Consider the following 72,089-nt stretch of genomic DNA (forward strand, 5'->3'; position numbering starts at 1 on the left):
AATGATCTGCTCCATTCAAAGTCTACTGATTTAAACAATAATCTTTTTTAAATAATAACTTTACAGCAACATCTAGACTGGTGTTTGCCCAAACATCTGGGTACTGTTGTGTAGCCAAGTTGACACATAAAATTATCTATCACACTACCCATCTTGTTTTATGATCCAAACACAGACACATAATACCAAACCTGAAAAGAATATTAAAAAATTAAATTACAGGCTAATCCCTCTTCTGAACATAGATGCAAAAAATGCAAACCAAATTGAGTGATATACAAAACAGATAATACATAATAATCAAGTTGAGTGTCTTCTAAAAATGTGAACTTAAATTAACATTTAAGAATCAATCAATATAAGAATGCCTGGGTGGCTCAGTCAGTTAAGCATCCTAATCTTGATTTTAGCTCAGGTCATGATCTTAGGGTTGTGAGATGGAGCCCTGCATTGGGCTTTGCACTGGGCATGAGCCTGCTTAAGATTCTCTCTCTCTACCCCTCACGTCCCCCTGCTCTCACAATCTCTCTCTCTCTATAAAAAAGTAAAATAAAAATCCATTAAAAGATCAATCAATATTTTGCTATGCTATTGTAATTAGAAAAACTTACATAAACATCTTAATGGATACAGAAGAGGCATTTGATAAAATTCAACCCTCATTCATGATTTAAAACTCTTAGGAAATCAGGAATAAAAGAGAACTTCTATAATTTGATAAACGTTATCTACAAAAAAAACATCTTAGTTAATATTGAAATATTGAGAGCTTTCCACCTGAGATCAGTTAACAAGGAAAAGGTGGCCACTATTATTGTTTTTATTCATCACCATACTGGGGATGCTAGACAGTACAATAAGGGAAGAAAGCAATAAATAAAAGGAATAATAATTAAAAAGGAAGAAAAAATAATCATAATTCACATACAAAATGATTGCATATGTAGAAAATCCAAAAGAATATATAAATAAGCTATGTAAATTAACAAATGATTTCAACAAGTCCACCATGCAATGTCAATATATTTTTTAAATCAGCTCTCTATATATACTGTATACAATATATACAAGTATATAAAACATACTTTTTAAAATCATTTCTAATTGGAAATGATAAATGAATTAGAAAATTAAAATTTCAAAATGAAGCCATATAAAATAGCATTTAAAGATCATCATATCCTAAGAGTCATTCTAACAAATTGTGAATTATCTGAACTGCTGGGAGTGTAAATTGGCAAGCTCATTTTAAAAATCAATAGAGAAATGTAATTCATCAAGAATAACCAAGACAATTCTGAAAAAAAAACAATAAAGATAATTCATACTACCAAATATTAAGATGTATTATAAAGCTATAGTAATTATGACAGGATTCAAGGAAATTGGTGCACGGATAAACAAATAGACCAATGGACAGAATAGCAAATACAGAGACAGACCCATATATATGACAACAATTTATCACAAATGCAACACTGTAGTGTAGTGGGGAAAGAAGAGTCATCTCAAGAAATGGTGCTGGGTCAATTGGATTTCCTTATGGGGAAAAAAATGGAACCTTGACTCTTAACTTCACATCACATACAAAAATAAAGTCCAGGTGAATTGTTACTCTAAATGAGGCAAGGCAAAGCAGTAAAGCTTAAGGCTTCTGGAAGATAATCTTCATGACCTTTACAGTATGGGAGAATTTCTTTAAAAAGAATAAAATAAAGTGAAGGAAAATACTGATAATTTTTTCTTTACAAAGGCACTATTTTGTAAGTGAAAAGCCACAGTCTTTTTTTTAAAAAAGAATTTATTTACTTACTTACTTACTTGTTTATTTATTTATTTATTTATTTATTTATTTATTTATTTATTTATGAGAGACACAGAGAGAGAGGCAGAGAGATAGACAGAGGGAGAAGCAAGCTCCTCGCAAGGAGCCTGATGCGGGTCTTGAGCCCAGACCAGGATCACGCCCTTAGCCAAAGGCAGATGCTCAACCTCTGAGCCACCCAGGCATCAGGCCACTCAATCTTAATATCAAAATTTGATGATATATGAATGAATGGACCTAGAGGGTATTATGCTAAGTGAAATAAGTCAGATAGAAAAAGACAAATACATATGATTTCACTTGTACTTGGAACCTAAACAAACAAACAAATGAACAAACAAAAAAAGTAGAAATCATAAATACAGAGAATAAACTGGTGGTTGCCAGAAAAGAGAGGTGGGGGATAGACAAAATTGGTGAAGAGGAGTGGGAGGTACAAGCTTCCAGTTATGGAATGAACAAATCATGGAAATGAAAGGGAGAGCACTGGGAATATGGTCAATAGTATTGCAATAGCATTGTATGGTGACAAATGGTAGCTAAACGTGTGGTAAGCATAGCATATTATATAGACTCATCGAATCACTATGTTGTACACCTGAAACTAATGTGTGTGTCAATCATACTTCCACTTAAAAACACTTGGCGAGGGGATCCCTGGGTGGCGCAGCAGTTTGGCGCTTGCCTTTGGCCCAGGGCATGATCCTGAAGACCCGGGATCGAATCCCACATCAGGCTCTCGGTGCATGGAGCCTGCTTCTCCCTCTGCCTGTGTCTCTGCCCCTCCCTCTCTCTCTCTCTCTCTCTCTGTGACTATCATAAATAAATAAAAATTTAAAAAAAAACACTCGGTGATATAAAAATAAAAACTATGGATTTATCCCACCAACGATGGGATATGCAAAAATTTTAAATATAAAAATAAAAAATACAGTCCAGAAGTATGGCAAAGTACACCACGACACATCAATCAATTGCTATGGTAAGAACTCAAATAATTGTCTTAGTCCCAATGTCCCTCTTACACTTATTTCATTTTATCCTTATATTATTTTCTCGTTCTAAAAACTTTAAGTTATATCTGCATTTTACCCACTTTGACAAACAAGATGTCACCCTCCATTGCAGGTGCTGGCAAAGATATCTTGATTAGTACTGCTCATTTCTTCAAGACCTAATAGTGTGCTTTGTCCTTGGTTGCAAGGCAAGATAAACATGTATAATAACTTGGACAACAGAATAAGGCAGCAAATTTGAAAGTGTAAATGCATTGATTAACTCATTCATTGTCATATATCCTGAGACAAAAGACATTATGAGTACTTCACCTGCTGATTCAGAATTTTTAGTCCAGATCACCTTTTGAAATTGTAGAATTTTCATAGCCCAAAGTATATTGTAGCCTATCCCCATGGTGCTTTAGCATCCTTCATAATGGACTCATGACACAATTATTAGTATCACATTTCCTGATTCAATGTATACACTGTCAAAGTTCCACTTAGCCCAACCACCTCCCCTTGCCATTCCTGGGCTCTGCCAATTGCCTTACTTGAAATCCAGAGGAAAGACAGCAATGATCCATTCTATTTTTGCCACTGCCATTGCCACTGTTCTTCAAGCCACAGCTTGAGGCATGACCTAATATAGTGTCACCTAACAAGAAGAGACTATTGCTACTGCAAACTACCCAAACTACACGCATGGAAACACAGTGGAGTTAATGTTTGAAAGGGGTGATGTTGACAAATGGAGACTAGCTAAGTTCCTTTGACAATGGCCTTTCTAAGAATGATTATGACTATTTTCAATGCTACCTTTTTATACTCGTTTTACATCACATCCCAAGCTAAAGGTTTTTTCTAGTTTCTACATTTGAACTATGGCTCTTCCCTTGCCTTTAAAACAGAACTACCTTGCTACCATCATGGGGTATAGAAAACTAGGATAATGGCCCCCCGGTCTGCCCTGACCTGACCTGTGGTATTAGGCAGGAGAGCAGATATTTGTTTTTCAGAATGGTGTACTTCCACACTTGATCCTGTCCATTAGGTCTCCCTCAGGCCTTGTGGTTAAGGTGTGGACAACCTGCGGGTTTGGAGATAGGCCTGGGGGGAGGGAGAAGAGAGATGGGGAGAGCAGGAAGTGCTATTGGAGGGGTAACATTATCCTTACAGGTTCATGTACACATAATTCACTCCACAATTGAGATTGGACTTAGTGTAACTCTCTGGCCCTGTTGATCATTTATATTTCAAAAAGTGAAAAAGTAAGCATAATAATACAAGGTCTTTGTTTGGGCACAGAGTCCCCTGTTTATCGAACATTCTTAAGTTTGCAGAGAAAAGAATGTATCATCAAGTAGGGTAGAGTTTCTTCTTGAAAATAAAAAAGAGTGATAATGTATGTTACTATTAGAAAGATAATTACCAAAAAAAAAAGAAAGATAATTACCAAGTAGACCAGATTCTCATTGTTTTATGCTCAGTATGTTCTCTCCCTAACACCAATCTATATCATAAATAAAATTATCATCAGATGATTATTTAGTACTCAGGGAGTCAGGGCAAGCTGATTCAGCTAGATGTTGGTGCTGTCAAAGAAGGTGGACATCTAATTCATTTAGTGTTGCTCATGTTTTTTCCCCCTATGTAGGTGATCAACTATAGGTAAATCATTCATACTTTCCCTTTATGGCTTCTAGGTATTTGATCATGCTGAGAAAGGTCCTTCCTCTCTCTATGTTACAAAAACAGACTCTTTGTTCCCTTCAAACTTTTTATAAACACATTTCAATGTTTTCCTTTTTTAAATTTTTCTGTTATGTACAGTTGTGTGTATTGTAAAGCAGGTGTCCATTTTCAAAGCTTACCTTTTCCTGACAGCATACCTTGTGGAAGGACTTTTTATATCACTAGTTTGGAGTTATCTCCAAATATTAATTTTATCCATAAGTAGAAACATTATTTTTATGTTTGCTGCTCTTGAGGCAGGGTACACTGAGCTACTGTTGGTAATGTCTCATATTACAGAGCTCATTTCCTTAAAAATATAGAATAGTTTGGGTCGTTTCTTAGCTCAAGACTAGGAAACAGGGTCTGGGGCACCAGTTTACCTTGAAATGTATAATACAAGGAAACAAGTGCAAGGGGGAAAGGAAAGTGAGGCCAGGAAAGAGGGAAAGCAAATACACAGGGCTACGTTAGCCATCTGGACAGAACTTTTCAAAAAAACACGCTGATTATATCGTATGATGTCTTCAATAAGGATACATAAAATCACCATTTCTAAGAGCAGTCTATGTAAGTGGAAAAGATGGAAAAGAACTTATTTGTCAGCTCTCTTGAGTAGTCTCCACTGCTCAAAGTCCACCCCACAGGGTGAACTTGGCAGAAAAATTAACCAAAAAAGAAGTATAAACACAAAATTTGCCTGAACTGCATCCATTTGCTAAACCTACACTTGGGGTGTTTATTGAGACAAGGAAAGTAAAATACGAATTTTTAAAAAAGAAAGCCAGTTTTCCAAACCTTGAAATATTACACTTTGGGTGCCAATTTAAAAGAGAACTATACTCCATTTTTGTAAAATTACCTCTGAGCACATTTGACTGGGATAGACTCACTTAAATCCCTAAAACCTTTAGATGAGAACAAAACCAAAATATCTGGAGTGCCTGGGTGGTTCAGTCAGTTAAGTGGCTGCTTTCACCTTGGGGTCATCATCCCAAGGTTCTGGGATTGAGTCCCACATAGGACTCCCTGCTCAATGGGAAGGTTGGTTTTCCCTCTGCCTGTTGCTCCCCATGCTTGTGCTCTTGCTCTCTCTCAAATAAATAAATAAATAAATAAATAAATAAACAAACAAACAAATAAATAAATCCTAAAAAAAAAAAAATCAGAATATCTTCTGAGTTTCTAATTTCCCTGGTTTCCCAGGAGCTGCCATTATCTCTAAACAAAACACTGCCTCTTCTCTGTCCCCATGATCTGCCACAATCCTGGCCACAATCCTAGAGCTGTACCCTTCCCAAAATGCTGGAGAGTGGCAGGCTCCAATGTGGAAACATCAGGTCATCAGTGTGTGGCTTGGCCAGCCATGTAGCCTGCCTAAACCAGGCACACATGAGACACATCTGTCTCACGCAGCACTTCCCAAAGTCCAGGTGATTAGGTTCCAAATACTACCAGGTGTGGGACATCAGAAGTACACACAGGGCACATAGAGCTGTGCCACGCTAAGACTAGTTCCTTCCCAGTCTCTGTTCAACAAGACTTCCAGAAAATTTTTGGCATCCAGTCACACCTTGGGCCGCCACATTACCACAACAATGAGAATTATTATTCTGTATTAAATGCCCACTGGTGCTTGACCTGGTGTCATGGGAATTAAATGGTCACAGAGGCACAGAGAGCCTGCAGCCAGTCATCTCCCAGAAGGAGGAAATAAAGATAGAAGTGGGAGGGAGGGAGAGGGGGAAAGAATGGGAGGGAAGGAGAGGAGGAGAAATCTGCCAAGAGCAGATGGATGCTAGTCAGGCCTATGCCCCTGCCATATGGTGGCTTTTTATTACTTAACCTCATTTTTACCCACCTTTAGAATGAGGTTAAGAACAAACAAAGGGTTGTGGAAGGGGAGTGGGTAATGGGGTGACTGGGTGTTGGGCACTAAGGAGGGCACTTGATGGAATGAGCACTGGGTGCTATACTGTATTTTGGCAAATTGAATTTAAATTAAAAAATAAAATAAAATGAGGTTAAGTAATAATAGTCATTCAGCACCCCAAATTCAACATGGCTTGATGTGAATATTTTCAATTAGCAATAATCGCACCTCGGATAAACCTCGTTGGCTACGATACTGCCACTGCGCAAAGCTAATGATGTGAATATTTTTAAGGTTTTTTTATGCATTTGAGAGAAAGTATGAGCAGGAGAGTGGGGCAGAGGGAGAAGTAGACTCCTCGCTAAGCAGGGAGCCCTACATGGGGCTCAGTCCCAGGACCCCAAGATTACAACCTGAGTCAAGGCAGAGGTTTAACTGACTGAGCCACCCAGGTGCCCCGTGAATATTTTTTTAGATGTTCAAGCTACACATCTGGTCAGAAAATAAGTCTCATTGTCTCTACTTTCTCAAGCATCTCCAATAAATACTTTTTAAGGGGAAAGTTAGAAAATGTTTAAATCAGGCTCTGAAAATGTATTTACAGTATCATCTAATTTTATAAAAGTCCCTCAGTACCCCAACTTGAACATATCAATACGAAGGTGATTATTTGCTCAATACCCAAAATGCTCATCCTACCTGACATATAGGAGCACCATGATAATAAATATTCTTTTCTCTGTTTCTCATCTAAACCTCACCTATTGGCAACTCCCAACACTTTACTCTTTCTTCTATACCTTGCTATGTGGGTATCTATATAAAGTTACGGACTCGACATAAAGAATATCATCTCCATCTGTGTCTTCTATCAAGGAGAGTTTTGTGTCAAATATCTAATAGAGGCATTATACAGACATTTGGTTCCATACAAAGTGATTTTAAAGCAACCAATTGTTCGTGTTTGGAAGGCTAGTGGTTCTACCTCTTACTAATGGAGTGGTCTTGGGAAACTTACCTAACTTCTCCAAGTCTCATTTCTTCTGTAATAAAAATATAGTATTTACTTGACAGGATTATTGAGGAGATCAAGTGGAGAGGGTAGAAAGTATATAAAATGCCAATCAGTGCTGACAAACAGTAGATACCACCCACTTTTTCTTCATTAATATACATATCTGGTACATAAATGCGTTGCTTATCAAATTGGAGTAATATTATTCTTTAAAAAAGAGAAAATTCAAGGGCTTCTAGTTTTGTCTGAAGTTATCACTATAACCAAGAGAAAAGCATATGAATTTATTTAACATAAGTTTTGTATAACATGAGCCCTCATAAGGTAATGAAGATTCAAACAAGTGGCAAAATCTAAGCGCTTATATAGCAGGTTGAAGGAAGACAGGCAATTGTGTAAAAGTAAAATACGAGGATACTAAAGGAAGATAAAATTTAGCAAGATCTGTTCGTACAGAGTTCTTTCAGCCTCAGCTCCTTATCTCTGGTGATAGAAATATATCTTTCCTCCGGGTATAGGGAAGATAATTTTCATATGGGATTTTTTTCTCCTGCCTTCAGGAAGAAAAGGGTAGGTCAGAGCGCCTTTCTTATACCTATTTTCCAAATGCTTTTAATTCAAAACAATCTTTATGCCAAAGGAGCATATTTGGGGGCATCATGTTCTACCAACTTTCACTCTCATATAAAGTTTAAAACAAAAAAACTCATAAATTAAAAATCAATCAAACCATAAAACTAAAAAAAATTTAATTAACATGAATTTAATGAGATTGATTAAATGTTGCTTTGTTGTCTCTAAATCACAAGCTGAAATATGATTATGACAGTGACACAACAGCATAGATTACCTTGATTTAAACATTCCTTCAGTAGAGGGAGCTTGATTGACTCCTCCTCAACCTTTGGCCAGCTCCCTTAACTCAAACTACTGCAAAACCTCTATCAGTACAAAATAATGTACTCGCTATGGAGCAAACGCACCCTTTAAGTATTAAATATCCTTTTACATTTTTCTCACTGACTAGAAGCATAATTTCCCTGATCTAAGATGTCTTTGATTTTTAGATACATCATTATTTTACGTGCCACTACAAAAGGAAAACAATATTTCTAATTAAAGTATGGCACAATGCTAAGATGCCATCAACTGTCAGATGCATACTAACTTCAGCAATACCAAACTATGGGGGAAAGAAGTCTATGTTATGATCTGTGAATACAGTGATGCTATTTTGTGCCATAACAATTTAACTTAGCACAAAATTTGTCTCCCAAGTCACCAGATGTTTTCCAAACATCTCCATTTTTATCCTTTCAAGCCCAACTTACTTAACTGTCCCCCTTCGTAAAACTTCACCTGAGCACTGTTGCCTATAGAAGTTTCCGCATTTGCCGGGAAGGGTTTGGCCATGATTAGAGGCTCGTGGTTTTGTTAGTGTGCCTTTGTTTCCATACATCTTAACTCTCAAAATAGATCATAAACTCAAGGATGTGATACATTTTTTTTTTTTGCTGGTTAAAACACACTTTATTGATGAAACACAAGTTGAAGATTAACAAATGTAAACCAATACAAAAGTATAGTTTGTTTATGATTAATCTGCTGTCAGTTTAGGAAGAGAGTAAAAAATATCTCAATCTAGGTAGCAAGATGAAATCAGTAAATGCTTTCTTTATACAAGCTCTGGTATTCATTAATTCGTTAAAATGGTCCAGCCTAAAACCAGCCACCCCAAGTAACATCACTGTTGATGACCCTTGATAGTCATTATCCCAAAATAAGAGCTGAAAGGATCTCTTTGCCACGTAAGCACAGTGGAAAACAAAGAATTTACAAAATGCATTGTTCCCAGTGCACACTAAAAAATGCTTTCGATATTGTTTGGGACATACCCCTAATTAGAGTTTGGTCAATACTTTTAGGACTTTAACTTTCACCACCAGATCATTGTGATTTGCTAATGCCTTGATTTTCTTAACACACACTCCAGATTCTTTGAATAAGAAAAAAAGTGAACTTCTGCTGAATTCTTTCTTAGATGATGCGAGCCCTTCGTTTTTTATGTTGTCATTTATATTCTCAAATAGTGTAAGGATGTTAAGAAGAATCTCTCTGTCCCATTCTTTATTAAAGAGGGAAATCAATTCTGATGGGACTTTACAACTGACCAGCTCCCTGGTCATGGCTGGATTTTCAGTAAAGTTTATAATTAGTTTCATAATCTGAATCTTGGTGAAGTAATTTCCCAGAAATAACAAAGCGAAAAAGTCTGGAAAAGAATAGGAAAGCAAATGTTGGTAATGATTAGTCACAGTCATATTGGTCAACAGTCGTAGTCCAGCCATCTGCACAGCTGAGTCCAAGCGACAGATCATGGTATCATCACATACTTGACTGATGTAGGTCTTAATCTTTCCCTGATTTTCAGCATTCACACTCAAGTTATTAAGGGCATTGTAAGCTTTTTCCCTGATAATAGGATCTTTCGTTTTTATCAGTTTTGCAATAATTGGAAGACCACCCAATTCACGAATAGCATTTTGGTTAAAAGAATATGCGGCATTGTTACCCAGAGTGACCAAGGCTATTTCTTGAATAAAAGGATCATTTGATCTTTCCAGGATGTTAAGAACCTTTTGAAGGTCAGGAGCACCCAGAATATCGTCAATCTTATAGGGAAAGTTGAACTTGCCCCTGCGAACAGGCCATGCCGTGGCTGGAGTCCTGGTGCTCTTACCTCGAGTTCTTCCCTTGGTTTTTCCACTTGCCCTACTTCCAACCCTCGAACTCCTGGTGGGGTGGCAGCCTCCACCTCTGCCTCCTGGGCAGGGTAAACTGGGTGCAAGTGTCCTGTTCCCAGAGATAGTGCTCAACCTGGCACCTCTCCCAGCTTTTGCACTTGCCTGTTCCTTCAGAGTGTTGAAAAGGGCTTTAGCCTTGGCCTCTAGACCACCTCCACTCTGGGCCCCCACCTGGGCTGCTGCCTTTATATCTGAACCACTCTGGAGTTCCATGCCCACCTCAGCCTTGACCTTTGCTTCACCCTGAAGTCTAGCTCCAGTTCCCATCCCAGCATTAGCCTTAGCTCCTTTCCCAGTCTTGACCCCAGACTCTACAATATCAATAGATTCCTCCTCCTCCTCGTCTTCTTCATCATCGCCATCCCAGATTTTCTCACTCTCGTCTCTTCCCCAGGTCAGTCTGTACACGCAGTAGCAGGCTCCAGCCCCAATCACCACACCAGCGGCCACGCAGCCAGCTTCCCGAGTACGGCCCATGCCGGGGTGAATGTCTGAGCCAAATTCTTAACAGGGTGGAGCAGGATTGCTCTGGCCCAGAGGACTGCTCCTATGTTGGGGACAGTCTTCAGCCACAGGTGGCAGGCCTTGTTGTAGCTGCTGATACAACAGAAGCTAGAAATGAAGGAAAGATTTAGGGCATCAGTCTCTTTTGTGCCTTTACATGCCCACAAACTGAACTACAGACCAACAAATGGATGAGGACGGGACAGGGACTCAGAGCTGGATCACTGATTCCTTTCTTCTCCTGGGAAGGTAATTTTGAAAATTTTCCCCACCTCCAGATTCTCCAACCTTTTGTTCAACCGTTCCCACCACTCCCGCACGTTAAATTTAAGGTCTCTGATCAGTTCCGTACCTCCCCTACCCCTTCAGATGTCCTGGGGTAGCAGCATCCTGACATACACCGGTGCAGGTCCAGGCAGTTTCTTCCTTCTCTCCCTTGCCTGGAAATCCACTGCGTCCTGCAAAGCTGCATACAAAGGGGTGGGGAAGAGGATGCTGAATGCTCAAGGGACAGAAGGACCTCATCCTGGATGGGCCACACTGCCCTCTCCCGAATCTCTAGCCCCTGTCCTAAGCAGCCCAACCATCCACTCCTCCTCACAGAGGTGTGTCTTTGAAATGCATTATCTCCCTTCCCCATCTCCTTTATGTCTTTCAATCTTCCACCCGACCCCACCCTATTGGAGTCGGTCACTTCGTTCAAAAGTGACACCACAGCCCCTTCCCTGTAACAAAATGGATGGTGGCGGAGAGAGTGGAAGACAGACGAAAAATGCACAAAGGTCTCGCACTCGCTCTTGCCTCCGCCACCCACACCATCTCAGAGTTACCAGGACACTCCTCCCTCCATCCAGTATACCAACCTCCACTGATCTGGGGCAATTTCCCTCCTCCTTAATCTCAGTTTCCCCCTCCTCCAATAAAACCTAAGGACTGACAACTCTGGGACTGACTGACGGACAGAGTGACACCCCACCCCGACACTGTACTCTAAAGAATAATCTGGAGCAAGATTATCCCCACCCCCACCCACTTCGGGATTCTCGAGACACCCCATCCCCCAGCCACATCCTTCTCTGTCCTGTACCTGCAGAGCACTTGGTTTTGAAAGCCCTGAAATGGTACGAAGTTGATGGGGGAGGGGGGTGGAGGAGGTCCAGGGTCCCGCTCGGGTTTGCAGTCTTTGCAATTCTCCACCCCCAAGCATCCCCAAATAGTGCCACCACCCTCACTCTGACCTACTTTTTCTGAGCAATTTTCCCCTTCTTCCTGCTTCTAGGGTTGAACTGGCCCTGAAGTGCAAGATCCACAGACGCACAAGCGACAGGACAGAGTCGGCTAGGCGGACAGAAGAGCACTTCAGAGAGTCCCAACACCAGCTTTTCCAAATTCAGGATCCTGGTTGACAAATGGATTTCATCTTTGGGCCCCTCAACCCTACCCCTACTTCGCAGGGCTCGAGGATATCAGCCCTTCTCTGCCCGCCGCCCCTTAACCCACTCCCGGAGCCCCCACCCTCAGCAGTCGGCCATTTTCCCAGCAAAAACCACACCCCTTTACCCCTTTGGAACAAATGGAAAAGGAGGCGGGCCGAGGGACTAGGGAGAACCTGGGGAGCCAAAGAAACCCCCCCTCTCAATGCATTCCCACCCCCAACGACAGCCATTTTCCCTGTGGGCCCCGTCACATCCTTTTTCCTACATAAAATAACGGGAAGATAGCCAGAGTCAGAAAAGGGCAAGTGAAGGCAAGGACCTCAACCATCCCCACCCCTCCGGGGACTGCGGGGCCATCCCACCTTTACGTAGACCAGCAGGGATTCAGAACAGATTCTTTACTCGTTTGCTCTGAGTGGTACAGCGCCCTACTACTGCAAGACACGGGGAATGACAGACGCACAGCCCCAAGACTCTGGCTTGGTAGATGCCCCAGCACACAGAGCAAGAATCTTAATAACTGCCCTTCCCGATTCAAGGCACAGGATGCCAAAGTTTCCGACTTCCTCCCTCTGGTCTGGGGTCTCCCCTGGAAACCAGACCCCGACGCCCACCTTTTTTTGTTCTTGGAAGGGTCTGGGATAGTGCAAGATTATAGAGAAAGCAGGCCTTGTCCCTCTTTGGTCTCCACCCTCCGCTACCCGCACCGCAGGGGTCCCCAAGGCAGTGCCCATCCACACACAGACCTGCTGGGATCCGGGCAGTAACCTCCTCCTCCTCCTTCCCTGGCCACCGCCCGCCTGCCCTCGGGGCAAAAAGGAGCTAGTAACCGGACCAAACCAGGATCAGGATTAGAAGGGCGTCTGCAAACGTCGGCTCCGGCTCACGTGAGGACCACGTCACCCAAGAGTTCAAGACCCCAATTACCACTCCCACCAGCAGTGCGGCAGGAGCAGGCCCACCCCTTTCCGTCCCGGCTACATCAGGTCCTGCCACTCATTTCCTTCTGCCAATCCCAAGGACCGAGGAGAGCTTCTGCTTGAGGCTGGAATTTGCTTTTCTCTGGTTAACAGGGAGAAACTGCATCTGTTCCCTTGTCCATTGGTCTTTCTTTCCTCTTTGAGGAATAGTTTTTTTTTTTTCTCTCCTTTCTCTACTCCCTGTCCAATTGCCTCTCCCCTTCTCTCACGTTCCCCCACCCCCAGCCCTGAAGGGCCAGCATTCTCCCTGTACTCCTTTATGAAACGGGAGGAAAGATCTCAGAAAAGCATATACGTAGTGGGAGTGTCTTACTTTCTTAAACTTTCCTGCTCATTTTTTTAAATCAGTATTGCGTTATTTTTATACTGAGAAAATAAAATGATCCTATTTTTAATTGAGTAAAGAATTTAAGTGGGAGGGAAAACATGAAAGGCCTCGTTAATTACATTACACGTACATATAATACAAGAAAAATGTTTCTACTGCTTACAACCAACTAGCAGCTTTCAAACATACTAACCCGTTTAAAAATTGAAAATATTTTTCATATGATCTATGAATTAGTCCACAAAGAGATCTAATCTTTAGTCGTTTAATTTGGGCCATTTAATGTAAATGATCTACTCCTTTTCCTACTTTTGAATCAACTTAGAATTTGATAAAACAAAAGCAACACAGTCCTGTCTTGTTTGATTAAAGAAAGACATGTATTTAACGTCCCAAAGTCTTGGCTGAATGCTGCAGGAAACCCTTGTGATTTGATGGCTGAACACCTGCCCCTAGATTAGATTCCAGTCCACTAAGGCAGAGGCAGCTGAGGGTGTGAGGAATGTAGAAATGGTCTGCTTTCTTGGCTTTGTCAAAAGAGAGGGAGGAAGGTGCTGCCCTCCTGCCTTTCCTGTATTCCAAAGCCTCCTATTCCCTGCATTCAGCTTCTTGATTCTGTTGCTCACTCTAAAAGTACACATGGACAGGTGACCAAGAAGGTAAATGCCACCCTTACTCAGGGGACCAACTTGAGTAACTGTCTTTGGCTTCTTCCCTTTCCCCCTCCCCCCTCCCAAATTCCCTCACGGATGTAGAAGGGACTGCTGTTCCCACATATCCCTGCAGCTGTGGGTTTCCACGAAGAAGAAGTGATTGCTGGCTGGAGGAAGCACTCAGGTCTGCCTGTTCTGCCCTCGATCTTGGTGCCTTATTAACATTGCTCCTAACACCGTCTGCTGCTACCACCTGGCTTGAGAGGTGCAGCCAGCTGGGCCTCTTACCTCTGGCCTCCTTGCCACAGGGCACCCAGGGAGAACCTAACCTTACTGTAGGGTCACTGCCTGCAGCCCACACCCACTTTGCTGCCCCCTGGCCAGATGTGTGCCCAGGCCCCAGGGGGTCTCCCCCCTGACCATACTGATTAACCTACAGTAGGCTTTCTCAACGAGCCGCCTCTGTGCTGTACCTGAAATTGTATTAAAGCTATGCACATACCTATGTTCATTTTAGTGCAGAGAGGGGTCATAGCTTTCATCAGATTCTCACAGGCATCTATGACTTAAAAAAAATTATTAAGAACTACTTGCCAGGAAAAAAGTTCTATCCCCTGAATAAAAATAAAAATCTCTCTCTCTCTCTCTCTCTCTCTCTCTCTCTCTCTGTCTCCCTCCCTCTCTGCTTCTGTCTTTCTCATTATACACATTTCTTTTTTTAATGTGCAAACAATGCATAAATGTATAAGGTAGAATGTGAAAGTGCCCTGCAATTCGTGTTCCACCACCAACCACTTTTAACAGTTTCCACCTTTCTTCATACAAATACAAAAATACAAAAAGTATATGTATGTATGTATGTGTCAAGTTCCAAGTTAAATACACAAAATGAAATGGCTGACATTTAGTGACATAACGTGCAATGAATCTGCACTTTAATTTGAGAACCAACATCTTTAAAAATTGAGTCTACCTATGTTGATTTTTATGATCTCCAACAAATGTTGTTCCTTCAGGTAGGTTATACCCATTACTTGTAAAGTTTATTCTTAGGTATTTTGTTGTTTTGCTGTTTGGGGGGATGACATTCCTTTTATGCTTCTATTTTCTACCAGATTATTGCCTAAAGAGAAATAATTATGATATATTTATTTTTAGTGACCTTTCTTAATATTTCTGATAGTTTTTCAGTTGATATATTTGGTTTTTCTAGGTATGCATATATAATCATCTGCAAATGATGATTTTTAAAAATTTCCTCTTTTCCAATATTTATATCTCTTATTCTTTCCTTTTCTGCATGTATTGCATTGACCAGAACCTCCAGAACTATATTGAATAATGATGATTGAGGGCCTCCCAAACTTGTCCTGAAGTAAATGGCATTGCCCCTAATATTTCACCATTTAGTGTGAGTTTACCGTTTGTTTCTGATGTGTTCTCCTGATTTTGTGTGTGTGTGGGGGGGGGGTGATGTAAAAATCTGTACTTTCAGGGTGCCTGGGTGGGTCAGTTAAGCATCTGACTTCAGCTCAGCTCAGATCTGACTTGATCTCAGGGTCCTGGGATTGAGCTGCCCGCCCCCAGCCTCCCCCATTGGGATCCCTGCTCAGTGAGGAGTCTGCTTGTCCCTCTGCCCCTCCCCCTACTCATGCTCTCTCCATTCCCCTCTCAAATGAATAAATCCTTAAAAATAAATAAATAAAAGCTGCACTTTCATAACCCTTTATATAAGACTGAGAAAAATTCAGTTGTCCACATCATAATATTAGGAGGGAGAAAGAACCAAGGAGAATTGCCATAAACCCTGTGCTTATTGTGAATATGTTAGTAAGCAAAAACAGACACTGATTCTGCTCTCGTAGTGGAAACAAGCCTTAATGAAATAATCACACATACAAACCAAAAAAGTATTGTCAATGAAAGGAACATTATTAATATAGTAAAAGAAGTTGCAGAGTCTGGGGATCAAAGAAGACTTCCTTGCTATGGGGGAGGGGGGAGTTTGAGATGAGATGAAGGAAAGCAAGTATTAACTAGGAAAGGAGGAAAGTAGAAAATAAGAATGTTTAAATTCTCCACCTTTCTGATAACCACCATGATAACCCACACACCTGAATCCTAGGATAAATCCTGTGAAAATCACTGTTAACTTTTTATATATATCAACAACAACTATATATGTGTGTGTGTGTGTATACACATACATATATGTAGGTACATTGTATGTGAGTGTATATACACATATAACTTTTAAAGATAATTTTGGGTCATAGAATGCAAACTATTTGTTCACCTAATATATTGTGTACATTATTTTATCAGATAGAATAATATCCTTTAGTGTGGATTTACCAAAATTTTTTTTTTAATTAATTTATTTATGATAGTCACAGAGAGAGAGAGAGAGGCAGAGACACAGGCAGAGGGAGAAGCAGGCTCCATGCACCGGGAGCCCGATGTGGGATTCGATCTGGGGTCTCCAGGATCGCGCCCTGGGCCAAAGGCAGGCGCCAAACCGCTGTGCCACCCAGGGATCCCGATTTACCAAAATTTTACCAATGTATTACTGATTGATATTTAGCCTCTTCCCACACTTGATCTATTATAAAAATGATAAGCTGGAGACCTTTGTACACATATATTTTGACAATTGTAATTTTTTTTAATTTTTATTTATTTATGATAGTCACACAGAGAGAGAGAGAGAGGCAGAGACACAGGCAGAGGGAGAAGCAGGCTCCATGCACCAGGAACCCAATGTGGGATTCGATCCCGGGTCTCCGGGATCGCGCCCTGGGCCAAAGGCAGGCGCCAAACCGCTGTGCCACCCAGGGATCCCTTTGACAATTGTGACATTACTTCTTTACAATAATTTCCTAGAAGTGAAATCACCGGGTCAAATTAAATGTTCATCTTAAATTATATCCATGCTGCCAACTTTCACCTCGTAAATTGTGACATATATATTCCATGTTCTACTCCAAAAATTTTCAGTTTCTTTAATTATGAGATTAAGCATCTTCTCATAGGTTTGTTAACCATTTGTATCCCTTTATGAATTGGCTTTCCCCATTTTCCCATTACACTTTTCATCTTTTTCTTTTTTTAAAAAAGATTTTATTTATTTATTTGAAAGAGATAGAGAGAGCACAAACGAGGGGAGTACAGAGGGAGAAAGAGAAGTAGACTCCTTGCTGAGCAGGCTTCATCCCAGAATCCTTGGATCATGACCTGAGCTGAAGGCAGATGCTAAACCATCTGAGCTACTCAGGTGCCCCTCATCTTTTTCTTATTAATACATAAGAACTTTCTGTAAACTATTGAAATGAGCTCTTTGACTATTATAAGTGTTATATAAATATATTCCCAGTTTATAATTTTCTTTGGACTTCTGCAATAGGGAATTTTTAAATCTTTATGATACGAAATTTATCGATTACTTCTTTACATTTTTGGGGTTGCGTGTCCTACTTAGGAAGGCCTGTATTTTCTAATTTTTATATACTTTTTTTAGTTTTTAAATTTTTGACTCATATGGAATTTTTTGTTGGCATTGCTTTTGTTACCATAAGGCACCAGCTATTTTACTCGCCATTACTTTTGGACCATTTGTATAAACGTCAACATGGTGAATAAAGCAAGTAATATCCTAATGCTATTGTGAATGCATTTTCTCCAGCTTTATCAAACACATGAAATTATTTTTTCCAAATAGCAAATTGTCTAGTGCCAATTATCAAATCATCTTTCTCTAGCTCACTGATTTAAAATGTCACCTTTATGGGGCACCTAGATGGCTCAGTGGTTGAGCATCTGCCTTTGGTTCAGGTCATGATCTCAGGGTCCTGGAATCGGGTCCTGCATCAGACTCCCTGCAGGGAGACTGCTTCTCCCTCTGCCTATGTCTCTGCTTCTCTCTGTGTCTCCATGAATAATTACAATCTTTAAAAAAATAAAAATAAAATGTCACCTTTATAAAAAGAAAAGAGAGAGATGCAAAACAAAACAGACTTTCTTAACTATAGAGAACAAACTGAAGGTTGATGGAAGGAGGTGGCAAGGGGGATGGGCTAAATGGGTGATGGGTATAAAGGAAGTATTTACTGTGATAAGCACTGGGTGTTATATGTAAGTGATAAATCACTAAATTCTACTCCCGAAACTCATACTACACTGTATGTTAACTAGCTATAATTTTTTAAGGTTTTGTATTTATTCATGAGAGACACAGAGAGAGAGAGGCAGAGACACAGGCAGAGGGAGAAGCAGGCTCCATGCAGGGAGCCCAACTGGGGACTGGATCCTGGGACTCCAGGACCACACCCTGAGCCCAAAGAGGCGCTAAACCACTGAACCACCTGGGCTGCTCAACTAGATAGAATTTAAATAAAAACTTGAAACAAAAATAAATAATAAAATGTCACCTTTATCAGAAGCTAAATATAGGGGCACCTAGGTGGCTCAGTGGTTGAGCGTCTGCCTTTGGTTCAGGTTGTAATCCCGGGTTCCTGGGATGGAGTCCCGCATTGGGCTCCCCTCAGGGAGTCTGCTTCTCTCTCTGCCTATGCCTCTGCCTCTCTGTGTCTTTCATAAATAAACAAAATCTTTAAAAATAAATAAATAAGCCAAGTATCCACATATATTTGGATCTATCTTGATTCTCTATTATGTTCCTTGAATCCATTTTTTCTTCTTACATACCAAACTGCTTTAATTCTAGTATCTTTATAATATGCTTTAATATCTGGGAGGATAAAGCCTCCCTAAATCACTTTTTTTTCATAATTTACCTGCTTATTCACATGCATTTATTTAGACATAAAATATATTATTTTGTTACATTCCCTTAAAATCCTGCCTCCTAGAGCATTGCCTGGCACACCACATGTTATCAATAAATACTTGTTGAATTAATGAATATGTCTTGCAGATTTTTTGTTAAGTGTATTCTTAAGTGGCTTACTTTTTTCCATGGCTATTGTAAGTTGAATCTTTTCTTTATGTTACATTTTCCGTTTATGGTTTTTATATACAAAAGTGGTTGGCTTTTCAAACTGTGGAAGGAGCCACAATGTCCTCCAACAGATGAATGGGGAAAAAAAAAAGTGGTTGGCTTTTGCAGTTGATTTTATAGCCAGCCTCTTTATGGAATTCCTAAAGTTTCTTTTTTTTTTCTTTTTCAAATATTTCATTTATTTATTCACAAAAGACACACAGAGAGAGGCAGAAACATAGGCAGAGGGAGGAGAAGCGGGTTCCATGCAGGAAGCCCGATGTGGCACCCAATCCCGGGATTCTGGGATCACACCCTGAGCCAAAGGCGGATGCTCAACCAATGAGCCACCCAGGCATCTTGAATTCCTAGTTTCAAATAGTTTTTAGTTGATTCTCTTAGATTTGTTCCATTTGCAGTAATGATCTTGTCTCCTCCTTTCCAATATTAATATCACATTCCCTTCTCTGATAATTGCATTAAGTAGTAACTTCCAGAACAATGTTAAAAAAGTGTGGAAAAACTGGCATCCTTGTCTTTTTCTGGAGTTTTATGAAAATGCTTCTGGTGTTTGGCCCTCAAGCCTGAAGGACTTCTTGGTGAGAACTAGGGCCGTGGAAGAGGGACTTGCTGCAGGAGCTGAAGTCTTAGCCTGTTACTGCCAGTATACTTATCAGCAGTCACTACCAATAAAACACAGGCAAAATCAGTGAGGGAACAGGGAAGAAAAAAATTGTCTTCTCTCTTCCTCCAAAGTCCTGAAAGTGTATTCCATTCACCAAATTCAAAGAGACTTCACCTGGGAATGATGCCCAGGGAATACAATCCATGGGAGTCAGCCTCCCAGGGCACAGAACAGGACCCAGGGGCAAGAAATTGATCAGGAGGTGAGGTAAAATACAGGATAACCATCCCTTTAGCCACTCAGCATCCATTTTGCTCTTTACTCCAATAAAGAAACTCTCATCTCCTACAAGGAGAAAGGGACAAGAAGACCCAACAGCCTCTGTACTGTCACTGAGTAATGTTAATTCATATCTCCACCTGAAGCCTAATGTATAACAACCATCTCCAATATTTTTCACATATAAGAGAAAGGAAGGAAAAACTAATTATCAACAAAAATACACCTAGCTACCACAGCTCCCCTCAGTAGTTGGTCATGAGGCCAAAGCCAATAATACATTTCACATCTCCCTTGGCTTTTCACAGTTCTTTCCCTGATGTAGTGACCCTAACCTTCAATCTTATCTTTATTGGGTTTCTGACCAGGACTATTGGGCAAATGAATAATAAGAGGTGCCCTAATGACATACCTGGGATCCAAGCATACTTGTCCTGTTCTCATCATATAGCAGCAATTCTATTCCCCCTTGACAATGGGATTCAGTCACTCCAGCCAGTACAGTAACCTCTTTCTCTGCCTCTCAGTTCAATTGCATAAGGAGATAAAAATGGTCAGGTTGCAGGTTCAACTTTGAATTTAATGGAACCATGGCCTTATTCCATGTTGGAAACATTCATCCCTTGGAAAACAGAACCTCCAAACCTGATGAACTCAAGGTTGTGGAGACAAAAAAAAAATATATATATATATATATATATTTGGGGTTAATTGGTGTGATAGTGAGAGAGGTCACTCCCTCCTCCACCCTTTCATTCCCAGACTTGTGTATCCTCACTATGAGGGACATACTACCATATATCAGTCACTGGTTTTAAAGCGGCCATTGTATTCTTGTAGTATAGCACTCTCAACCTGGAAAATCTGATCCTAGAAGTAAGCCTTCAGTAATTCATTTACTTTTCTATCAGGCAATCTGCTTCTGCATGATGAAGTAAGTAATACCGACTAGTGAATCTTTTGATATGATTCCATTGTTTTGTACTTCATCTACCATTAAATGAGTTCCTTGGTCAGAGACAATGTTGTATAGGATAGCCTGATAATGATTAAGCCATTCTGGAAGTCAATGGATGATGGCACTGAATCATTGTGAGCAAAGAAGGTAAATGTGTGTCTGGAATATAAATTTATTTTCTTAAGGAAAAATTTATTTTCTCACCATGATGAAAGATGTCCCATATAATAATACTACCACCACGGGGCTGACTGTACCCCCAGGAAATACTGTCTTCATCATCTTATTTTGTTGTCAGTTTGGGCACTTAGCAGTGTTAGTACAAGGTCAACCTTGGTGAGTGGAAGTCCATGGAGTAGCCTCCATAACATTGATGCTAATCTAATACAGCTAGCACAAAAAAATAGGGACCATTATCACTAAAATGCTATATTGAATTTGATCATATTTTTTCTACTTTTGCATTTATATTTATAATTTATATTGACCTCTGAATTCCTCCTTGTTTTGGTATAAGTCTTATGAAGCCTTATAGAATTAATTGGGTAGATTTTCACATCCACAAGGATGAGGAATGCTGCAGCTCTGCCTGAAGGGACTGAATTGATTTGGAAAAGGTAGTAGAAAATTCCTTGCATTTTGACAAGCACTGTCAAATAACAATGGAGATCTTGGTGGAGAGGCTAGTATCACTAATATGAGAAAAATGTCAGAACAGTCACAAGTTTCCTAGAGAGAACCAGGGAAAGAGACAACCAATAAAAGCCCTCTTGAGATCATATAAAATTGTGGAGATAAGGAAGACTGTGTGTATATGCCAGGCTGCATCCTCTTAGGAAAATTAAAGACATGGAACAGACTTGAAGGAATTCCCCAAGCCACACAGAGACCCACAAACACAGGGCAAAAGCCTCACTAGCACAAATTACTTAAACACAACCTTTGACCAAGCACTGACTAATCATAAGCTACTTTGACCCAGGAACAATTCCTAGAAAGCCAAGATTAAAAATAAAATCACAGTCATCCTTGGCAGTCTGAAAGAATGTGTGAATGCCCAAGGCTATATACCTTTTAGGAAGCAATCAGAAAAGAAACCTCTCTGGCTGAATGGAAGAGAGGCAAAATATGTAAACTCACTGAAATGTGAGAGCAGCTACACACATATATAATGATAAAGGGTAAAAATCTAATTGGCTGAGGGAACTTAAGCACAGCCTTTGACCAATAGGTGACTTAAACTAACCCACAAGTGAAACCTAAGTAGCCAAACTAAAAGATAAAAACAAGGGAGAAAGATCTGTGCTGGGACATCAGAGATGCACACTATGTGTATGTGTGTGTGGAGGGGGTGGAAATAAACTTCACAGAATTAGTCCCACCAAGTCAACAAACAAATAAACAAATGACCAATAAAACAATAATAGTGATCACTGAGAGGAGTATCAGTATCCAGGGTTGCTATACTACCTAAATACCCAGCTTTCAACAAAAGATTAAAATACATACAACTGTATATTAAACATAAAAGACAGTATAAATATACTTTGTTGTAACTCTATGTTTTCTATTTGATTTAAAAGACAACTTCATAAAGCAATATGAATAAATCTATGTTGATGTACATACAGTGTATGAAGATATGATTTGTATAATAATTACAATGCAAAGGAGTGGGTAGGGAATGGAACTATTAAGAGCAAATTTTTGAAATTAAGTTGGTATTGATCTGAACTCGATTTTTATAAGTTAAGTTGTTCACTGTAATTCCCAGGACAATTACTAAGAGAACATATTTTAAAATATAGTAAAAGAAATGACAAGGAAATGAAAATAGTACACTAGAAAATATCTATTTGGCATAAAAGAAGGGAACAGTAGAGGAACAGGAGAAGAAAAAAGACATAAGTCATATAGAAAACAAATAACAAAGCAAAATATGTCACTCAGAGAAAGACAATTATCATATGATCTCACTCATATGTGGAATTTAAGAAACAAAACAGAGGATCATAGAGGAAGGGAAGGAAAAATAAAACAAGGCTAAATCATAGAGGGAGACAAACCATAAGAGACTCTTAATAATAGGAAACAAACTGGGGGTCGCTAGAGGGGAGGGAGTTGGGCGAATAGGGTAACTGGGTGATGGACATTAAGGAGGGCATGTGACGCAATGAGCACTGGGTATTATATAAGACTAATGAATCACTGACCTCTACTTCTGAAACTAATAATACACTATATGTTAATTAATTGAATTTAAATTAAACAAATAAATAAAATGAAAAAATAAAACATTAATGTGAAAAAAGAAAAGAAATAGCAAAACAGCAAATATAAATTATACCTTATCAGTGATTGCATTAAATATAAATGTATTAAACAACTCCTATTTATTTATTTAGATTTTATTTTTAATCAGTGTCTACACCCAATGTGGGGCTCAAACTTAACACCCCCAAGATCAAGAGTCACGCTCCACTGACTGAGCCAGCCAGGCAGCTCTTAAACACTCCAATTTAAAAGCAGAGATTGCAAGGACGCCTGGGTGGCTCAGTGGTTGAGTTTCTGCCTTCAGCTCAGGGCGTGATCCCAGAATCGGATGAGTCCCGCATTGGGCTCACCTCTGGAAGCCTGCTTCTCCCTCTGTGTATCTCTCTCTCTCTCTCTCTCTCTCTCTCTCTCTGTGTGTGTGTGTGTGTGTGTCTCATGAATAAATAAATAAAATTTAATTATTTTATTTATAAAATAAATCCCATCTTTTGAACAGTTCTCTCTCTCTGTTTCTCACACACATATTAAATAACACATGGGTGCCTATGTCACACGGGATCTGGTGCTCATTGTTGGCACAGTGCAACTTATAACCCTAAGGGAGTGGGGCCTGCTTCTCTCTCTGCCTGTGTCTCTGCCTCTCTCTCTCTGTGTCTCTCATGAATAAATAAATAAAATCTTTACAAAAAAATATGATCCAACTATATGGTGCCTACAGAAGACATTCAGAATCAAAAACAGAAATAGGTTGACAATCAAAGGATAAAAAAAGAAAAAAGGTATACCATGTGACACTTACCAAAAGGGACCTGGAATGCTTGTATTAATACCAGAGCTTTCTCAGCATTCTGTCCTCAGTTTTTCTATCTGGATCCCTTGCTGGGGCTACCTGAGTCACTTTTTGGCTTCAGTTATCATCAAAATACATATCTTTACTCAGACCTTTATTCTGAGCTCTAGATCCATACTTTTCGGGTTTTTAGATCCATACTTTTCAAATAAACACTGAACATCTCCACTTGAAAGTCCCATAGGCACCTCAAATTCAAATAGTTTAAACCAGATTCATTCCCTTTCCCTCTCAAATCTGCTCCTTCATGTTTGAGAAATAAAAGGGAAGAGAAATGTTAATACTCTTGCTGCTTCATCCTCGACTCCAGATTGTACTCTCTCCCCTATACTACACTGCCTTCAGGGTCAATCAGTTTATGAGTTTCCCAGAAATGGGTCTTTTTTTTTTTTTGAGAAGAAGAACTGCATTTTCATTTTCAAAAAGTAATAAATAACACATGCGTGCCTATGTCAGCACACTCATTGTTGGCACAGTGCAACTTATAACCCTAAACATCTGCACTTTGACTAGTACTGTTTAGACTCCAGGAAAGTGCTTCTCCACATCTGTTTCCCTCTATCTTCTAAATAAAAGGCAACTGTGTCCAATGCCATGAGGATTTCTGGATTGTTCCACTGCTGACCTAAAAGAAAAACATTATTTCAGAAGGCAGGGAAGATTCAAGCAGTGGAAGCACTTATGGGAAAGGAAAAACAAGCCAACTTGTCAAAGCCTTCTCAGACACATGAATGCAATAGGTTTCTGTTTAACAAGTTATCATTTTCCAAGTGTCCATTTTCTTGCCTGTCTTTATTTTCCAGTCTGTGGTTCCAAAGATAATAAAAATCTCATGCAGTATCTGCAACAGGTGCATATAGAGGCTAAAGAACATTTCACAATATTAAACAACTCATATTACTCTTGATTTTAGGATGGATAGATTTGAGAGATAGATAGATAGATGATAGATAGATAGACAGATAGATAGATAGATAGATAGATAGATAGATAGATAGATGATAGAACGAACATGTATAAAGCATTGTCACAGATTGGATGTTCTAGGGAGCAGATTCTGAGACAAAGAGTAGAGTATAGAAGGTTTACTGGGAAGTGCTCCTGTCATCAACATTTACGGAAGGAAAGGGAAGAAAGCAGCAAGAATGAAAAAAGGGAGAAATCAAATTTTAGGGCACTATCAATGGAATGCCTCAGCATACTTTATAGTGAATTGTGAAGACAGTCTGAAACTCCAAAACTATCTCAGGTAGGGGCAAGAGAGCTAGGCTTTTATATACATCATCAATAGTCATTGGATGTGGGCCTCCTTGAGAATGGGATATGATCTGAAACAAGATAACTCTCAGCTGACGCATTCCTGGAAGAGGGCTGGCACCCAAGGACTCTCTGATGGCAGCATTCCTAACAACCAAAGTAAAAAGGCTTCTATTGCTAAAGGAAGCTCTGGGCAAGGCATTGCAGTGTCCATGACAGCCCACCCCTTGTGCCTCCCAGATCTACTTCACATAAATTCTGGGATCAGCTCTTCCAGGAGTCTGGTGGGCCTCTCTTGCTAAGAGAAACTTAGGACAAACTACAGCTCTCAATACTGCAGCTGGTCTCAAAGCTGCAAATAATCTTATTCTCCTTCCACTAACAATTATAGATCTCCATCAGTCTTAAGGTCTTCATGGTTTGCCTGGTGGTATGACCCAGACCCTCATTCCTGGTCATCATGGTTTTCTCAGAATGGAGTTGCTATGCTTGTGGATACCCACATACCACGCCTGCCAATCTACGAACAATGCTTGGGTTTTTCCTCCTTAGCTTGTCAAAAGAGATCTCCCAAGGAGCCACAGGTGTAAGGTGAATGAATGATGCTAGTGCATCAGTGGAGGATCCACTATCCAGAGGATAGGATAGCAGATAGGATCTGCTATCATGGAGGATCTGCTCTAGCTGATTGTGCAGGTGCTTGTATCCTCCTGTCCTGCTTGTGCTTGATCCTGTGTACAAAACTTCCATCTGGTTGCTGGGCCTGCCCACTCTTATACCTTGGTTGATCTGACAGAATTCTGTTCATGTTGGGCAGTTCCAGCCGCACAGTCACTTGATGTCTTATGGCTAGGCATTCCATCTCTATCAGGATGCAATAGCATGTGAGAAGCTGTTTTTCAAAGATATATAATTCGGGGCACCTGGGTGGCTCAGTGGTTGAGCATCTGCCTTTGGCTCAGGGCATGATCCCGGGGTCCTAGGATCGAGTCCCGCATTGGGCTCCCCACAGGGAGCCTGCTTCTCCCTCTGCCTATGTCTCTGCCTCTGTGTGTGTGTGTGTGTCTCAAAAATAAAGTCTTTTTCAAAAAAGATATATAATTTTCCACTGCATATGGCATGGTTTGCTCCAGAACCTATATTCTGGACTAAGCTCTGACTTTCCCACTAGGGCTTATCAAAAATTCCTTGTGGCATCTTTTGGCAACATAGACACCTCTAATGCCATAGGGTCTGTCTATTGTATGCAGCAAGTGGGAGGACTACTTGAAACCACAGGCTGGACCTGCTACAAGACCTTCTCTTGCTCTAGGCTCCACTTGAAGCTAGCAGCTTTTTGTGCCACCTAGTCTATGGGTAGGAACAGTAATTCCAGGTGTGAAATCTGTTGTTTCCATAACCCAAAGAAGCCTACCAGGTATTGAAGTTTCCTACTTCATAGGGATAAGGGAAAAATGCAATAACTTGTCCTTTAACTTGGAGGGGATCTCCTGGCATGCCTCCCAGATCATTCAACCTCTAAAACCTGCAATGTAGCCAGCCCATGGATTTTCGTAGGGTTTATCTCCCATCATGTGGAATACATGTGTCTTAACAAGGCTTCCAACGTGCTAACCACTTCTTACTCATTTTGATCCAATTAGCATGATATCATCAACATAGTGGACAAATATATTCAGATGGTTTAGATATTCCCAAACTATATGATAGAGGATGGGAGAGTTAGTAGACCTTTGAGGAAAAACTATAAATACTGTTGTCTGTCCTATATGAATATGAATATTTCCTGATATTTTATTCTGATGGGGATAGAAAACCACCTTTTCTGAATCAATAGCTAATTACTAGGTACCTAAGGTCATATTATTTTGCTTTTGTAAGATATTGTATCTGACACGGTGGCTGCTTGGTTGAGTTTGCAATAGTCTGTCATCTACCAGGCTCTGTCCACATTTTGCAGGGGCTCAAACTGATGCATTGAAAGTAGATATGATGGGGACCACATCCCAGCATTCTTTAGGTCTTCAAAGGTGGCACTAACTTCTGTCATCCTCCCCCAAGATGCTATATATTTTCATTTGTTATCTTGGCCAAAGATGGTAAGGGCGGTTTCAGAAACTTCTTTTCATCTACAAAGCTCTGACTCCACAGGCCAAGAAACCAATGTAGGGTTTGTACCAACTACCAAAACGTCTATTCCAATTATACATTCAGAGACCAGGAACATAGGCAGCAGGTAGATTTGTGGAACCAGTGGAGCCACTGTAAACCCAACACAGGCCAGGAGTCCACTTAATACCAGGCTACCATCCTGCCCTTATTCTAAGAAGGGGGACATGAAGACATTTTAGGTCTGGGTATATCAACTCATAATCAGTGTCCATTAATCCTCAAAATGTTTGGGTATACCTCTTTTTCCTGCAAACAGTCACATGCATAAATGAAAGACTAGAGAAATCATTACTACACACATGTACGGTTCTTCTTCCTGGGCACTCCAACTTCTTTAAACAGTGCGCCCTGGTTCAAAACATGACTTAGGATCAGAACTGAGCAAGGAATTGTGACTTTTTTATTGAGGCACTGTCCCTCAGACTCCTGACCATCTTTGATTTCTTTCGGTTGTTCACGTTGAGTACAGATTGTTGGCTTATTTATTTTCCCCAGGGCACTGTGTTATATTGACCACATGGTCTGCTAACTACCTCCTAACCTATTCACCAGAAGCACTGTGTTCTATTAACCATCCCAACAGCTCTCTGCAGACCAAGCCCCCCTGCCTATCACTCTGACCCTGCAGTGCATTATGGTATTTGCATCCATCCAAATTCTAATGCTTATGTGCCATCATCCTGCCTCTTTGTTTCAGGCCATCACCATTTCCATCTGTGATTCCCATCCTTTAACATCCTCTTCTACTGTGAGCCCTGGCCTGTAGAGGCAAGCCACCACTGAACTTCTTAGCAATGCTGCCATTCCTCTCACCAGTGCATTCCTTATAGTTTTAGCAAATACTGTGCCCTTTGGGTCCTCTTGCAGAACATAATCATCCAGAGACTCTTCTGGACATACACAAGTGTATTTATTCTATCATTCCTACTTCCCTGAGTCTTTAATCTTTTCTCCCCCATCTGCTATGACAACTCTGGCATTTATACTTCACTTAATTCTTCTTTCCCCCATACTTGAAGAAGCCATACTAGTAGTGAGTTTACATGATCTCCTGGGATCTTTCCCAGGTATTTTGGGAGAGAACTCTCAAGACAATTAATTTTCCCTTATTCGATTTTATATTCCAGCTCCGCTGATCAAGACCCTCAGAATTCAATGCCAACCTTCCCCCTCAGCACTTGCTAGTCTAGTACATGCTGGCTAGGTCCTGTAGTGTCTACTTGGGGTAGTCCCTTTCCTTCTTTCTTAGGCCCAGCACATCCCCAGTGAAGGTATGCTGTGACTTAACCCTATATTTTAAGGCCCAGTGGCCAGGATGGGAAGTGGGGCAGATTCTGAGGAAAATACACATTATCTCACAGCAGAAAGGGCTCTGCATGATCAAGCAAGGTAAAGCACTAGCCCTTAATAGGAAGGAGTGGGACACTTCTGAATGCTCAAGGTGTCCAGGAAAATCTGAGGATATAAGATTTCTAGGAATGTCAATCCAGAACTCCCCATCCCATGTGCCAGGGTCCCATTCCTTCCTAACCAGGGCCCTGATCTTGGCATAGCAGACTTGTCTTAGATGGGATTTTAACTTTCTTTGAGGTTTGCTTTCAATAAATCCTGGGCCTGGTCCTCAGATTTCTCTACCTTCTCTGTGGAAAAGACAAGGGCCTCTTTATATGCTACAAATGAAACCCTCCAGGTTTCACATATAGCATTTGTTGATTAATTTAATTTGGCTTCTCATTATTTTTTTTCTCAAAGTCAATCAAGCATAGAAGTAGCTACCTAATTTACTGGCCTTCCTTATACTCAGCATTTCCCACATATTCTCAAAATTCTGCTACATAGAACCAGCTAATGCATTCCCTTCCACCAGTGCCATCCCAGTTCACCATCAGTGAAAGCTCTAACAATTCCTCTGTCACCTGTTCCAGGTGCTAAACTACTCCACCTACCATCAGTGATGGGGTCCTCATTGCCAGCTGGGTAGAAGGTAATTCATTTCCAAAATTTCACCACAGTGCATGCTTTCCTGAACTACTCCTCATACCAACTGTTGTAAATTGGCTTCCTGGAGAGCAGACTCAGAGTTCAACATGAAGGGCTTTTATTAGGGAATGCTCTTGAGATCAAAATCTGTAGAAGGGAAAAGAAGGAATCACGATTGGACAGAGGGAGAAGTTAAGTTGTCCCTTTTGGGGCAAGAAGGCCATGCCAATCAGCCACGGGAAGGAAGTACCCCAGGAAGAGGGTATGACCTTGGGGGAGGTGACTTTCCAGCTGAGGCAATTCCTGAAAAGGGATGACAGCTGAGGGCTGTCTTCTGGCAGTACTCCTAGCAACTAAATAATAACCTCTTTATTCCTGAAGGAGGATTAGGGCAGCAGATTGCACAATCTACCACAAGTGTGACATCATTTTTTTCCACTAGAAATTTAGTGGCCATTGAATAATAGAATTGAGAGCAGTTTTACTTTTAAAATGGTGAATAAGATTTAAATTTTCAAACATTTACATTTATAACTTTAGTTAAATATTTGTTTAAAATTCTAATTTATATCTTCCAAATATCTGGACATCAATAGGGAAGCCTCTATTTATACTTTTGCTCTAGTTCCCTGAAACACTATAGACAGGCCTTCTTAGCCCAAATCCATCCATTTCCTCTTGGCAAATTATGCAAAAACTCCTGTTGTGTATTATATAAAACTCAAAAACTACAGATAAGTAAAAAAACAGGCAAAATTACCCATTAATCTAACACCCAGAGGACACTATTAACATTCTCAGAGTATATACCAAAGCTTATCCATAATTTAAATATATACTTTAAAAGTATAGCATGCGCTCTTGCAGCCTATTTTCCTCACTCAAGATTATATGTTGAATTTTTCCTAAGTAAACAAGTGTAGATGCCCATCCTCATTTTCAGTCTCTGCAAGATGTTTCAATGTGTAGACGCACCCTAATTTGTTCAGCCAAGTGCCTATTTTGAAACACTTGGATCATTCACAATTTTTCACTCTTCAAAACAGTATGAAGACGTACAGCTTTATACAAGCCAGTTATTTGATCATTTTCTGTACATGAATTTCTACAAGTGGAATTACTGGCTCAAAGAGCATGCACATCTTAAAGGCTTCTGACACATGTATCCAAATGGACCTGTACCAATGTATGCTCCCACCAGCCCAGCTTGAGAGTGCCCTGCTCACCACCTCCTCACCCTACTCGGGGGTGGGAAAGAGGTGGATCTTCTACAGTATTGATGCCAACACCACTCTCAAGGATTCCATAATGGCCCTGTCTTAATCAATCTTCTAAAAACAATTTCATAGAAGCATTAAATGTTGTTCTTTCTTCTATTATATTTTCTTATTTCAAAATAATAACTAATGTATTTACTTACATAGACACCAGAGTTGGCCAAGAAAGAGAATGTTTTCCTCTTAAATGCCACCAGGACCCTAAAATAAAATCACCCCTCTCCATATGCCCTCAAGATATGTTCTATCCCTTCTTTGTTCTAAGATATCTCTCACCTCCTTTTTCCCCTTGCCATTTCTTGTGGCCAGTAGTGAAGTCTCATGATTTTATCATCTCGTGCCTGGACCATGGCAGTAACTTCCTAACTTGTGTTTCAATCTCCAGAGGCCACTCCTGTCCCCACCCCAACTCTGACCCATCCTGCACACAAATCAGCTACATCCTCTTCCTTTCATTTTCATTCCTTCGGTCACAGAAGGCTTTGGGGTCTCCCAGGGGTGAATGGAGTAATATTCCGACCTCAGTTTAGTAATCAGGGATCTTGATGAAGGGGCTCACCCAAACTGAGGGATTTACTTTCCATCATTTCCCTCCCCACACGTGGAACTGCAGGCGGGCCAGCCTCCTCTCTGGAGCAGGATTCCCACCTCCTTGCCTTTCTTTCCACCACTCTTACCTCCTCCAGTGCCCTCCCACCCCATTTTTATCCTATCCTTCAAGCCCAGTGTATCTAAGTATCCCCCTCCTCCATAAAACTTTGCCTGAGCATGGTGGCCTGCAGAAGCTTCCGCACTGCTCGGAAGGCCATGATCAGAGGCTCATGGTTTTGTTAGTATAGTTTTGTTTCCATACATCTTGCCTTTCGAAATAGATCATAAACAAGGACAAAGATGTGTCTCTTTTTTTCTGTTTCAAACACACAATTTTATTTGTAACATAAAAATAGTCTCAAATGTATAAACATAAGTCCACACAAAGGACCAAAAATTACCTTACTTATGAAGAATCAGGTCAGTTTCTGCTCATGAAGCATACTAAAAATATCTCATTTCAGACAAGGTAATAATCAGCACATGTATTTTCAGAACAAGTTTGAATTAGTTTGTTGTTCATAAAGTGATCCAGCTATAGACCATCACAAGTAACATCAGTTTCGAAGTTATAATGCAATTTAGGATGTGCATTACTTCCAGACTGGAAAACTGAAATATTACTCAGATCTGTTTGGGAACATACAACTAATCAGAGTTTACTTAATAATAGCTCAACTCTTTCTTTCACCTCAGGGTCACTGTATTCTGCTGCTAGGACTCGAAGTTTCTTGGCACATGCTTTAGGTCTTTGGAATATGAAATAAAGGGAATTTTTACTGAACTTGTCCTGGGTAAATACTTTTGCTCTTCTTTTAAAGTGGTAATTTATATTTTCAAATAGTGAAAGAGCATTAAGAATATTCTCTTTTGTCTCTTTCTTGTTAAAGATATTAATCAGTGATGTGGGTGCATTGGCAATGAGCAAATCTTTTGTCATGGATGGATTTTTAGAGAAATTCAAAAGCATTCCCAAAATATGGTCTTTAGTTTCTCCACTTCCCACAGTTAACAAACGAAGAAATTCTGAAATATAATTTGTAACCATATGCTGATACTCACTAATAATAGTCAAATGTTTTATCAGTCTTAGTCCAGCTAGCTGTACATTTGAATTCAAGGGATAGGTGACCGTGTCTTCACATACTTGGTTTAAGTATGTCTTTACCTTCCTATGATTTTCTGCAGCCACTGAGATGTTATTCAGTGCATTTAAAGCCTTCTGCCTAACACTGGGATAGGGATTATTGAGCAAGCTTTCAATAATTGAGATTCTACCTGCATTACGAATAACTTCATGGGAAAATGGATATTCGGGACTGTTATAAAGTGCATTATTGGCTATTTCATGAATAGAAGGATCTTCAGTCATCTCAATCATGCAAATGAGTTTTTCAAGCTCTCGTGGATCCATATTAGCTTCACGTTTACAGCGACAGGTACAGGGCTGAGTTTTCTCCTCACACCTCATCTGCTTTCTGAGCTCATCTTCAGGTGGGAAGCAGGGCTCACCTGGGTGTGGAAATTTCATTTCTGTCCAGATCATGGCTCCTGCCCATGACCCCATTCCCGCCCCAGGGACCATGGATGGGTATGTGCCTCTTGACTCGGCTGACTTTTTGGCTTTAGTCTTAGGTGCAGATTTGCCCTCACTTCTATTTTCATTACCATTCCAGAACCAAGACCTTTCATCAACTCCACCAGTAGTTGGTGCCTCAAGCTTATTCTTGGTGCTGACCTTATCTCCAGCTCCACACTCAAAACTGACATTCCTCTCCCTCTTGGATCTGTACTCATTACTCTTCTCACTCTCAGCCCAAAACAAGGACCTTAAACTGATTTCCTCAATATCAGGGCTGGATGCTCTACTTAGCTCATCCTCATCTACATCCTCATCCACAGTCCAGGACCCTATGCAAGGCTCTTCCTCAGCCCCAAGCCTAGACCCTGTAGTGGCTGCATCTCCATCCCAGAGCCAAGACTCCTTCCTGACCTCTGTCCCAGCCCCAGCCTCAGCCCCAGCCCCCACACAGGAATCCATACAGGCCGCCTCTTCAGATCTGATCCAGGACCCAATATTGACCTTATTCTCAGCCCCAAATCTGGAACTAATGATGGCCTTTTCTTCAGTCCCTGATCTGGATTCAATACTGGGCTCATTTTTACCTCCAGGTTTGGACACAATCCCAGCCTCTTCCCCTCTCCTGAACCAGGACTCTGTACTAGTCTCACTCCCAGTTCCAAACCAGGATCTTTCATTGACCTCCATGTCAGCACTGATCTGGGGTCTTACACTGGCCTGGTGGTCACCAGTCCTAGCCCAGGGCCCTCCACTTGCCTGGTTCTCAGGCCCCAGCCTAGACCCTCTACTGGCCTCGTTACCAGTCTTAGACCCAGCCCAAGTTTTTCCACTAGCCTGACCCCCAGTGCCAGCCTGGGAGCCTTCTCCACTGGCTGCGTCTTGAAATCCAGATTTGGAACAGCTATCAGCCTGATCCCCAGCCCTAGCCCAGGACCTTCCACTGGCCTGACTCCCAGTGCCAGACCAGGACCCACCACTAGACTGGTTTGCAGGCCCTGGATTAGACCCTCCAACAGCCTGGTCCTCAGCACCAGACCAGAACTCTCCACCACCGGCTTGATCCTCAATTCCAGGTTTGGGACAGCTACTAGCCTGATCTCCAGCCCCAGCCCAAGAACTTCCACTGACCTGACTCCCACTATCAGCCCAGGACCCACCACCAGATGGGTTCATGTGCCCTAGTCTAGATCCTCCAACAGCCTGGCCACCAGATCCTCTTGCATTGGCCTGACTCTCACTGCAAGCACAGAACCATCCATTGGACTGATCCTCAGGCCCTAGCCTACATTCTTCACTGGCCTGGTCCCTATTGCCAGGATGGGAATCTCCAATGGACTGGTCCTTGGGACCTAGCTTAGGCCCTCCACCAGCCTGTCCCTCATTATCAGTCCAAGACCCTCTTCCACTTGCCTGCTCTTCAAATCTAGGCTTTGTCCCACCATCAGCCTGATCCCCAGGTACAGCCCAGATCCCTCCATTGGCTTGGTCCCTAGAGTCAGCCCAGGATCTTCCACTGGACTGGTCCTCAGGCCCCAACATAGGCCCTCCACCAGCCTGGCCACCAGCCCTAGCCAAAGATGCTTCTACATTTGCCAGATCCTCAAATCTAGGCTTGGACTCACCACCAGACTGATCGCCAGTCCCAGCCCAGGACCCCCTACTGGACTGTTCCATAGTCCCAACCCAGACTCCTCCACTGGCCTGTTCCCCAGCCCTAGCCCAGGACCCAACACCAGACTGGTCCACAGGCCCCAGCCTGGAACCTCCAGTGACTTGGTCTGCAGTGTCAGACCAGGACTTTTTACCAGACTGGTCCTCAGGCCCCAGCCTAGACCCTCCTCTGGACTGGCCATCAGCCCCAGCCCAGGACACATTTTCACTGGCCTGATCCTCAAATCTAGGCTTGGATTCACCATACAGATCACCAGTCCCAACCCAGTACCCTGCACTAGCCTGGTCCATATCTCCAGGCCAGTACCCAATACTAGCCACACTCCCAGCTCTAGCTTCAGCCCAGGACCCTCCATTAGCCTGAATTCCAGCCCCATCCTGAGACCTTACACTGGCCTGTTCCTCAACTCCAGTCCAGGACCCTCCAATGGTATGTTCCCCAGTCCATGACACCCCACTGGCCTGACCTCCAGCCCAGGGCTCCCCAATAGTCTCGTTCCCAGTGCTAGCCCAAGACCCTCCAATGGCCATGTCCTCAGCCTCTAACAAAGAACCCCCACTGGCCTTGCTCCTATCCCAGGACTCTTCAGTGGCCTGACTCCCAAACAAAAGCCCCCCACAGGCCTGGTTCCCAGCTGCAGCCCAGGATGGAAAACCAACTTCATTCACAGCCTTAGCCCCAGCCCAGGACCTCATATCAGACTTATCACCAGCCCCACTCCAGGACTCAATACTGGCTTCATTCTCATCATCAGCCCAGGACATGCTATTCTCCCAATATCCATCCCTGGCCTGAAACCTAAATTTGATCCATCGCTCAGAAGCAATCCAATCCTCAATACCAATCTCACTCCAGTAATAGTCATGAACCCTAGGCCGAGTCTTTCTGCAGGCCTGAGTGCCTGTCCCACCCCCACTCTCAGGAGTGGCCATGGTCTCAGCCTTGGGCTTTGCATAGGCCTCATCTCCTGTGGCTTCTGCTTCAGACTTGGGGACAGCCTTGTCCTTTTTCTCAGACATGATCTTACTCTGGGAATGGGCCACAGATTGAGGCTGGCCAGAGGCTGTCATATGTGCCCCAGCCTCTACCTTAGACTCAGCATTGGCATTTCCCCTAATCTTACTTCTGGCACCAAGGAGGGCCTCACTCTGAGAAACGGCCACAGCCTGGGGTGAAAAAGAGCCTACTATATCTTGCCCAGCCCCCACCTTAAATACTGCATTGAGATTGTCCCTGACCTTATTTCTGGCACCAAGCAAGACTTCACCTTGGGAATTAGACATGGCTTGGGGTTGGGCAGTGCCTGTTATATCTGTTTGAGGCTGAGTGGAACACATTATATCTGGCCCAGTGCCTGCCTTAGACACAGCACTGGCATTACCCTGGACCTTATTCCTGGCACCAGGCAAGGTTTCACCTTGAGAATCAGACACAGCCTGAGCCTGGGCAAAGCTTGTTGTATTTGCTCTGGCCTCTACCTTAGACATAGCATTGGAATTGCCTCTGACCTTATTCTTGACACCAGGCAAGGCTTCACCCTGGGAATTGGCCACAGCCTGGGGCTGGGCAGAGTCCACTGTATCTGGCCCAATCCCTGCTTTAGACACATCGCTGGGGTTGCCCTTGACCTTGCTCTTAGTATCAGCTAGGACTTCATGCTGGGAATTAGCCACAGCCAGGGGTTGCACAGAGCCTGTTGTATCTGTTTGAGGCTGGGCAGAGCCCATTGTATCTGTCCGAATCTCTGCCTTTGACACAGTACTGGGATTGCCCCTGACATTCTTAGTACAAGACAAAACTTCACCCTGGAAAGTGGCCAAAGCCTTGGGACAGGCAGAGCCTGTTATATCTCCCCTGGCCTCTGCCTTAGATATGACATTGGAATTACCCCTGACCTTACTCTTAATACCAGACAAGGCTTCACCCTGGCAATTGGTCACAGTGTGTGGCTGGGCAGAGCCCACTGTATCTGGCCCAGTATCTGCTTTAGACACAGTACTAAGATTGCATCGGACCTTACTCTTGGTACCAGGCAAGGCTTCACCCTGGGAATTAGACTCAACCTGAAGCTGGGCAAAGCTTATTGTATCTGTCCTGGCCTCTACTGTAGACACAGCATTGGAATTGCTGCTGACCTTATTCTTCATACCAGGCAAGGCCTCACCCTGGGAATTGGCCACAGCCTGGAGCTGGGCAGAACCCACTGTATCTGGCCTATCCCCTGTCTTAGATACAGCATTGGACCTGCCCTTAACCTTATTCTTGATTCTAGGCAAGGCTTTACCCTGGGAATTGGCCACGGCCAGGGACTGGGCAGAGTCTGTTGTATCTGTTTGAGGCTGGGCAGAGCCCATTGAATCTGCCCTGGCCTCTGCCTTAGACACAGCACTGGGATTGCCCCTGGCCTTATTCTTAGTACCAGACACAACTTCACCCTGGGAATTTGCCACAGCCTGGAGCTGGGCAGAGTTCACTGTACCTGGCCCAGCCCCTGCCTTAGACACAGCATTGGACTTGCCCCTGACCTTCTTCTTAGTACCAGGCAAGGCTTCACCTTGGGAATTGGCCACAGCCTGGGGCTGAGCAGAGCTTGTTGTATCTGTTTCACTCTGGACAGAATACATAGCATCTGGCCCAGTCCCTGCCTTAGACACAGCATTGGGATTGTCCTTGACCTTATTCTTAGTATCAGATAAGACTTCACCCTGGACATTGGCCATAACCTGGAGCTGGACAGAGCCCACTGTATCTGGCCCAACCCCTGTCTTTGACAAAACACTAGAATTGTCCTTGACCTTATTCTTAGTACCCGACAAGGCTTCATCCTGGAAACTGGCCTCAGTCTGGGGCTGAGCAAAGCCTGTTGTATCGGTTTTAGGCTGGGCAGAACATACTGAATCTGGCCCAGTCCCTATCTTAGACATAGCATTGGGACTGCCCCTGACATTTTTCTTAGTATTAGGTGAGGCTTCAACCTGGAAATTGGTCACAGCATGGAGCTGGGCAGAGCCCATTGCATCTGGCCCAGTTCCTGACTTAGACATAGCATTAGGATTGCTCCTGACCTTATTCTTGACACCAGGCAAGGCCTCACCCTGGGAATTGGCCATAGTCTGAGGCTGACCACAGGTCTTTGGTTCTGCCTTAGCCCCTGACCTAGAAATGGCACTAGGATCACTCTTGCCATCAACCCTGGAATCAGGTAAAGCATCATCTTGGGTCTTGGTCCCAACCTGAGGTTGCACACACATTTTCATTTCTATCCCAACTCCTGCTTTACACTTGCTTTTGGCTTTTCTCCTAGCCTTACCTCTAGTACCAGGTAAGGTCTCAACCTGGCTCTTGGTGGCAGCCTGAGACTGTGCCTTTGTGTCTGTTCCAGGCCCTTCCTTAGACATGGTATTGGCACTACCTTTAGCCTTAATCCCGCCATCAGGTAATGCATCAACTTGGACGGTGGCCAGAGTCTGAGGCTGTGTACAGAGCTCAACATCTGTCCCAGCCCCCATCTTAGACATGGCATTGGCATTGTCTCTGGTCTTAATCCTGGCATCAGGCAAGGCCTCAGCCTGGGAATTGGCCTTCAAGTTTGCCCTGGCCCCTGTTATCGACATAGCATTGCAATTGCCTCTACCTTTAACCCTGGCATCAGGCATAGCCTTAGCCTGAGCACTGGCTATAGCTTGAGTTTGAGCAGTAGCCCTCATGTTAGCCCCAGTCATTGCCTTAGATGTGACATTGGTATTCCCCTTGTCATCAACCCTGGCACCAAACACTGCCTCAGCCTGTTTCTTGGCCACAGTCTGAGGTTGTGTAGAAATTCTCATATCTGCTCCTGCCCCTGCCTTACACATGGCATTAGTATTACACCCAGAATCAACCTTTGCCCCAAGCATAGCCTCAGCCTCAGTCTTAGCTATAATCTGAGGCTGGACTGAAACCCTTGTGTCTGCCCTAGACTCTGCCCAAGACCCGGTTTTGTGATTCCCCTTGACCTCAACCCCAGAACCAAGCATGTTGGTGACTTGGATCTTGGTCACAGCCTGAGATGGTGCACAGGACCTCATGTCCACTCCAACTTCTGCCCTGGACACGGTATTAGGATTTCCTTTAGCATCAACTATGTTATCAGGCCTGGCTTCAGACTGAGACTTGACCACACTCACAGTCCCTGCCAGGGCTCTTTCCTTGGTCTCAGCCACAATTCCAGTCTTATTTATGGCACCCATCTTGGCTACTTCCCTGATCAATCCTAAGGCCTCACTCTGTGTCACCATTACTCTGTTCGTCTCTTTTTCAGCCAGTATACAAGCCTCCACTTTGGTCTGGGTCTTTACTTCTTTCTTGGTCTCTGCCCTGGCAACTGGTGCCCAAGCTTTATCCTTGGTCTGGGTCACAGCCTCTTTCTTGACTACTCTCCCAGCCTCAGAGTCAGTTTGGGTTACGGCCTCTTTCATAGCCACATCCCCGGCTTTGACCTGGTCCTCAGCCAGAGCCATTGCCTCTGTCATGTCCACTGTTCTGACCACTGCTTTGGCCTCAGATTGGGTCTCTGCCTCTGCCTCAGCCATTGTCTTGGCCTGAGAGATGGCTTTGGGTCTGGCTTTAACAGTGGTGGTAATCTCTACTTCAGCCCCAGCCCTACCTCCTGCTTCAGTTTTTGCTCCAGTCTTGGCCTTGGGGCTAGTCTCAGTCTTCATCCCAACCATGGCTTCACTCGTGGCCAAGGTCTGGTTCTGCACCCCAGCCACAGCCTCCATCTTGACTCTGGACCCATTTCTGCCAAGTCTCCTCACACTCTGGGCTCTTCCTTTGGTTAATCTGTAAATGTAGTAGCAGGTGCCAGCCCAGAAAACCAGTCCTGCAGTCACCCAGCCCACTTCCTGAATGCGACCCATGTAATCACCCCTACTGAAGGCACAAACAAGGTATGAGGGCTCAGTCAGGATGGGGAAAGAGGGTGTAGGTCTGGGTGTAGGCCTCTGAGGGCGCTGGTCTTCAGCCACTTAAAGGCCACTACAGCTGCCACTGGAGGTGGACCTAGAAGTGGAGGAAGGAAATGGACTAAAATTTCTCTTCTAATTTTGTGCCTCATACAGATAGGACAGGAAAGTTTAGAAATGATGTGCATGGTGGGAGAAGAGGATGATGAACAAACTCTCTCTCTCTCCTTCCCTTTTATTTTCTCCCCTCCCATTTTCCCCCAGTGCCCAACAACTATCCCCTAGGGTGCATTCATACACATTTCCTTACACCAAATGAATAATGGTAAACATGGGGGGGGGGACTGATTATGAATGGGAAAGACAGAGAAGCGCTCAGACCTTGATTTTTACTGGACCTACTCTTGTCACCACTCCCAAAGATCCCCAGCCTCATACCAACCTGTAATGATCAAGGCAGTTCCCTCCTCTTTCTTTCTCTTGATTGGTGATATACCCTAAAGTAGATCTTATTAACTCATGAGATCTGTGGACCTAGAGACAGAGAGACAGACAGACAGAGGGACAGATGGGAGTGGAGATTTTGTTCTTGATGTGACAAGCATATTATCAAACTACCTTTCTATCTCTCTCAGTTCACCCTACTCTCTGTACCAAAATATAAGTGAGAGTGTGGGGTAAGTGACAGGGATGGTAGGAAAGGTGGCCAGGAAAGGGAGAGGTTGAGGATACTCCAGACTGGACACTGACCCTACTGGATGCACACTGATCACGACCAACCCACCCTACGGCTCTACCCAGGCAGTTCCCATCCTCTTACCAGTCTATACTGATCAGGGGCAATTTCGTCCTTGTTTCTTTGCTTCCAGTAATCTCAAGCCCTACAGCAGACCTGCAGGCAGATCTAAGGACAAGCAAACAAACAGGAAGTAATAGAGACCAAGTCTAAAGACCAAGAACAGACAAGCAGCCTGATCCTTGATCCCAAAACCTGCCTTGCCAGAGCCCGTGTCCAGTTTGCTAATGTGTCCCATTTTGAGATGTCTCCTCTCAAGTCTTCTCTCACTCACACTCTGGCCCACCCGTACCCCAATATTCCTCCTGTTTCCTGCCCTGAAATCAGCAGGAGATGTAACAACACAGTGGAAATCTGGTAGAGTGCAGGAGGGGCAGAAGTACCCTCCACGGAGACCCTCTCAAGTCTCAGCCACCTTCTGTGCTCACCCTCTTGTTATCCTCAAGTGCTGCCCACCTTCAAACCAACCTTCATGGTTCCAAGCCAGTCTTCCCCTTTCCCTGGCTTCCAGTGGTAAACAGCCCTACTGTAGGCCTACGAGAAGACCTAGGAATAAACAGAGACAAGTGGGAAGATAACTGTTGAGTGCTTGTGGCATCCCAGCATTTAAAACCGGGGTCCCAGGACGCCTGGGTGGCTCAGTGGTTTAGTGTCTGCCTTTGGCTCAGGACATGATACTGGAGTCCTGGGATCGAGTCCACATCAGGCTCCTTGCGAGGAACCTACTACTTCTCCCTTTGCTTATGTCTCAGCCTCTTTCTCTGTATCTCTTATGAATAAATACATAAAATCTTCTTAAAAATTAAAAAAAATAGGAATGCCTGGGTGGCTCAGTGACTGAGTGTCTGCCTTTGTCCCAGGGCATGATCTTGGGGTCCCGGCGTCAAGTCCCGCATCAGGCTCCCTGCATGGAGCCTGCTTCTCTCTGTGCCTGTGTCTCTGCCTCTCTCTCTCTCGAATAAATAAATAAAATCTTTTTTAAAATTTTTAAAAATAAAATAAAACCGGGGACCCAGTGCCTTCCTTACAAGATCTAGAAACCCATTCTCTGGGAAGCAGAATCTGGGGCTTCCCCAGCACTGAAATGGGCAGCGTGTAAAAGGAAGGCAGGAGAAATAAAAGGGAAGAGACAAGGGCAATTTATTTTAAAGCCACCTGTAGGATTCTAAGGTTTCTCCCAAAAGTCCATCATTCCTTCACCAAGGTACTCAGACAGGTGAGGGAATCTGGAAAACTGGAAAACGGAGAGAGAGATGGAGGCCTCCATCCCCTACTCTAGAATCATACATAGCCTACTGCCATCTACTTCCCCTCAAACCCATCTCTAGGAGTCTCTGGAAGAAGAGACAAGGAGTGAGGGAAGGCTTTTTCTTCTGCAAAATCGCTATCCCTCTGGCAAAGGCTATCTCTAATTAATAATAATAATAATAATAATAATAATAATAATCTTGAATACAACAATTTGTATTTTTCTTAATAGTATCTGAAGGGAGAAAGGAAATCATCCAAAGGAAAGTGTGCTGTTTTTATTGGTCTTCAACCTACAATTTACGTTAAAAATCCTAAGCTTAGGGATGCTTGGGTGGCTCAGTGTTTGAGCTTCTGCCTTTGGCTCAGGTCGTGATCCTGGGGTGATCCTGGGGTCTAGGGATTGAGTCCCGCATTTGGCTCCCTTCAGGGAGCCTGCTTCTCCCTCTGCCTATGTCTCTGCCTCTCTGTGTCTCTCATGAATAAATAAATAAAATAAAATGTGAAAAAAAAGTCCTAAGCTTAGCAAGGAAATGCAGTTTAAGGAGAGTCCCCTAGTTAAAGCCCCACCCCGTATCCCAACCAGACAGCTGCGCCTAAGTTCCTGTCCTAGAGAATTCATCCAGAACTTCAACTGTTCTTAGGCCGAGCTGGGCTCACACTAACCTCCACAGATCCCGTGCAGTTTTCTTCTCTCCTTCTTCCCTTGCCTCGCCAAACAGTGCCACACGGAACTACTGTCCATTAGACAGGAGAGAGGAAAGGCACTGAGTGCTTGGACCAGCACCCACGACACAGATCCCAATACTCACGTTTCTGGACCCAGGATCCCGGTTATCAAACGTCCCTCCCTGCCTTCCAAGACGCCACCCCCATCAACTCCATGGTCCAGTCACCAAGGCCCACCATTTTCTCTGTAAACGCCACGGTGGCGGGTCCCTTCTACTGAAACGAACAGGAAACTGGGCGGACGTGTGCGGTCAGCGCGATTAGAGTCAGAGAGGATGGGACATCTCAATCTCGGCCTTTCTCTCTTGAGACACTACCCCCTTCCCCCACCATCCGCCCCGTCGGAGCCCAAGGTTCCCCACCACAGACGTAGGCAAGGGGAGGAGGCTCAGGAAAATCACAGCAAAGGCTTCTGTAACTTAAGCCCGCTTCGTCCCACATCCCCGAACCAGCTACCAGGGTTGGGCGACCGCTGCCGCCCTGGCCTCGCGCACCGGCCCCGGAGCCCTTACCTGCTCCGCTTTCCTCGGGCCTGACGCCAGCCCGCGGGGCGCAGGACACCGGGGAGCAGGTACCCAGACGGGAGTGACGACTGCACCGAAGGCTGCGTCGCTCTGCAGCTCCACGTCACGTGAGCGCCCCGCGTCACCAACGCGCTCGCTCCCCTCCCACCCCACTCCCGCCTGCGGGGAGTTCTACAGGACCCTGCCCCCCACGTGCGCACGCACCAACTACCCCGCCAACCGTCTGGTCTGTGAGCCGGAGCCCTCCGCGCACCGCCCTGTCGCTCAGCTCCCGTCCTCTCCAATCTGAGGACCCGCTAGTTGGCCTCACCGCTTTGCAGTTGGGGTTCGCCCTTTTCTGGTTACCCAGGGAGGGTCTGCATATCACCCTCCTCCAAGCCTTGGCTCTGGTCTTATCTCCTGTTTCTTTTCTTTTTTTATTTTATTTTATTTTATTTTATTTTATTTTATTTATTTATTCTTCAGAGAGAGAGAGAGAGAGGCAGAGACACAGGCAGAGGTAAGACGCTCCACGCAGGGAGCCCGATGTGGGACTCGATCTCGGGTCTCCAGGATCACGCCCTGGGCTGAAGGCAGGCGCTAAACTGCCGAGCCACCTGCCCTTATCTGCTGTTTCTTAGAAGAATCCTCTTTCTCTCTTAGGCGATAAGACTCCCCATGAAGTACATTGCTGCACCAAAATGGGCTAGGGAAGGGTTGTTAGGAAAGGAAGCAGAAAGGGCAAGTAGATGCTTAACTTTCTTTTCTTAATGTTCTTTTTTTCCCTTTTAACACCCCATTCATTGTTTTTGTGGGGGGTTTTGTAAGATTTTATTTATTTCTTCATGAGCGACACAGAGAGAGCGAGGCAGGGACATAGGCAGAGAGAGAAGCAGACTCCCTGTGGGGACCCTGATGCGGGACTCGATCCGGGGACCCCATGATCAAGACCTGAGCCAAAGGCAGACGCTCAATTACTGAGCCCCCCAAGATCCCACATTTTGTAATCAGAAAATGCAGAGAAGTCATTTTCAGTTGACATTTAAAAACTAGGTCATAAAATAACAGAAGACTCATTTGCTCACAGTATTTTGTGCCACATTAGGTGCTATAAATTATTTCGGTTTTCAAAACATACTAGTAATTATTGACATTTATATACAAAATTTTCCTAAACTAAACCAGCACCTTTTCGATATGATCTCTAAATCTGTGGAAAGACATTCAGTTTTCTAAAATTGGCAATTTCTCACAAGTGATTTACAACCTTTTGAAGTTCTGGCTAAACATTACTATGATCTTGTGTCAGGTGTCTGAGAACTTCCTCACAGAAGACTCCTGGATGACTGAATGAAAACCCAATAGCTGATGAATCCAGGGCCTGAAAATTGGTGACTTCCCAGACTAGCCTCCTTTCCATTCAAGGGGCTTTATATTTATTTTACAAAGGCATGTGATCAAATCTGTCTCATCACAATTTTAACAGGACCATCTGCTATCCCACTGGTGGAAATGAGGAATAGCAGGTGGAATTTTTATTTAATCATCGCACTGGTAAGATGTCTCTGGGATCTGTTGTGCATGTACTACATGTCACCGTAGCAGCAGCTAGCACTTGGCATCTTCCAGTGGAGATAGTGGTGAGGGTCTATGGGTGACTGTGAATCACTGCAACACCCCTGAGATCTATGTCATTTGTCCTTCACAAAAAGCATGGTTTACAGGCTCCCAGTCACCAGGAAAAAGAGGGCTTTTCATTTTCACTCCCTGCCTTGTTACAATTTCACTACACCACCCATACAAGCCCCTCAGAATAATCCCAGAACTCAGGGACAAAGTATGCAGAAATTAGTTCCCAGATACTCAGTTGTCCCTGCTAGGGAATCATACTCTAAATATAGATCTTTCAGGCAGCCTCTGCCTTTGAATGCTGAAATCTGACACTCTAGCAGGAAGCTCTCCACGTGAGGGGCCCCTGTGTGGGGGAGGCCCCTCTAGGAAGTGAGCCAGGGAGCCCAGAGTGCCAAAGAACCTTACTAATGACTTTTCAGAACTCAATCACCCATAACCAACTTATATTCTCCAGCAAAGGGAAAGATTCCGAAATTGATTGCATAAACATTAAAAACTTTAGTAAAGTAAAATACAAAACCCATAAGCAAAGGATAAAGAGTGGTTAATTTGTAATAATCTAAAAACTTACAAATCATCAGTAAAGTGATAACCCAACAGAAAACTGTGCCAAACTTGATGGGATAAGCACTGGGTGTTATTCTATATGTTGGCAAATTGAACACCAATAAAAAATAAATTTATATATAAAAAAAAAGAAAGAAAACTGTGCCAAAGACATGAATGGATTTGTTCATGGAAATGAAATACAAATGACTGATAAACATATGAAAAGATACTCAACTTCAAAGAAATGCAAATCCAAATAACTATGTCTTACCTTGTTTCAGCTAAGAGTTTGTCAATTATAGAAATTTGAGGGATGCCTGGGTGGCTCAGTTGCTTGAGCATCTGTCTCTTGGTTTAGGCTCAGGTCATGATGGTGGGGTGTCTGCTTGAGATTCTCTCCCTTTCTTTCTCCCTCTGCCCTCCCACACTCTCTCTAAAATAAATAAATTAAATATATATATATAATTTTGATAATATTTTGATTGGCTTGCAGGGAAATGGGCACTCCCGTACTCTGCTGGAGGCCGACACTCTGATGCAACCGTTTTTGGTTTGCAAAAATCTATTAAATGGTAAATATAATATTACACATATTCTGTGACCCAGCAATGCTATTACTAGGAATTTAACCAGTGTATATACCTACACAGTTTCTCAAAGATATGTGTATATTTCACAAAGGATATCTATTGGCTATCTATTGCAGTACCTGTAAAGGTTAAAAAAAAAACTGAAGAAACATAAAAGGAAAGATTAAATACATTATGTTAGATTTATAGTATGGTTGATAAAAAGAAAAATTTAGTTCTATGTATCCTGATGGAAATACACTTAGGGTATTTTATTATTTGCTGTTTATTTTCTGTAATTACATGGAAATTCTACAAGAATAATTCTAGTATAAGTCAAACCCAGAAAAACACTAGTATCACTTTAACTCCACTACTCTCATCCAAAGCACAGTTCTACCTCCCCACTGTTATAAATTTGCTGTGTTAAATGCTTTTCTATACATCATATATACATGCATACCTTACTAAAATATACAAATGGGACTATAGTTAACATAATGTTTTGCGTGGCACCTGGGTGGCTCAGTCGGTTACGTGTCTACCTTTGGCTCAGATCATGATCCCAGGATCCTGGGATGGCTCCTCATCAGGCTCCCTGTTCAGGGGGGAGTCTGCTTCTGTTCTCCCTCTGCTTGTGCTCTCTCTCTCTCAAATAAATGAATAAAATCTTTTTAAAAATATACTGTTTTGTAACTCACTTTTTTCCATTTAAAATTATATATCAGAGAGCTCTACATGCCAGTACCTTTATTTTTTAAAGATTTTTATTTACTTATTTGAGAGAGAGAGCATGAGTATGCATAAGGCAAAGGAGCAAAGGGAGAGGAAGCAAGAGTCTTAAGCAGACTCTGCCCTTAGTGCAGAGCCTGACATGGGGCCTCAATCTCACAACCCTGAGATCAGGACCTGAGCCAAAACCAAGAGTGGGTCCTTTAACTGACTGTACCACCCAGGCACACCCACAAACAATTACATTTAAATATGTTTTATTAATTTTAAATGCTACATACTATTCCATAGCTTGGTGACACTATTACTTGTCTAATTTCATTTCACCACACCTCACTGATGAACATAAAATTATTCTGGGTCTGGGTCTAATAAAAACAAGGCTATAATGAAAAATCTGTTACCCACAGGTGAAAGGATTTCTTTTAGGATATTCTGATATTAATAAAGTTGTTCAGTTAAGGGTATGAGATATTATGACTCTATACTGCCCAAGGAAGGATATGAAATGTTATATATTTAACAGGTAAACCACCAAACTGCCCTCCAAAGACACCAGGTCATTTATATTCCTGTCAGGCACATGTCAGGACCCCTTTCCTCAGGCTCTCATGCACATTGTAAATTACTAATTAGTGCCAATATAAGAGGCAAAAAAAGATATGTGGTTGTCCTCTTTTTTTAAGATTTTTATTGGGACTCATGGATGGCTCAGTGGTTGAGCATTTTCCTTTGGCTCAAGGTGTAATCCCAGGGTTCCAGGATCAAGTCCCACATCGGGCTCCCTGCACGGAGCCTGATTCTCCCTCTGCCTCTGTCTCCGCGTTCTCTCTGTATCTCTCATGAATAAATAAATAAAATCTTTTTAAAAGTAAAGATTTTTATTTATTTGAGAGAGAGAGTGAGAACAGAAACTGGGTGAGGGGCAGAGGGAGAGGGAGAAGCAGTCAGGGAGCCTGATGCAGGGCTCAATCTCACAACCCTGGGATCATGACGTGAGCCAAAGGCAGATGCTTAACCAACTGAGCCATCCAGGCGCCCCTGAGGTTGTCTTTTTTTTTTTTTTTTTTTTTTAATTTTTATTTATTTATGATAGGCACACAGTGAGAGAGAGAGAGAGAGGCAGAGACACAGGCAGAGGGAGAAGCAGGCTCCATGCACTGGGAGCCCGACGTGGGATTCGATCCCGGATCTCCAGGATCGCGCCCTGGGCCAAAGGCAGGCACTAAACCGCTGCGCCACCCAGGGATCCCTGAGGTTGTCTTTTTAATTCACATTTTCCTACATATCTATAAGCTTTAGCATCATTGTATATGCATATTTGTCATTTGCATTTCCTCACTGAGAATGGATTCTTAATATCCTCTGAATTTTTTTTTTCCATTTAGCAGTATTTTTCTCACTGATTTTTAGTTCCTTGTGCATACCTATATAGTAGTTATTTTTGTTATATAAGTTACACATTGGGCAGCCCGGGTGGCTCAGCAGTTTAGCGCTGCCTTCGGCCCAAGGTGTGAACCTGGAAGCCCAGGATCAAGTCCCATGTCAGGCTCCCTGCATGGAGCCTGCTTCTCCCTCTGCCTGTGTTTTTGCCCCTCTCTCTCTCTGTGTCTTTAATGAAAAAATAAATTAAATCGTTAAAAAAAAGTTACACATATGTTCTCCCAACCTGCCACTAACATCTTAAATTTATGGTATTATTTGGCATCAGAATTTTCATATTTTAATGTAGTCAAATACAAATTGATTTTTTTCTGCATGGCTTCTGGGTAGTGTAAGCCATGTACATTTAAATATATACACACATATACATATATGTATATCATATACGTGTGCTTATACGTATATATGTGATATATGTGTGTGTGTATATATATATTCAAATATATAGCCAAATTCTAATACGATTCATGTAACAGTCCATTACTTCTCAACTAATTTAAAATGACTTATGCTAAGGGGTGCCTGGATGGCTCAGTCGGTTGATGGCCCAACTCTTGATTTCAGATCAGGTCATGATCTCAGGGTCCTGGGCTCACACCCTACTTCAGGCTCCACACTTAGTTAGGTGGGGGATTGGGGGAGTCTGCTTGAGGATTCTCTCCCTCTGCCCCTCCCCCCACTCTCTCTCTCTGTCTCTAAAATAAATAAATAAATCTTTAAAAATAAAAAATGACTAATGCTTAATTCTCATTTATACTCAGACATGTTTCATGGATTGACTTTTCTGTGTTACACACATACACACACATACACACACACATTTGTATAACTACCTTAATAGCACACTTTGAATTGGTATAGCTTTGTAGCAAGTTTAGATGTCTGGGAGGATAAATCCTTCATTGCTCTGCTTTTTCAAACTGTTTTTGGAAAGGCTTGGGCATTTCAAGTAAAGTTCCAAGTTTCATTGTCAAAAAATCCTGTTGGGATTCTACTATAATTACATTGAATTTATAGATTAACTTGGGGAATAATTAAAATCTAGTAATAAATTATTTTTATCCAGGGTCATGTAGTATTTTTATTTATTTATTTATATTATTTTTTCTTTTTTTAGAGAAATTGCATATGAGTATGGTGGGTGTGCAGAAAGAGCAGGAAAGAGAGAATCCCAAACAGGCTCCACACTCAGGAAAGAGCCCCACAGGGGCTTAATCTCAAGACTCTGAGAATCATGACCTGAGCCCAAATCAAGAGTTGGACACTTAACTGACTAAGCCACCCAGGCACCCCATATTTTTTAATTTTATTTATATATTTTGTGCACTTCAGTAAAATTGTAGTTTGCTTCATGTAGATTTTACATATTTCTTATTTGCTGTATTCTCAAATATTTCATAGTTTTTGTTAACATTGTGAATGGTGCCTTTTTGCATATGATATTCTTTTTTGTTCTTAAGGGAAAAAAATTCCATTTTTTAAAAGATTTTATTTATTTATCCATGAGAGACACTGAGAGAGAGGCAGAGACATAGGCAGAAGGAGAAGCAGGCTCCATACAGGGACCCTGTTGTGGGACTCAATCCCGGGACTCTGGGATCACACCCCAAGCCAAAGGCACACGCTCAACCAGTGAGCCACCCAGGTGTCCCAAAATTTCAGTTTTTATAAAGATCACCCATCCTAATTATAACTAAGTGACTCGGTGCAGTAAAATACAAAGAAAGGTGAACTATCACGCAGATTCCAACACCATGAAATAACCATTAAACTTATAAAGAACAATCAAACTTCCTGGAAGATTATATGTTCCTTAGGTCTGAACATTTCATTTTTAAGAATATATTCTTGAGGCACCTGGATGGTTCAGTCAATTAAGGGTCCAACTCCTGATTTCAGCTCAAGTCATGATCTCAGGGTCCTGAGATGGAGCCTCACCTTGGACTCTGAACTCAGCACAGTCGGCTTGCAATTCTATCCCTCTCTTTCTGCCCCTCCTCTCACTTGCACTCTCTCTCTCAAATAAAATAAGTAAATCTTAAAAAAGAATACATTCTAAATATCTGTGTACATATTTTATATCTCCTTATTTCCATTAATTTATTCTTTCTCATCTCTAGTCAAGGTAATTATTTCAAGCTCTTCTTCTGTCTATAATTCAATTTGTAGCCACATTTTTTCAGTTCAGCTGTTTATAATTTATTACTTCTATGATAATGTTTTTTCAGCCTAATTGGTTCCTTAGTTTGCAATCTCCCTTTTTATCTAATTCTGCTGTCTTCTCATCTTTGAGGTTTGGGTTTTTTTTTATTACGTCTATATTCTTAAGTTGTTCTATAGCTTAAAGTACTTGTTGGAAATTTCCTTCTGTACTTTAGGGTATTTTTTTCTCCTTTTTCTTTACTTGCCTGTGACTTTCTGAAGTTTCTGTAATTAGGATGTGACCCTTTCTTTCTTTGGTTGCTGTTGATGACTCCCATTCCATCCCCTACTGATTTTTTACCTTTTTTGTTTTGCATTTTTTCAAGTATTGTGTAAGATTCTGTGAGGCAATGTCTTTCCTCTATTCTAATACAAAAGTTTCTCCTCATAGTCTAGCTGTTCATCACTGATGCAAGATGAGGCTACAATTTTTGTATGTCGCTCTTATACCAAGCCACCCTAATGAATCTCTATTATTAGTTCTAAAAGTTTGTCAGTTGCTTCTCTCTGATTTTTTAAAATTTTACATTTCTTCCTTCTTTTCTGCTGTTATTTTTTAAAGGATTTTATTTATTTATTCATGAAAGACACAGAGAGAGGGGCAGAGACACAGGCAGAGGGAGAAGCAGGCTCTAAAAAGGGACTCGATCCGTGGACTCCAGGATCACACCCTGGGCCGAAGGCAGGTGCTAAACCGCTGAGCCACCCAGGGATTCCTGCTTCTTTCTGATTTTTTAAAGAGCCAATTGTATTGTCTATAAATGACAATTTAGTATTTTTCCTTTCTAATACTTTATATCACTCATTTCCTTTTTTTAGTTTATGCACAGAACAAGAACTTAAGAACAATACTGAATAGCAAACATGATAACAGGGGCGCCTGGGTGGCTCAGTGTTTGAGCATCTGCCTTCACCTCAGGTGGTGATCCCAGGATCCTAGGATCAAGTCCACTTCAGGCTCCCTGCAGAAAGCCTGCTTCTCCTTCTGCCTATGTCTCTGCCTCTCTCTCTGTATCTCTCATGAAAAATTAAATAAAATCTTTAAAAAATATTTTTTTAAAATAAACATGATAACAGACATCCTTATAGTCAGTCGAGCTCCTAACTATAATGAGAATGCTTAGTCTTTTACCTTTAAATACAATGTTTCTGTACATCTCTGGTACAAACCCTTTCCCAAATTAAGCAAACATCATCTATTCCTAAAATATTAAGAGTTGTTATCATCAATCGATGTTTAATTTCAACAAATGATCTTATGGTACCCATTGGGATAATCATATTTTACTATTTTAATATCACTTTACTATTTGGTATTTTTACATGATTTTAAAATTACTACAGTAGACTGTAATAAAACTGTTCAAATAATAAATTGCACTTCAATTTTTGGGGTAAATCTCACATAGTAGCAACTATTTTTTAACACACTGCTGGATTTCAATTTACAAATATTTTATTTTCTATTTTTGGTACATGTTTTTAATGAGATCGGTTTACAGTTTTCTTTTTTGTGCACCATCCTTTTCCAGTTTTTGCTACTAAGATTATACTAGCCTTGTAAAACGGATTGGAAAGTTGTCCATGTTCTGGAAGTAGTTTATATAACCAGAAAATTTTCTACTCCTTGAAGGTTGGAAGAATTTTGCTAGAAAACAGTCTGAGGATGATAATTCTATTTTTTTCCTTTTTGTTTGTTTTTAAGGTAGTAGATCTTTAATTATTATTTTTTAAAGATTTTTTTTATATTTTATTTTTTTTTTTTTAATATTTTATTGGTGTTCAATTTACTAACATACAGAATAACCCCCAGTGCCCGTCACCCATTCACTCCCACCCCCCGCCCTCCTCCCCTTCTACCACCCCTAGTTCGTTTCCCAGAGTTAGCAGTCTTTACGTTCTGTCTCCCTTTCTGATATTTCCCACACATTTCTTCTCCCTTCCCTTATATTCCCTTTCACTATTATTTATATTCCCCAAATGAATGAGAACATATAATGTTTGTCCTTCTCCGACTGACTTACTTCACTCATTTTATTTATTCATTCATGAGAGACACACAAAGAGAGGCAGAGATGTAGGCAGAGAGAAAAGCAGACTCCCTGAGGGGAGCCCAATGCAGGACTCGATCCCAGGACCCCAGGATCACCACCTGAGCCAAAGGCAGATGCTCAACCACTGAGCCACCCAGGCGCCCCTTTAATTATTTTTTAAACATTTTAATTGGTTGTTGGTCTATTAACTTTTTTTATTTCTTGAACCAATGTTGATAATTTATGTTTTCTTAAAATATCCATTTTGTCTGAAATTTTAAATTCAATGGTAAAGATTATGACATTTTCTTATATTTTTTCCAAATATCTCCTATATTTGCAACTATGATTCCTAATATTTCTTTTCCCTTCTTAAACAGATTTGCCAGATTAGTTTCTCTAAGAACAAGATCAGATTTTATTAACCAATTGTACTGTGCTTTTTGTTTTGTTTCTTATCTTGTTTTCAATGTTTATCTTTATTTTTCCTCCTTCTATTTTTTTGTTTTTTGGATTCAGCTTATTGTCCCTTTTCTATATTCTTTTTTTAAATATTTTATTTATTTATTCATGAGAGACACGGAAAGAGAGGCAGAGACACAGGCAGAGGGAGGAGAAGCAGGCTCCATGCAAGGATCCTGTTGTGGGACTCGATCCCGGGAATCCAGTATCAGGCCCTGAGCCAAAGGCAGACGCTCAATCATTGAGCCACCCAGGCATCCCTCCCTTTTCTAAATTCTTGAGCACTTTGTTCATTTATCTTAAATCTTTCTTGTTTTCAAATATGTATTTGAATCTATAAATTACCCTCTTAATATTGCTCTATCCACATCCCACAGGTATTGCAACTGGTGTTCTCATTTTCATTCTGCTCTACATAATATGAAGTGTTAATTTTTTATTTCCTCTTGAACCCAAGAGCCACTTAGAAAAGTTATTTTTCATTTTGTGTTGGGTGAGAATTTTTTTTATTCATGTTCAATTTTATTCATCACATCATGCCATCTCCTCTTCCAAGCTTTCCCTAATCACGCTTCTATAATAACATCATCCAGTTGGATTTCCAGTAAAGGATTTATCACCTTTTCCTATGTTTAGGTATTATTTGATTCCTTTCGTTAAGATATAAACTCTTTGGAAACAAGAACATTGTCTTTTATTCACCACATTTTCAGTACCTAAAATGGGGCCTAGAATACAACAGACACTCAGTAAGTATATGCTGAATAAATAAGTTATGGTCAATAAATATGAACCCTATGGTTATTATTTCTAATTTTTTAAAAGAAATTGGTGGGTTTTAACTGTTCATTGAGGATGTTCTAACACATGGACAAATTTTGTGAATTATGTGCACTTGAGAAGAATGTTATTTTCTAATATGTGCAAAGTTGTTTATATCTGAAAGATTAGTTAAAGCTTATTGATTGTGTAATCCAAACCCTTTATATTCTTGCTAATCTGTGGATTACTGAAAGAGGTATGGTAAGCATTTCATTATAGCTGTAGATGTAGCAATTTTTCCTTCTATTTAAATAATATTTTGCATTACATATTTTGAAGCTATATGGCTATTTACACAAAAGATTATAACTGCTATGTTTTCTAGGTAATATAAACATACTTGTTAGTATTAAATATCCCACTTTGATCTTTTTAGTCCTTTATCTCTGAGGTTTTGCTCTACCTTAGGTTATGTTACATTTGTTTTCTTTTTATTTGTTTTTGCCACATTTATCTTTTTATTTAATACAATATAGAAATGGATTTTTATTTTTCTGTTCAACACAATCTGAGAGGCTCTATTTTTAAGTGAGTTTAATTGATTAATGATGATGTATTTGAATTCACTTCTGTTGCCTCTTTTTACATTCTCTATTCATCACATTTGTTGCTCTTCCCCATACTACTTTTTGTTGAGTCCATTTATTTTATCTATAGTGATCTGGAGGTTATCACATTCTATTTTTATTCACCCTTTTTGTCAGCCATGAAAACTTTTTCTTTTGCAGATTATTTTATTAGAGATACTTTTAAACTTTTATTTTAAATTTTTTATTTATTTTATTTATAATTTTCAATTTTATACTAATAGAAAATCTAGCACATATCAGTTTTAGATCAGGGTTTCTTTTTTTGTTGTTATATAAAATTAGCTTCATTTTTTTTGGAAAAGTAATGTGTTTATTGTGGAAATTTAAAACATATAGATACACAAAAGAAAAGAATAAAAATCACTCTTGAGGCCATCATTGTTAGCATCTTTGTATTAGCCTCTCAGAGTTTTCTTTTTTTAATTTATTTTTGTTTATTTCTTTAGTAGTAGGAAATCCAGCACATATCAGTTTTTAGACCAATTTCTTAACCAAGGACAATTTTACACACCGGGGACATTTGGCAATGTCTAGAGACATGGCCAAACTCATAAGGTTTCTAGAATAAAACATAGGGGAATATCTTCATGACCTTGAGGTAGGTGATCCAGGTAGGTATCCTGGACAGGATACAAAAATATTAATCATAAAAGAGAAAATCAGGGCAGCCTGGGTGGCTCAGGGGTTTAGCGCCTCCTTCAGCCCAGGGCGTGATCCTGGAGACCTGGGATCAGGTCCCATGTCCGGCTTCCTGCATGGGGCCTGTTTCTCCCTCTGCCTGTGTCTCTGCCTCTGTGTGTGTGTGTGTCTCTCATGAATAAATAAATAAAGTTTTAAAAAATAAAATAAAAGAGAAAATCAGACTCTACCAAAATTTAAATTTTCTGTTCATTTATAGACATTATTAACAAATTGAATAGGCATGCCATACATAGACTTAGAAAAAATATATATGCAGTACATATATCTGACAAAGGACTTGTATCCTGCATATTTAAAGGCATACAAATCAACAATCAAAACAAAACAAAAGAAAATCCAATGTAAAATGAGGCACAAATTTGAATGGACACTTCACAAAGGAAGATGTCCAATCCTGAACATCTTTAGTAATCAGAGAAATGAAAATTGAAATCTCAATGTGAGACCACCACACACTCACTAGAATGGCTAAAACCAAAGGCTAACAACACCAAGTGTTGGTGAGGATGGAGAAACCAGAACTCTAGCATATTGCCATTAGGGACGTAAAATGGTGCAACCTCTCTGGAGAACTTTTTCACAGCTTCTTATAAAGTTTAACATTAACTTACCATGTGACCCAGTGAAATACCCAGTTTCATTTCGGGTTTTCTTATTCATTAAGATTTTATTTATTTATTTATTTATTTATTTATTTATTTATTTATTTGAGACTGAGAGCATGCATGAGCAAGCATGGGCTGTGGAGAGGGGCAGAGGAAGAGGGAGAAGCAGGTTCTCTACCCCAGCAGGAAGCTGAATTGGGGTTCGATCCCAGGACCCTGGGATCACGACCTGAGCCAAAGGGAGACGCCTAACCGACTAAGCCACCCATGTGCCTTCATTTCTGGGTATTTCATCAAGAAAATGAAACCAAGGGCACCTGGGTGGCCCAGTGGTTCCGCATCAGGCTCCCCTCCGCTTATGTCTCTGTCTCTTTCTCTGTGTCTCTCATGAATAAATAAATAAAATCTTTAAAAAAATAAAAATGAAAACATATGCCTACTCAAAAACTTATACATAAATATTTATATCAGCTTAATTCATAATCACCCTAAACAGGAAAACAACAGGAGAAAGGATAAAAAATTGTTAGACATGCATACACTAAAATACTACTCAGCAATAACAAGTAATAAAATAGTAATATGTGCAACAACATGGATAAATCTCAAAAGTGGTATGCTGAATGAAAGAAGACACAAATGAGTATTATACAATTCTATTTAAAATGAAACCTAAGAACAAAAATAATCTGTGATGATAAAGATCAGAAAGTGGTTGTCTGGAAAATAGAGGAGAATTAACTGGAAAGATGTATAAGTTACCTTTCTGGAATGATGGAAATGTTCTATATCTTATATTGTGTGGTGTTTACATGGTTATATGAAATTGTTAAAACTCTTCAAAATAAACATTTAAGATGTGTAATATACTACATGTATATTATATTTCAATATATCCCAATTTCCTCCCCAGAGTTGTTTTATTAGTTTGGGTATAACACACCAAATGTTTTTCTATGAATTTCATACACATGCACATACCTATGGAAATATTGTTACAGGGCTTCATACTGTACTTATGGTTCAAAACTCAATGGTTTTCACTCAACATATCTTGGAGCGCTTCCCATGTCAGTAAATGTAGATTTTTTTAACTCTTAGATTGTATCCCATAGTGTGGCTATAATATGGTTTATCTAGCCATTCCTTTACTGATAGACATTTAGCTTTTCTTTGATTTTTAACGATAACAAACGTTACAGAAATTATCTTTGAAAATTTTGCCGATCAGAAAACTGAGAAGCGATATGCCAATGTTGTAGACTACATTTTTCTTTTTTTAAGATTTCATTTATATATTCATGAGAGACCCAGAGAGAGAGGCAGAGACCCAGGCAGAGGGAGAAGCAGGCTCCTTGTGGGGAGCCCAATGCAGGACTCGATCCCAGGACCCCAGGATCACACCCTGAGCCAAAGGCAGACACTCAACTGCTAAGCCACCCAGGTGTCCCTAGACTACATTTTTCTATTAAGCTGTGAGATTCCACATCAATTCACATATTTATTGGTCATTTTTAGTTTCAGAAATTGCCTGCTCACATCTTTTTCATATTTCCCTTTTTATCTTTATCTTATTCTTTTTTCAGAAGAGCTGCATTTAGTATGGATAGCACTTATTTCTCTGTTTTGTATGTTGCAAATATTTTCTTCCAGCCTGTAGCTTGTCTTGATATTATGTTGTTTTTCCATATACTGAAATTTCTCAATATTGATGTAATCAAATGCATCTTTTCTTTTTTTAAAGATTCCATTTAATTATTCATGAGAGACATACAGAGAGAGAGAGACATAGGCAGAGGGAGAAGCAGGCTTCCTGCGGGGGAGCCTGATGCAGGACTGGATCCCAGGACCCCAGGATCACGACCTGAGCCAAAGGCAGACACTCAACCACTGAGGCACCCAGGTGTCACCAAAAGCATCTTTTCGTTGATGGATTTGTTTTCTTCCCCAACTGAAGCCCATGAAGAATACTCTTATCTATTGTTATGATACTATAATAAATTTTAAATATCAATTAGGAATTTAACAAGTGACATGAGATAGTCTCTCGTGTCATTTTTTTCCAAATAGATATCCAGCTTCCCAAAAGTAGGTATTGAAGAGTTTATCCTTTCTCCCACTGATATTTTTATCAAAATATAGTCTACATACAGTGTTACATTAGTTTCAGATGTACAACATAGTGATTCAACAAGTCTGTATTTTATGCTATGCTCAATACACGTGTAGCTACCATCTATTGCCATACAACACTATTACAATATCAGTGGCTATATTCCCTATGCTGTACCTTTCATCCCTGTGACTTATTCATTCCAAAACATACAGGAAGCCTGTATATTCTACACCCTTCACCCACTTTGCCCATCTCCCCACCGCCTCCCATCTGGCAACCATCAGTTTGTTCTCTACATTTATGGGTCTGTTTCTGCTTTGCCTTTGTTTGTTTATTCATTTCTTTCGTTTTTTAGATTCTACATATAAGTGAAATCATGTATTTGTCAACTTCCAGTGACTTGAAGTATAACCTTTACCGTATACTTAATCCCCACAAATATTTGGGTCTCTATGAAAATATATGTAGGTTAAACACAAAAGTCATCTTATACATACTTTTCTGTACTATGTTTTTCTTCGAATTAATTTATAAATTTAGCACTATGCAAACTAATTCTTTTTTTAAAGAATTTTGAGAGTTTTTTAAAAAGATTTTATTTATTCATTCATGAGAGACCCAGAGAGAGAGGCAGAGACACAGGCAGAGGGAGAAGCAGGCTCCTTGCAAGGAGCCCAGTGCGGGGACTCAATCCCAGGACCCCGGGATCATGCCCGGAGTCAAGGGCAGACGTTCAACCGCTGAGCCACCCAGGCATCCCAAAACTAATTCTTTTTTTAAATGACACTCAAACAACAGTTTGAACTGGAAGGAAATTTTTCATATTTTCTAAAATTATTAGATTGAACAGAACTAAGACTGAGCAAAACTAAGGCAGAAAAGCTTTAGGAGCAATCTGTTTCATTAAAGGAAAAGAATTGAGCATTTGCCTCTCTAGTAGGAACCATATTTCAAGTAACAAAACAGCCCACTTCCTTATAGATTAGAAGAATGTTAGCTAATAAGCAGAGACGAATGTTAGAATTCAAGAATTATCATTTTGTGATTCCCAATGAAATAATTGATTCAGGCAAGGATCATCTATAGATGTTTAAATCATCAGATGCTAGTCATGAGGGGAAAAGTATAACTTTACAAAAGAGGAATTATGTCATCACCAGCTTAACCCAATTTAATTTGTTTGATTGGGTTTTTCCTTAGCTTTTTTAAGTAGATGCTTTGATGGTTTATTTCCAACCTTTCTTAGTTTCATGGGTTTATTTTGGTCAGGTTGATTACAGGAAAATTCAGTTTTTTATATGTAAAGTTTTGTGAGTTTTGACAAATGTGTGCATTCATGTAACTACCACCACAATCAAGATACAGAATATTTTCATCATCCCAAAAATGTTTCTTCGTGCCCTTCATAATCAATCCTCTAGCCTCAACCTCAGCCTCTAGAAACTACTTCTTTGATTTCTATTCCTCTAGTTTTGCTTTTTTCAGAATGCCATATAAATGGAATCAGACTTTTAGTTTCTGAGTTTCATTTAACATAGTGCTTTTGAGCTTGTCCATGTTATTACTTGTATTAATAACTTGATCCTTTCTGCTACTGAACAGTATTCCACCGTATGTATGTAGCATGATTTGTTTATCCATTTGCCAGTTTATGGACATTTGGGTTGTTTCCAGGTTGAGCCATTAACCAATGAAGCTGCTATAAATATTTTCATACAAGTCTTTGTGTGAAGCTATGTTTTTACTTCTTGGGTAAATACTTAGGAGTGGGATTGTTGGGTCATATGGTAAGGATACGTTTAACTCAATAAAAACTATTTTCCAAAATAATTGCACTATTTTACATTCCCACCAGAATTATATGAAATTTCCAGTAGCTTCAATCCTCACCTGCACTTGGTTTGGTCATTTTTTTAAAAACCACCTTAATAGGTATGGCTACTCTAACCTTTTGCCTAGATTTGTCAGTTGAGTTGTTTATTATCTTATTATTGAAGTGTAAGAGGTTTTTTTAATATATTCTGAATACAAGTCCAGAATTATATTAGCTACGCTGATTTACAAATATTTCATCCCAACCTGATGTTTGGCTTTTTGTTTAATTGCCAGCATCTTATAAACAGTAGTTTTAATTTTGATAAATCCAATATACCTATTTATTGGTTATGGTTTGTGCTTTTTATGTCCTATCAAAAATTTTTGCTTCAATAAATGGTGTTGGGAAAACTGGACATCTACTTGCCAAAGAATGAAAGTGAACCACTTTCGTATACCATACACCAAAAAAAAAAAAAAAAAAAAAAAAAACCTCAAAATGGAATAAAGACCTAAATGTAAGACCTAATACCATAAAATTCCAAAAAGAAAATATAAGTAGTAATCTCTTGGACATCGCTCTTAACATATTTATGGATATGTCTCCTGAGGCAAGAGAAACAAAAGCAAAATTAAACTATTTCATTTTGGACTACACCAATAAAAAAAAGGTGTGTTCCTTTTACACAACAAAGGAAATCACCATCAAAACAAAACGTAACCTAGTGAAAGGGAAAAGGTATTTGCAAATGATATATTCAGAGTTAATAACCAAAAATATATACAGAACTTATACAACTCAGGGTGCCTGGGTGGCTCAGTTGCAAAGCATGCAACTCTCAATCTCAAGGTCATGAGTTCAAGCCCCACTTTGGTCATGGAGCCTACTTCAAAAAAAACAAAACAAAAACAAACAAACAAAAAACTTACACAGGCTAACACTAAAAAAAAATGCAATTTTTTTAAAGATTTTATTTATTTATTCATGAGAGAGAGAGAGAGAGAGAGAGAGAGGAAGAGACACGGAAGAGGGAGAAGCAGGCTCCATGCAAGGAGCCCGACATGGGACTCGATCCTGGAACTCGATCCTGGGACTCGATCCTGGGACTCCAGAATCATGCCCTGGGCCAAAGGCAGGTGCCAAACCGCTGAGCCACCCAGGGATCCCCCAAAAAATGCAATTTAAAAATGAACAGACAACCTGAATATTTTCCAAAGAAGACATACAGATGGCCAACAAACACATGGAAAAATGCTCAACGTTACTAATCACCACAGAAATGCAAATCACGGGACACCTGGATGGCTCAGTGGTTGAGTGTTTACCTTTGGCTCAGGGTGTTATCCCTGGGCTCCAGGATTGAGTGTGGCATTGGGCTCCTGGCAGGGAGCCTGCTTCTCCCTCTGCCTATGTCTCTGCCTCTCTCTGTGTGTCTCTCATGAATAAATAAAATCTATTTGAGAGAGAGAGTCAGAAAAGGAGCACAAGTGGAAGGGAGGAGTAGAGACAGAAGCTGACTCCCCACTAAGCAGGGAGCCCAACGTGGGGCTCAATCCCAGGACCTGGGATTATGACCTGAGCCAAAGGCAGGTACTTAATCGACTGAGCCACCCAGGTGCCCCTGATACGCAAATCAAACCCACAATGAGATATTACCTCATACCAATCAGAATGGCTAGAATCAAAAACAAAAATAACAAGTGTTGACAAGGATGTAGAAAAAAAGGTTACCCTGTGCACTTTTGGTGGGAATGTAAATTGGTGCAATCACTGTGGAAAATGGTATGGAAAAAAAAAAAAAAAAAAAGAAAATGGTATGGAGGTTCCTCAAAGAATTAAAAATAAAAATACCATATGAAAAATGAAGAATTAAAGAATTCTTCACCAATAATTCACCAATAATCTTCACCAATAATTCACCAATTAAATTGGTGCAATCACTGTGGAAAATGGTATGGAGGTTCCTCAAAGAATTAAAAATAAAAATACCATATGAAAAATGAAGAATTAAAGAATTCTTCACCAATAATTCACCAATAATCTTCACCAATAATTCACCAATTAAATTGGTGCAATCACTGTGGAAAATGGTATGGAGGTTCCTCAAAGAATTAAAAATAAAAATACCATATGAAAAATACCTAGGGATACCTAGGTGGCTCAGATGGTTAAGAGCCTGCCTTCAGCTCAGGCTGTGATCCCAGAGTCCTGGGATAGAGCCCCATGCCAGGCTCCCTGCTCAGCGGGGAGTCTACTTCTCCCTCTCCCACTGCCTGCTGCTCCCCCTGCTTGTGCTCTCTTTGTGTCAAATAAATAAATAAAATCTTTTTTAAAAATACCATATTATCCAGTAATTCCACTACTGGATATTTACCCAAAGAAAATGAAAACACTAATTAGAAAACATATATGCACCCCTATGTTTATTACAGCATTATTTACAAGAGCCAAGATATGGAAAAAACCCAAGTGTCCATTAATAGATGAATAAGTAAAGAAAATATATGCACACACATGCACACACACAAAAACATAATGGAATATTACTCAACCATAAAAAGCATGAAATCTTGCCATTTGCGACCTGGATGGATCTAGAGGGTGTTATGCTATATGAAATAAGTCAGACAGATACAGATAAATACCATATGATTTCACTAATATGTGGAATCTAAAAAGCAAAGCAAGCAAACAATCAAACAAAACAGACTCTTAAAGACAGAGAATAACTGGTGGTTGCCAGAGGGAAAGTGGGGGAGGTGAGGAATGAGTGAAGTAGATGAGGGGCATCAAAAACTATAAATTTCCAGCTATAAAATAAGTCACGGGAATCAACAGTACAGCATATGAAATATAGTCTATAATTTTGTAATAACATTGTACAGTGACAGATGGTGACTACATTTACCATGGTAAGCATTGAGTAATATATAGAATTGTTGAATCAATGTATTGTACACTTCAAACTACTATATCACTGTATGTCAATTATACTTCAATAATTTTAGAGAACCACAATGACATGATAATACCATGATTTCAAAGAAAAAGACACAAAATACTAAATGTCCACTTTGGAAATGTTTTGGTAATATCTGCTAAATTCGAACATACACATACCTTATGACCCAACAAGGGGTATATCTGTGTACTAAAAAACATGTACAAGAATATCCATGAAAACCTCAGCCTGGGAGCAACCCACCTGTCCATCAACAGTAGAAAGGATAAATAAACTGTGGTCTCTTCATACAAGAGACTACCATAAAGCAGTGAAAACAAATTGCATCCATATGCAATAACATGGATGAATCTCATACTTGACAAGTAGATCAAAGCTAGACCCAAAAGGATACACATCATATAATTCCATTCATATAAAATTTGTATATAAAGTCTTAATTTTTAAGGAGTAGAAAATTCATCTTTGGTGTTAGGCAGTGATTGTCTTTGGGAAGGAGATACAGGATGAGATTAAGAAGGGCACAGGAGATCTTCTGGGATCCTGCTATTCTTCTGTGTCTTGATCTATGTACTTATATGAGTATTTGCAAATTGAGAAAGTCAATTGAGCTGTGTGCTCAAGAGTTTCACACTTCTCTGCATTTATTATACTTTGATAAAAAGTATTTTAAAGGTAAAAAAAATTGCTTGACACAAGATTACAGAGATTTTCTATTACATTTTCTTCTAGACAGTTTATAGATTTAGCCCTTACATTTAGGTAGATGATACACTTTGGGCTCATTTTTGTGTAAGGTGTGAGACTTATTTTTTTTTCCTGTGGGTGCCCAGTTATTCCAACATTCTTTGTTGGAAGAACTATTCTTTTTCCACAAAATTACCTTGGCACCTTCACAGAAAACCAATTGGCCATTTGTGTCATCATGTTTTTGGACTCTTTATTCTACCTCACTGTCTATCCTTTCACCAAAACCATACTCTTGTGGTGACTACATTCTATATAGTCTCAGAATCCGGTAGTGTGAGCCCCCCACTCTTGTACTTTTCCAATGTTGTTTTGATTATTCAAGGTCCTTTGCTTTCCATACAAAATTTCTTAAAGATTTTATTTATTTATTAGAGAGACAGAAGAGTACATGAGCAGAGGGGAAGGGCAGAGGGAGAGGGAGAAGCAGACTCTCCACTAAGCAGGGAGACTCAGGGCTTGATCCCAGGATCCCAAGATCATGACCTGAGCTGAAGGCAGGTGTTTAACCGACTGAGCCACCCAGATGCCCCTCCATATAAATTTTAAAATCAGCTTGTCAACTTCTAATCCAAGAAAAGGCCTGCTGGGATTTTGCACCACACAAATTCTAATATGTTATCATTTCATTACTGCTTAGTTCAAAATATTTTCTTTTTTATTTTTTAAAAAATTTTAAATGTATTTATTCACGAGAGACACACAGAGAGAGGCAGAGACCTATGCAGAGGGAGAAGCAGGCTCCCCACGGGGAGACTGATGCAGGACTCGATTCCAGAACCCCAGGATCACCCACTGAGCCAAAGGCTCAACCTCTGAGCCATCCAGGTGCACCTCAAAATATTTTCTAATCTCCATTTTATTTCTTCTTTTACCTATAAGTTATTTAAAAACGTACTTCTTGGGCAGCCCGGGTGGCTCAGCGGTTTAGCACCACCTTCAGCCCAGGGCCTGATTCTGGAGACCTGGGATCAAGTCCCATGTCAGGTTCCCTGCATGGAGCCTGCTTCTCCCTCTGCCTGTGTCTCTGCCTCTCTCTCTTTCTGTGCCTCTAATGAATAAATAAATAAAATCTTTTTTTAAAATGTACTTCTTAATTTCAAAATACATAGCAATTCCCAATTTATGTTTTATGAATTTCTACTTTAAATTCACAATGGTCAGAGAATATATTCTGTGTGATTTTGAGCTTCACCATTTGTCAAGGCTTGCTTTATGCCCTTCAAATAGTCAAATTTTGTAGATGTCCCATTTGTACCTAAAAAGAAGGTGTATTCTGCAATTTTAGAGTGCAGGATTCTACATTTGTTGATCATGTTATTAATTGTGCTACTCAAATATATATTCTTACTGGCATTTGTCTTTATTATAATTTTACCAATCCTGAGAGGGATCTGCTAAAAATCTCTCACTACATTTTTACCATGAAATATTATACAACAATAATATGAACAAACTGCAACTGCATGCAACCCCATGGATGAATCTCACAAATGTCAGATTGAATGAGAGAAGGCAGACACAAAATAGCATGTAATGGATGATTCCATTTAGATAAAATTTAAAAACAGGAGGAATAATCTGTTTTTAGAAGTCTGAACAATGGTTCACTCTTGGTAGGAGGAGAGAGTTTTGTGACTGGAGGGTGACACCAGTGGGCTTTTGGGGTGCTGCTAATTTTCTCTTTCCTGATTTGGGTTCTGATCACATGGATATGCCCATTTTATCAAGGTGTACACTTATGGTTTGTGCACTTTTCTATTATACTTCCAAAGGCTCTTTTCAAAAAAAGTTAACCTTGCGGCGCATGGGTGGCTCAGTTGGTTAAGTGTCTGCTATCAACTTGGGTCATGATCTCTGGCTCCTAGGATAGAGCCCCACGTTGGGCTTCCTGCCCAGTGGGAAGTCTGCTTCTGTCTCTTTCTCTCTCTCTCTCTCTCTCTCTCTCTCTCCCTCTGCCCCTCCTCACCACTCATTCTCTCTCATATGAATGAATAAATAAGTAAAATCTTTAAAAAGTTAATCTTACTTTTGATCAATAATCTGCAAATTCAAATAACAGTGAAATATTCTATTTTCTCACCAGAATTATAAGTCTCGGTATTTGTGTAGAGGTAGAGAAATAGATAGTGGCTTTATACCGAAAATGTATCTTTTTTAAGCACCATGTATTTATTTGATTAATCCAGTCTGACAAGTTTTGTCTTTTAATTGAAATGTTTAGGCTGTTTACCCATGATGCAATTACTGGCATATTTGGGCATAAATCTACCATTTACTATTTGCTTTCGATTTGTTCTGCCTACACTATATTACTTTTTTCTCTTGCTCTTTTTTGGATTGCTTGATTTTTTTTAGAATTCCATTTTCCTCCTGTCTGGTACAGAGCACTCCTAAATAAATTTTAGATCCCTGGCTGTATCCCTCACTCCCAACTGTAATTCCAAAGCCTGTGCTTTTCACTCTATACATCACTGCTTTGGAAGCCAAATGATATTGATTCTATACCTCGGCCTTTTATCACATGGGAAGGGCTTTTATATCCCTTTTTTATTTCCTCATCTATCTCATCAAGAAAAATTGATGAACTGGTACTCCTATATATGCATCATTTATTGATATATGTGCACCATTCCAGCAGTAGCAACAGCCAAATCCTGATCCCTAGAAATTCATCATCCAAAAGGGGAAGCAATGTGATAAAATTGGGAAGTTATGCGTATTGAAGCCAGGGCAAGAACCCAGGCTGGATGTAACCTCGAAATGTTTTTTTTTTTTTTTATTCATTTATGATAGTCACAGAGAGAGAGAGGGGCAGAGACATAGGCAGAGGGAGAAGCAGGCTCCACGCACCGGGAGCCCGACGTGGGACTCGATCCCGGATCTCCAGGATCGCGCCCTGGGCCAAAGGCAGGCGCCAAACCGCTGCGCCACCCAGGGATCCCTCGAAAGGTTTTTATCCTGTCTTGACCCACCTTCATTCATAGGTGAGATTTGATATTCTGGACTACACCACTAGATGTCAGCAAATCCTAGAAAGGATTGGGCTGTTCAGCTTGTGGGATGGTGGGTGTTTTATTCCAATTCTTCTTTTCGTTTTATTGTACTTTCCAAATATTACAAAGAACATGTATCACTTAAACTCTAGGAAAAATAAAACCATTACACATAGCAGGCACTTAATAGTGGTGAGCACTATACCTATATTGCCCTTTGATACGGAGCAAAATAATACAATTATCACTATTGAGCTATCACTGGATATCTTACTTATGTAACCCCAGTATCTTTTCCAAAGACAAGGTATGTTCTCACCCTCTTTGGGACTCAAGTTTCTACATCTTTAATATGTGGATTACAGTCCTCCCTCAAAAGGTTGACCTGAGTATGTAATGCCACCATGCACATGCAAAGGCACAGTTCTGTGCAAGTTACTCCCCACTCAGTTAAAGAGGCACACAGGAAATACAGGAGTCCCTTGAGGGAGCAGTCCATGGTTCAGGTTGCTGGGAGCACAAACTGCCTGGTAAACAAGGCTGGATATGTAGTCTGTATCCACCAGGTGGGGTATGTCAGCTGGAGAAAGGAGTTTGCAATTCTCCTGGTAGATAGTGGATTACCTCTGAGGGTGTTTGTGTGATAATACCAGAGCCAACTTCAAAGAAACTGTTCTGAGTATTTGTGTGTAAAGTGGCTTGGAAAGAAGCGGGTGTAAGATTTTGGAAGGCATTACGGGGGTTTGGTACTTGGGGCTTCACCCACGTGCTTTCTCCCCAAAGGGTCCTCTCTACAATGTGGACAGGTTAGCAGACCTTGATGAAAAGATAGAGAGAAGGGGGAAGGGGAGGTAGAGAGGGAAGGGGAGAGAGAGAGAGAGAGAGAGAGATCAATGAATAAAGTATATATGAAATCAAATTGATACTCTTTATCCCAGGATCTAGGATCGAGTCCTGCATCAGGCTCCTTGCAGAGAGCTTGCTTCCCCCTCTGCCTATGATTCTGCCTTTCTCTATCTCTGTGTCTTTCATGAATAAGTAAATAAAATCTAAAACAAAAAACAAAAAACAAAAAAAAACAAGGAAAGAAAATTAACAAGCAAAGGTCAAAATAAAAAAAAAGAAGGGGGACGCCTGGGTGGCTCAGCGGTTGGGTGTCTGCCTTTGGCTCATGGTGTGATCCTGGAATCCCTGGATCGAGTCCCACATCGGGCTCCCTGCATGGAGCCTGCTTCTCCCTCTGCCTATGTCTCTGCCTCTCTCTCTCCCTCTCTCTCTCGAATAAATAAATAAAATCTTTAAAAAAACAAATTGATAGTCTTTTAGTCTTTGTATATGAAAAAACATTTTCAAGCACAATTTGTAGGACACCTGGATGGCTCAGTCAGTTAAGCATCAAGCATCTTCCTTCAGCTCAGGTCATGATCCCAGGGTCCTGGGATCGAGCCCCACATTGGGCCCCCTGCTCCGTGGGGAGTCTGCTTCTCCAACTCCCTCTGCTTGCCACTCCCCCTGCTTTTCCTTTCTCTATCTCTCCCTCTGTGTCAAAAAAGTAAATAAAATATTTTTAAAAAGCACAATTTGTGCCATCTTATATATAATATGTAATAAAGAGACTTTAAAAATAACATTTTTTTCTTCTTTAAAAATGCCTTTTTATGGCTGAGTAATATTCCTCTGTGTGTACACACTACATCTTGGAGGGATGGGTGAAATAGGAGAAGAGGATTAAGGGTACAAACTTCTAGCTATAAAATAAATAAGTCGTGGGGATGAAAAGTACAGCATAGGGAATGTAGTCAATAATATTGTGATAACACTGTATGGTGACAGTAGCCACATTTATCATGGTGAGCATGCATAATGTATAGAATTGTGGAATCACTATGTTGTATACCTGAAACTAATGTAACATTGTGTGTCAACTACACTTCAACCATTAAAAAAAAAATTTTTTTTTTTAATGTCCTTTCATTTAAAAAGAGAAAAAAATAGGGACAAATGCCACCTGGTGATCAGAATCAGAGTTGCAGTACTGGAAGATTATGGGCAGGAGGCTTTGCAAAGGGAGGAGGAAATAAGGGAGGGAGTTACATTTGACCTCAGTCAGGTTTGCTTAGAATTTACCATCCACTGGTAATAATCTCTGTGACTATAGGACCCTCTGTGGTCTCTAAGCCCTAAAACATTTGTCTTCTACTTGAGCTGAAGGGAGGGCCGCATATATAAGTGTATTATTACCTGGAGTGAAGAAGTCTGAGATGTAGAAATACACATTCACAGGTACACTGTCAAATCAGTTACTTTACTCTTTTCCCAGCACACCAGTATATTGTGAACACATTTCCAAAACATAAGTGTACATAGATTTTGTCACTTGGGTTACATTTTTTTGCTCTTTACAATTTTTATCTTAATAATTTTTCCTTAAAAAATAAATAAATAATTTTTCCTGCTTACAAAATTTTGAACATGACAAAAACATATAATCCTGTACATCTTATTTACCTACCCCTCACTCCATGACCCATATTCACTGAAAATTGGTGAATGTTCTCCAGGCATGTTTCCCTGTGTGTAGTTTATTGATATAGTTACACATAAAAATAAAACTGTGTAAATTATACTAAAGTACACATGTTCTTCAAAATTGTATTCAAGTTATATGTATTTTTCTGGTGGAAGGAGCCACAATGTCCATCGACAGATGAATGGATAAAGAAGATGTGTTATATATATATACAATGGAATATCACTCAACCATCAGAAAGGATGAATACCCACCATTTACACTGATGTGGATGGAATTGGAGGATATTATGCTAAGGAAAATAAGTCAATCAGAGAAAGACAATTATCATGGTTTCACTCATATGTGGAATATAAGAAACAGTGCAGAGGATCATAAAGTAAGGGAGGGAAAACTGAATGGGAAGTCATCAGAGAGGGAGAAAAACCATGAGAAAGTTCTAACTCTGGGCAACAAAGGACTGCAGAAGGGGAAGAGGGTGGGGGAATGGGGTAACTGGGTGATGAGCATTAAGGAGGATGCATGATAACATGAGCACTGGGTGTTATACTGTATGTTGGCAAATTGAATTTAAATAAATTTTTTAAATAAATAATAAAATATATGTAATCTGCAATTTGCCTATTTCACTTAATATGAAAATCTCTGATTTTCACTAACATTTCATTAGCTAGTGTTTATTGTGCACAAATATTGCCCTTTACATGAATTTTCTGTTGACATTGTGGACCTATCTGCCTAACATATCACAAATATGAATCCCACAGAGTTTGCAAATATTATCTCTGCTCTTCATGTAACTTTTACATTTTCTCCTTCCATACACAGTTTTAAATTTTGAATATTATTAATTATAGACAGTTTTGTAAATCTAAAATTATCACAAAATAAAATTTATGTTAAAAATCAATCATAAATCACATCCACTAGGATGGATATTGTTTTTTTAAAAAAAAGCAGAAAGTAACCAGTGTTGGTGAGGGTGTGGAGAGCAAGGACTCAGATATTTGTGCACCAATGTTCATAGTGTTGGACCCGCAGGATCAAAGGGGATCGGGAGGCACCAACAAAATGGCAGCGGATCCTCCATCTTGTTGCCCCCACCTCAGAACTTTCCCCGCCACCAGCGGACTGCCTGCCCCAGGACACTTGGGGGGGGGGACACAGAACCTATACAGGAAACCTGAACCGTACCTTACCCAAACCCCATATAAGGGCATAAGCAGTTTTCACCTCATACAGACACAACCCCATACCCTCCCCCCTTATAAAGCTCACCTGTACTCCCTTCGGGCGCTACTTTCCCAGCCCGAGACTTCCTGGCTCTCTCCCTCCTCCCCTGCAGGCCACGGAACCCTGCAGGCCACAGAACCTTGCCGAAGAGCGAAGAGCGTGTCCCATTAAAAGCTTGCCTCCACCCACTTTTGCCTGGCCTCTCTATTTCATTTCACTACCAATCGGATTAAACCTGACACATAGCAATACTATTCACACTGACAGGACTGTCTCCTTGACCAAACTTTAGTCTTGCACCTCTGAACCCTCTTCTCAACCTTTGGACTTCCAGGTTCATCTTTGCCTACCCTAATTTTAGCAAAAATCCTGCCAAATCAATTCAGCAAGAATCACCCAGCCTGTCTTCAGCAATGATCATGGTCAGATCAGTTTAACCAGAATTCTTCCCATACGCTTGATGTTTCCTCTTTTATTTTCCACCCTGACCTCCACCCTGCTCCTTGGTTATAAATCTCCAAGGAAGATTTATAGCTGCTTTCAGAATTAAGCCCAGTTCTACACTACTACGCTACTCTTTCCCCCATCATGAAAGTTCCTGAATAAAATCTGTTGTTCCTACTTTAACTACTATACAGACATTTTTCTTTAACAACAGCCAAAAGAGGGAAACGATCCAAATGCCCATCGATGGATAAATGTATCAAAAAAATGACATATTCCTAAAATGAAATATTATTCAGCCTTAAGAAGAAATGAAATTCTGATATATGCTACAGTATGGATGAACCTTGAAAACATTATGCCAAGTGCAAGAAGCCAGACACAAAAGGACAAATACTGTATGATTCCCCTTATGAGCTACCTCTAATAGTGACATTCACAGTGAAAGAAAGTAGAATGGTGGTTGCCAGGGGATGGGAGGATGCTAGCATAGGAAATTACTGTATAAGGGACATGGAGCAAGATGAAATGAGTTCTGGAGATGGATAGTAGTGAGGGTTATACAAAAAAAAAATGGAAGTTTTTAATTCCACTGAACTGTAACCAAGAAAAGATTCAAATGGTAAATGTATGTAGTGTATATTTTATAAATACATACATAAGTACATAATATAGTCCATTTAACAAAAACTGACCCATACCCTGCCAAGCATCAAATGATTAGAGCACTCAGCCCTAGAAGCTTCAGGACACCAAAGGCAAAACTTTAGAGTAATTCCCACCTTAACCATTTCTCTCTGCTGAGTCCACACTCAGCGAAAGAGATTGCACATTAGTCACATACATGAATACCAGGAGGCATGGCTCATTGGGGCCATTTTAGGGACTTCCTACCACAATATCATTTCCCCATCTCTCTTATTGAGTACTAGGAATGCTTTCATATATCATGCCAATTAGCCCCAGATAATTTGCAAATATTTACTCTATTTCAGACAAGTTTTGCTGATTTATTTGCCATATACCATTTGAAACTTTTCAGTAATATTATAATTTAAAAATCATACAACTCACTACATATATACCACACTATATATATACCCCGGCCAGCATCCATTGCCCAAGGAGATTAGAGCATTCAAAACCCTAGCAGCTTCAAGACACAGGGGGAAACCTTTAGCATAATTCCAAGTTTCACTACTAAGCAGGTGTTTACAAATTTACTTAACCTCTCCTCATTTCCTATAGCTTGGTCTGAATTAGTAATTTAATAACAAGCAGCTTGTCTAGCTGTTAAGATCAAGGGAGATCTTGGGACCCTGGTGCTTAGTCCCTTACACACAGGGCCTTCCAAGGGTGGGAGATATGATGAAATCACAATGCCACATGAGCTGTTTTATAGACCAGTGACTGGTCCCCTCATACTTTAGGGGGTGACATAGTGTCACCCACTGCCTGAGTGTATGGCCCAGATAATGAGCCCAGGTACCCTGCACACTGTGTCCCCTTTGACACCAAGCCATATACATCCACCAGCCCTCTCAGGTCACTGCAATCCTCTAGGTATTCTGTAAAGGCTAAATGATGCTTTTGTTTCTTTTTCTATTAGCCACATCAATGGTTCTCAAACTGGTCCTTGGCCCAGCAGCTTTGGCATTACCTGGAAATTTGTTAGAAGTACATATCCCGAAAAAAAAAAAAAGAAGAAGAAGTACATATCCTAGGGCCTCACCCAGATGCAGGGCAGCAATTAGTCTTTGCATATCCCACAGGTGATAAAGGGCAAAGTTGAAAATCCTCAGCTCTAACCCAGAAATCATCGACAGTTTTGTATGTTATCACCTCTCTAAGCCTCAGTTTCCTCAGTGAATGTGAAAAATTCTACCACTTGACAACAGCGGTGTGAGGAATCAATGGGACATCCTTTGCAAATGGCATCTGTTGATACTTCTGTAAGATGAGTTACCTCCTGGAGCTGGGAAAGGAATAAAAAGTCCTTATGCCATTTCCCTTTTTTAGTGT

General features: G+C 40.8%; 2 protein-coding genes and 1 pseudogene across 10 annotated transcripts; all 3 read right to left on the bottom strand.

The window, feature by feature from the left end:
- Window positions 1-6,544: 6,544 nt before the first annotated feature.
- LOC140628969 (U4 spliceosomal RNA) lies at window positions 6,545-6,703 on the bottom strand (annotated as a pseudogene).
- A 2,243-nt stretch (window positions 6,704-8,946) lies between these two features.
- Window positions 8,947-13,153, bottom strand: ARMCX1 (armadillo repeat containing X-linked 1). Of its 3 annotated transcripts, none has more exons than XM_072816562.1 (4): window positions 12,936-13,153; window positions 11,996-12,151; window positions 11,106-11,219; window positions 8,947-10,861 (listed from the first exon to the last, which is right to left on the bottom strand). In XM_072816562.1, exon 4 carries the CDS (start codon window positions 10,724-10,726, stop codon window positions 9,347-9,349), a length of 1,380 nt encoding a protein of 459 aa, XP_072672663.1. In that variant the 5' UTR covers window positions 10,727-10,861; window positions 11,106-11,219; window positions 11,996-12,151; window positions 12,936-13,153; the 3' UTR covers window positions 8,947-9,346. The 3 variants fall into 3 exon arrangements, with proteins under 3 accessions (XP_072672663.1, XP_072672665.1, XP_072672664.1); XM_072816564.1 differs by lacking the exon at window positions 12,936-13,153 and adding an exon at window positions 12,552-12,881; XM_072816563.1 differs by lacking the exon at window positions 11,996-12,151.
- Window positions 13,154-31,718: 18,565 nt separating this feature from the next.
- On the bottom strand, window positions 31,719-43,039 carry ARMCX4 (armadillo repeat containing X-linked 4). 7 transcript variants are annotated; one of them, XM_072816560.1, is made up of 6 exons: window positions 42,892-43,039; window positions 42,317-42,387; window positions 40,871-40,948; window positions 40,427-40,510; window positions 40,049-40,140; window positions 31,719-39,484 (listed from the first exon to the last, which is right to left on the bottom strand). In XM_072816560.1, the coding sequence occupies exon 6, from the start codon at window positions 39,421-39,423 to the stop codon at window positions 32,062-32,064; it is 7,362 nt and encodes a 2,453-aa protein (XP_072672661.1). In that variant the 5' UTR covers window positions 39,424-39,484; window positions 40,049-40,140; window positions 40,427-40,510; window positions 40,871-40,948; window positions 42,317-42,387; window positions 42,892-43,039; the 3' UTR covers window positions 31,719-32,061. The 7 variants fall into 7 exon arrangements, with proteins under 7 accessions (XP_072672661.1, XP_072672655.1, XP_072672656.1 ...); XM_072816554.1 differs by having other exon boundaries at window positions 31,719-39,703; XM_072816555.1 differs by having other exon boundaries at window positions 31,719-39,703; window positions 40,859-40,948.
- Window positions 43,040-72,089: the final 29,050 nt, after the last annotated feature.

This window comes from Canis lupus, chromosome X, assembly GCF_048164855.1.
Source record: "Canis lupus baileyi chromosome X, mCanLup2.hap1, whole genome shotgun sequence".
In the NCBI taxonomy this organism is placed as follows: Eukaryota; Metazoa; Chordata; class Mammalia; order Carnivora; family Canidae; genus Canis; species Canis lupus.

Bases quoted from the DNA above. Each gene is read 5' to 3' on its own strand.
- ARMCX1 (XM_072816563.1), bottom strand. From the start codon at position 10,726: ATGGGCCGTACTCGGGAAGCTGGCTGCGTGGCCGCTGGTGTGGTGATT.
- ARMCX4 (XM_072816557.1), bottom strand. From the start codon at position 39,561: ATGGGTCGCATTCAGGAAGTGGGCTGGGTGACTGCAGGACTGGTTTTC.